The sequence below is a fragment of the Pagrus pagrus genome, assembly GCF_965226575.1.
Source record: "Pagrus pagrus genome assembly, chromosome: 9".
In the NCBI taxonomy this organism is placed as follows: domain Eukaryota; kingdom Metazoa; phylum Chordata; class Actinopteri; order Spariformes; family Sparidae; genus Pagrus; species Pagrus pagrus.
Window position 1 is genome coordinate 27,712,256 of NC_140193.1, and position 72,089 is coordinate 27,784,344.

Consider the following 72,089-nt stretch of genomic DNA (forward strand, 5'->3'; position numbering starts at 1 on the left):
CGATGGAGCTGTGCAGCCAAGACCCAGTGCTTCAACAGGCAGAGACAAGAAAAGGAAACTGGCAGACCTCCTTAGCAAAAAAAGAGACCAGACCCAGTCAACACCCATCCCCAATAGGCTCCGTGGAGGAAGCCCTGGACTTGCATTCAGATCCTCTTGCTTGGTGGCTCAACAACCAGTCCAAGATTCAAGATTCAAGATTAACTTTATTGTCCCACAATGTGGGAAATTTGTTCTGGGCCATTCACCCATGCTGCAGCTACAAGTAACACAGAACTTGCAATTACACACAATCACATACAATAGATATGCACATCTGTATCGTACAAAGTGCCAGAGAGGCAGGCATATATGAGGGGGCAGTCAGAAATGTGAAGGGGGCATCATGTGTACACATCATGCTCCAGCACTTTTTTTTCTGTGCGTATAGTAACAGTGTTACTTCATTGAATTGGGTTGTTAGCTATGTGTCCAACCCCAACTTGGAGAAGTGGATTGTACTTTGTCAGGCCTCTACCTTCAGACCTGTCCAACTTGGGTGTCCCACCTGAAGACTAAGTTCCTGCTGGTATAGCTCTTAAGGTCACTGAGGCACGCAAAACCCCTGACCTCAATAAGGTGGCAATCCCTCAGGGGGGAACTGAAAAATAAAAATAAAAATAAATAAAATAAAATAAAATATCCTTCATCCAGATTTTATTAACTAACAACATAACATTTATCTTAACTGGATGGCCTAATTCTCAAATAAATTAAAGTAAAGTAGGACTTCACACACTATAGTCAATATTTACAAAACTGAAAGGTAGTCTTATGAATAATAAAAAAAATCTTCTCAAACTAGTTCTACTTCTACTACTACTTCTCAAATTGAGATCTCAATTTTGTACCAAATGCACGCCTTGGGTAGTTTCCCAGTATTGGCTGAGATGGTGCAATGCTATTTAAGTCACTGGGTAGCTGAGCAGGCTGCTTTGGGGCAGCACTTGTTGGGGGGATGGAGGGAGGTGCAGGAGAAGCAGTGCTTACTGATGCTAAAGGTGCAGTTATGCTAGCTGCTGTCTTTGATGTACTAGCAGCAGCATCATTGCTACTACTCTTAGTACATGCAGGAGCAGCACTAAACTTTTCAAAAGCTCTGAAAAACCGATGCATTACACAGCATTAACTTTCTAATTAATTTATTTGAGAGGGCGCTGCCGGTGAAGTAAAACTCAAGCAAAGAGCTTAAAGCTTAAAGTGAAGTGAAGAGTAGATGTTCCTCTGGATTGTTTACTCTGATAACGGGCGTGCCTGGTGGCAGGGCTACCAGCTTTTGCCTCAGATTAGATAACATTCAAGTCTAAAAACTCACAGAAATTAACTAAAACTAAACTAACATTTTAATGTTTTAAATCGTGTTTCACCTTTCCCAGAATGTCACCATGGCTTAATGTGGACTGTCTTAAAAACACAAATGAATCATTAAATCATTAACATTAAAAAATACTGCTGGGTTAAACACTTCAACACACTTGATTATACAGTAGAAATAATTAATACACATTTTCCTTTTAGTTCTAGCGTAATACTTATTATAACAGGGAATATACTTTAAACATTGACTGGTAATATGCATAAATGAGTTAGATAAAGACTTTTCAAACTTGTCCAAATCCTACCAGGGCTCACCACTGGGGAGCGCTGTGGATCCATAGAATACAGGGTATTTTCACATTTTTAAATTATCTCAGTTAATTTTTGTCACAGAGAAATTAAATTAAGTTGTGAATCCAATAATACAACTTACAAGGGCCCCTCCAGATGGGTGCAATAGAGGAAATAGCAAGTCTGTTGAGTGTCCGAAGTGAAGTCTTTATTGTTAAGAAAATAAAGTTCCTCTGTCCAGAAAGAGATAATTGGAGACATAATCAACATAATCATTTCACTTTCATTGTCAAAGTATTTATGAATGCTTTGTTTCACAGATCCACTTCAGAGACTTATCACACCGCAGATCATTCCAGTTTTCTTTGGCATTCCCATCAGATTCGATGTGTACACAGTCCTCTTCACCCCACTGTGGGTCTCCACCACCATTATCAGGCTGTGTTTCCCGCCAGTACCTAGGAGGTTATTAAGGAAGTGAGTCAGTCTGATTCTGATAACAATTATTCAAACAATCAGACAGAAATGACTCTAGTAATGTACAATAGTTGTCTATGTGTCTATATTCAAATAAGGTGTTGAACATCTACTGTTTGCCTTACGTCACAGTCGGTGGAGTTCCATCAGTCCATTTCCAGGTCCCCTCCTCTTCTCTGTCATTCAAACCAATCCAAGTATCTTCCTTGATGGTTCCAGAAATGGATTCCTGTTCAAGGTAAAGGAAATAAAGACATTATTTCTACCTAAGCCTGAACCATATTATTTTAATAGGGATTCATCTGAATAAAACAATAACATTCGCTTTAATCTTTTATGAGCACAGTAGGATATAATGAATATTATTACTGTAACCTGATCATCATAGCTAATACACAGTAAATACAAGTATAGATATAAATTCATTACAAAAGATGGGAGGGCATGAATCATTTGGTGTTCTCTGTATGAGGAAAAAAACGTGTGAGGCAAACATCATTCTGAAGGAGGCAAAGGGGGAAACTCTGATTAGCCATTGTGCCACAATTAATATCACTAACGGTGATGTCAGACAGATTATCATTTCACTGAATAACCCACATTTGAATTATAAAGTCCACTCTGCCACATGCCCATCTCCATCTCTACTCATTCAGAGGAAGACTGTTTCTCCTGTGGACAACCTGGACATGCCATCTCCCTCTGCGCACAGCTGCCGAAAGGGCTCATCATGCAACAGGGGGGCGCTGATGAGCCGATCGACTGCTACCTCCTCTTCCCCCTCTTGTCTCCAGCTCCGAGGAACTCTCTAGTGGGCTCAACAGACTCTCCCACTTCAGGTACTGATTGACTCAGGTGCTGATGGTAACTTCATCGAGTCTGACATTGTCTCCCAAGCTAACATTCCCACTGAGACTCTCCCTTCTCCCAAGGACGTTTTTGCACTTCATGGTAGATTACTTGCTCAAATCACTCATCGTGCTGCTCCCCTCACTCTCCTTCTTTCCAGTAATCATAGAGAGGCTATTCATTTTTTTGTTATCCCTTCATCTCACCCCCCAGTCGTATTAGGTCTCCTGTGGCTTAAGATTCACAACCCCCATATTGATTGATCAGCCTCCAGAATAATGAACTGGAGTATATTTTGTCATTCCCACTGCCTTCACTCTGCTGCCCTCTCTTGCTACCGCTGCACTCCTGCCACCGCTGAACACATTGACTTTTCCTCTGTTCCCTCTGACTATTGTGACCGTAGCGACGTATTTGGCAAGGACCGTGCACTCTCACTACCTCCCCACAGACCATATGACTGTTTGATCGACCTACTTCCTGGTGCCTCTCTTCCTACAAACTGTCTCCACAACCTTACCTGCCCTGAACGAGACGCCATGGAGACCTTTATCAATGACTCACTTACAACCGGATCATTCACCCCTCTTCCTCGCCAGTAGGGGCAGGATTTTTCGTTGTGGCTTAAAAAAGACGGATCTTTAAGGGCATGCATTGACTACAGATGTCTGAATGACATAACAATTAAAAACCAACAAAAACCGCTCATCGGCTCAGCGTGTGGACATCTCCACCAGGCCGCTCAACCTACGCAATGCTTATCACCTGGTGCGCATACGAGAAGGAGATGAGTGGAAGACAGGGTTTAACACTCCTCTCTATGGGGTTCCATTTGTGCCAAAAATATGTCGCCATGCGCACTGTCTGTCTACTGAACATGTGAGAAGACATTTGTCTATGTCTATTAAATGTTGAACTGTCCTTGTGTCATTTGACCTTGTCATTACATCGTGTCGTCATGATGTGTCATTTGACAGTGTCATTATGATGTGTTGTGACGTGTTGTCTGACAGTGTCACTATGATGTGTGTTATGGTGTGTTGTCTTGATGTGTAGTTTGGCAATGTTGTTTTAACGTGTTGTTTGACAGTGTCTTTACGTCGTTGCTATGTGTCATTACTACATGTCGTCTTGATGCGTCGTCTGACAATGTTGTTATGCCTGGCTACTCAGTAAACTTTGAAGTTCAGTGGACACTCCTACTTTTGACTTTTATTCAGATTGTTCTTGTTAGTAGGCTATGATGCATGAAAAATAAATTAGTGTTAGGGGACAATACTGAAGTGGTACAGCTCTGCTGGGAGGTTCCCTCCGTCGAAGGGTAAGCCGGGAAAGGGGCGCCCGGTGCCACCACGGTAGCCAGGCATAACGACGTTGTCAGACGACGTTGTCAGACGACGTTGTCAGACGACGCATCAAGACGACACGTAGTAACGACACGTGGTAACGACACGTAGTAACGACACTTAGTAACGACACGTAGTAATGACACGTAGTAACTACATGTAGTAACGACGCATAGCAACAACATTGTCAAACGACACATCAAGACGACACGTAGTAACGACACACCATAACACACATAATAATGACACTGTCAAACAACACATCACAACACACATCATAACAAAACTTTGTCAAATGACACATCATGACGACACGATGTAATGACAGTTCAACGTTTAATAGACATAGACAAATGTCTTCTCACATGTTCAGTAGACATAGACAGTGCGCATGGTGACAACTTTTTAGCACAAATGGAACCCCATAATTTAGTTCACCTCCACCAAGCTCCCCTTTCTCTGGTCTTCTGAAGCTGAAGAATCCTTTGTCCATCTAAAGAAGCTGTTCTCCTCTGCTCCGGTTGTCTCTCACCCTGACACCATTCTACAGTTCGTGGTGGAGGTTGACTCCTCTAACACCCTTCCAAGATTGGGGACATTGGCCGTAACGCAGCCGTACCGTATCCAGTGGAATCTGCGGGTAAGAATCTCGACTAACTGTGTTTGGACAAGCGGCTGAACTCCCAGCAGGGTCGCTGGGATTTGTTTCTGGGCCGCTTCAATTAGACCCTCACCTATTGCCCCAGCTCCAGGAACACTAAGCCCTCTCGTCAGTTCACCCTCTCCGAAGAAGAAGCCTTTGATGAACATATCGTCTCCCCCAAGTGTGTGGTTGCAGCAGCCAGGTGGGAGATTGAGCGCTCTACACTCGAGGGAACACAATAAACCTTTTGTCTCTACTATTCTCTTGAACAACAATATAATTGAACATACTTGATTATCAGAGTTTTATTACATAAAAAAGGTACAGCTTTTACTTTTATGGTTGAAAAACCTAAAAGTTGGTCCAACCTCAGATTACAGTATACTGCATGTCAAGAGCAAAATGACCTCAGAAAATATATTTGGCACATCCAACGGTTAGAATTTTTAAAATACGCCCTCTGATGTTGGAAAACAGGAATGCCACATTTAGTGGCTGAATGTTAACAATAACACCTCTTAACTATAGTACTCAAGTAAATATACTTAGTCTGCCAATTGAGCAGCGACTGAAAGACGTTTCTCACAATCATGATTATTGTTTATTCACACAATTACTCTGCAAATTACAAAACATGATCTGTATTGCAGACGCAGGATATAATGCATCAATGCACCATTGTGTCTTTATTAACTATATGCTAAATGATATAATAAATAATGTATAGTATTTAAAATACTGTTGCGAACTTCATTCTCTCTTAAAGGTCATGCTGATAACTAGGGATGAGCGAGTACAGCATTATCTGTATCTGTATCTGTATCTGTTAACCATATGAATTATCTGTATCTGTATCTGTACTCGGAGTGGGCGGGGGCTAACCCGGAAGTGGGCAGGATTTAACCAGGAAGTGGGTCGGGTTGTCTTGAAATGAGCGAGGCTTTAACCGGTATGTTATTTTAAGCATGCAATTGATATGGAAATTGATCAGAAATTGTTATTTATTGCTGATTAGAAAACTATTTACAGGACAGCATCAGCATTGAGCTTCAGATCAATGGTTTTGATCACAATAGCAAACGAACTATTTACAGAACAAGTTCTCCGTACCGGATACTCGTTTCAGCCGAGTATCCGGCTCTACTCTACTGATAACCAGAGGTGGACAGAGTACACAACTTCACTACTTGAGTAAAAGTACAGATACTCCTTGTCAAATATTACTCCAATACAAGTAAAAGTGCTTAGTCAAAATATTACTTAAGTAAAAGTACTAAAGTATTTGCTTAAAAAATTACTTAAGTAAAAGTATTTTAAAAATATCTCAGGAAATACAGGAAAGGAAAGTAGCTTAATGTCATTATACAATACACTGATGTGATTCTGCTATTTGACACATTCTGCTATCTGCAACAAACATTTAAACTGAAACGAATCAAACATGGGTTTGAGATAAGGCCACGGGTGCTCGGTGGGAGTTTCCCCCGTGTTTCTCCAGTTTCTTCCTCCATTTCTTCGTATGGGATGACGTAGTACAGGTACGGCAATACGACTAAGACAAACCATACGCAAATCAGCAGAAACAGTTTATTTTCTCTGAATTTTGCACACAGAAAAAAAAAAAAAAATCATCAGCTGACGTAAGCTCAAAAGTAGCGAGTAACGAGAGCATCAATAGAAATGTAGTGGAGTAAAAAGTACAATATTTGTCCTTCAAATGTAGTGGAGTGAAAGTAAAAGTATCCCCAAAAAATAATACTTAAGTAAAGTACAGATACTCAAAAACTGTACTTAAGTACAGTACTCAAGTAAATTTACTTCGTTACTGTCCACCACTGCTGATAACATTTTCATGTAGACAAATGATTAAAAAACTTGTAGCTCTGCTGTAGCTCATGAGGTAGAGCAGGTCGTCCACTAATCGAAAGGTCGCTGGTTTGATTCCCTGGATCCCCTGGCTACATGATGAAGTACCCTTGAAGGAACTGAACCCCAAATTGCTCGTGAAGAGCAGTTTGGCAGCTTGCATGGTATCCTCTGCCATCAGTGTGTGAATGGATGAATGTGACAAGTGTTGTAAAGCGCTTTCAGTGAGACAGGGGAAAAAGGCCTATAGAAATGCAAGTCCATTTACCACTGAATAATGTCCTTGTGATCTGTCTGTCTTTCAATAATTTCTTCATTTACTTTTTTCAGGGTCTTGGCAAAAACTAAAGTGCACATAAAGTATTTAGGAAGGTAAGAGGGCATGTAGGAGTCAATTTTATTTACATACTTGAAAGTCACAAATTTGTCTCAGAGGACTTTACGATCTATATAGCTCTATGAGGAAAAACTCCACACTACCTGTTCTTCATAACTGTCAATGATCACCAGCTCTGCTCCTCTGTCTCTGCAGTCTTGTCTGCCTTTTTCCCAAGAATCAGTCTTAGTGGAGAAGAAATAGCAGGTACAACTGATCATCTTCCATCCTGCAGGACAAGTTCTCTCTGGAAAAAGCATCAAACAAAGTGACATTAAAGATCAGACAAGGTTCATGTTGTTCAGTTTGAGAGGTTGTGGATTAAATGCATGTTCTTTGGATGAAGATGTTGTTAACTGATATCAACCGATATTTTTTATACAGTGAGGACTTAAACCAGAATGGAACAAAATAATTAATCAAAAACAGAATATTTTTAAATGACAATAATGTTTTGAATGGAGGCTATTGATCTCTACTTAAGATTTGCACATTGTTAAATCATTAAGATGTGTTGAAGAGCTGATCCAACCTCCTTGAACCCTGTTTGAACTGTAAAAACATGTTCATTTAAAGTTTAAATGAACAAAGCTGTTTTTTTTTTCCTTTCTCAAAAACAAACCTTAACTACCACCTTTGAGGGGCTTTAAGCAGGGTGCACAAACGTTCTTCTCTTGGAGGGCCAAGCCACTGTTGTGTTTTATCATTAATAGGGCTGTAAAAATAACACGTTCATTTCAGTTAATTAATTACAGAAAAAAATAACCTTAATTGTGCTCTATGATGCCCCTTGACTTTACATCACTGAGGTTAACAGCAGCTTTGTAAACATGATGGAGGCGATAACCAAACGCTGCTGAGCAGACTGAATAGAGAAGTCCCACTCCAGCCAGTGTTTCTAACTTTCAAACTGTTAACATCATTAGCATGGATAGCAATAGCATGGATTTCAGCATGGATATTAATACCAAAACACACTGAAGTGGGGCTACAGATGAAACCGTTTACAGGAGCAATGTTTTGTGCAGTTATGAATTTTCGTACCATCAGAGGACTGAAGGTTAAAATATCAGCTCCTTTTAAAGTTGAGAATGTCCATTTATTCATTGATTCACTCATCTACCGAAATACATTTGCATTGAAATATTTTTAAATGCTTACGGAAAATATTGGCACATTTGATTAATTAATCACAAAGCCTGTAATTGATTAGATTATTGTTTAATTGCTTGACAGCACTAACTATTAAGATACTGTATGACACTGTACTATACAGAAGCCCTGAAGGCAAGTGAGAACAAAAAAATCTGGCGATCCATTTTCAAAGTCTGACCTGAATTGTTTTCTCTCTTGTTAATCTTTTGAAATTCCTTAACTGTTTTGTTCACGTGCCCCTCAGATCTCCCGTAGAAGTAATACTTTTGTGTTCCCTCGCGATACTTTCCTGAGCATTATTTCCCACTCGATAAACTCAAAAAGTAAGGCAATAAGGAAATAAAATATTGTAAACTGGATCCCACCCTAAAAAAGGCTGCACTTTCATTAGGTGGATCACAATCTTATAAGGAAGTGAAAGTCTTTCAAGTGTGGAACAGAAGAACGATCCTGTCGCAGAGTCAGTGGCCACACTGAAGACATACAGTAGCATTAAAAAAAACAAGTTATTGGTAGAAGGCAAACTGGCCAAAAATATAATTTACAGAACTGAGAGTAGGCTATAAGTGTCTCATCAGCATGTTCTCTGGATACTGGTTTTCTATAAATGAGGCTGTGGCAGATCATGTCCTTCATGTTAAGAGACAGTTGTACAGAACTGACACAGGCAGGCGAGCACTCACTCTGTTTGGACAAACGCTGAAGTCTGTCCAGCTCTTTGGACACTGAAGTGAGGTTGGCATTCAGCAGGTCTCTCTCTTCAGACACAGAGGACAGCTTGTCATTACTGGCCTGGAGACGCTCCGTCAGGTTGGCTTTGATAGTGGAGTGTTCTGCGGCTGAATCCCGGTCTGAAATAAAATCAAGATTCACTCATGCATTGATACTAATGCTGACTAAAGTTTCTATATTTGAGTCAAAATCATCTAAGATTGAGGAAGATGTTCATTCTGCTGATGCAGTCTATGAAACCTAAAAGCTGAAATGAACCTGAAATCCAAACAGTGTTGTACAGTCTTCATAATAATATCCTCTGATCTTTCCCCAGCAAATATCAACAAACTGAACAACCTGCACCTGAATTCAATCATGGATCAGCTCTTGATCATCCACAGTTGATCTATGTCATTTTGCTGCACTAGCTGCTTGAATACATCCCTTTTTACCAAAATCATATTCATAAAGGGAAAAAGAAGAGATCACATGAAAGGATGGCACATGGACATTTTGGTAAAACGCCTGCATCATTAGAGCAGAATAATGCTCCTGAAATCACAAGTTCACCCTGACATTGACTTATGAAAAACAGACTCACAGGTGACACCGAGGCTGATGAGTCCAACCAGCAGGACAACACTGAGCAGCCCCAGACAGAGAACCACGGCTCCATGAAACCTCCTCTCTGAGCTCCTGGGACCTGAACACAAGAAGACATACAATAATCATAACCGATGATGATATACAACAACAATATGCACAACCCATCTGTGTGAGTGAGCATTCTTACCTCTCTGATTTGTTGAAGGTGTTGGGTCGACAGGCTTGTTATTGTCAATATTTGCATAGATGTCCTCCATCGCTCAAAAGGTGACCAACTCTCTCCTAAACGGTCGGCTCGTGTGAATGATGATGGTGGTTTCAACTTCTCTCAGGGTTTCAGGAAGTCACATGTTTTTAGAAGCGATGAAAATGGTTTGCAGGGTAAACATCCACCACCCACTCAATATCTTTAAGTTTCATATCTGTGTAATGTCACATGAACATGCGCAAATAAGTCTGAGGTCCTTTTCAAGTGACACTTTTCTAAAACTTTGAAATAGTTGCATTATATAGATTTTATTTCAGGAAGAATGAATGGGTTATTTCATGTTGGATTGCTGACCTTAAACTACCTCAAAACAGGAGTGAATGAATGTGTGGGGAACCACCAGAACCCATCAGAGATCCCTTTACTGCAATGATGCAATTTCATATTTATTGATTACATCATATTATAATGTTTATTGTATTCTCAGATTTATTCTACCACAAGTATTTGTAGCAGGCCTGTCAAACTTCTCCTGTTTGGCTTTGAGATCAATGAAGAGGGAAAGACTTTAGATGAGCAGGACGATGGAGCTGTGCAGCCAAGACCAGTGCTTCAACAGACAGAGACAAGAAAATGAAACTGGCAGACCTCCTTAGCAAAAAAAGAGACCAGACCCAGTCAACACCCATCCCAAAGAGACTCCGTGCTCAAACAGAGTTGACCAGGTACTTACAAGAGGAAGCCCTGTCGAGGTCATACGTACCGTCTATAAACGTTAAGGTCTGGATAAAGGCATAATGATGTCTGCTCTATGAGTTTATATCTCACGGTCTTTGCAATACAGCATTTCAAAGCTACTGTAGATATGTCAACAGAACAGATGCCAGACCAACCAAAACAAACTAAAACTGATTGGTTGTGTAAAACTCGTAAGATGGCCTTCGATCTATCTATCTGTCTACTACCCATTGTCCTTGTTCCTCACTTGGCCAGAGGTGAGAAGCTCATGCAGTAACTTCTCCCTTCCTTGTTGTTAAACAGATAACCATGTATGGGAGGGATGCTTGGGATCCTCCATGATCATGTTCGTAGAAACTACTTCAGCTTTAGTCATCAGTGTCTCTGAGTCTTCTTCATCTCCCCTGAATGGTCAAGCGAGCTGAAATTCCACAACAGATCGTCTTGCTTGGTGGCGCAACAACCAGTCCAGATAAACGCTACTTGCGAAGGTCGCCAGAAAATACATCGCAATATGCGCCACCAGCACTGCATCTGAGTGGGTGTTCAGTGCAGCGGGGAATATCATCTCTCGTTTGAGGGCATCTCTCAAACCCAACAGGGTTAACATGTTGTTTTTTCTTGTGAAGAGCACTAACTCCCAACAGGAGGAAACTGCAGGAGTCACTTCATTAGCCTATTGTTTTTTTTTATCCAAGGAATTGTCACAACGCATGGGAGCTTTATATTTTTATATTAATTTCTTTGAAATGCAAAGTGGCCTCATTTAAAAGCTGTGTTCAACTCATTCGGATGTTATTCCATGTATATAGCGGCTAAAGTCAGAAAACAAAAGTGTGAATTGCTTTTTATTTAATTTATTAGACTTTGTATTATTTCATTATCATTTTTTTTTTTTTAAATGAGTGGCCTTTATTCAAGAAATTGTCGAAGTGAATGTGCACTTGAATTAATTTCTGAACTTTGTGTGTATTGGCCTGTCAACTGTTTCTGTCGTTATTTGCACATTAAATTTCAAGAACAATTTGTTCTTTGTTCTGTTAAGGGTGTTACTGTCAATAAACAGTGTTCAGCAGCCTGTCTGTGTTTCAATAACGAATGACATGCCTGCCGAATGATGTCGTCATCGACCCTGTGGGGAAATGTGTCTTGGACTCTAATACACACAAACATAAATGCTTAGAACCGACAAATATTTCTGTTGCAAAGTCGGCCCCTTCATGACACTGGAATAAAAATAGACATTTACACTGTATATGCTACAAAGAATAGATGAATGCATTTGAAAAGTTTATTTAGGAGCTATTTTATAACATCTGAGATTTAAACTATGTCTTTATGGCGGTTAGCGGAACGGTTTGAATGGCTTCACTTATTTGTGCGGTAAGGAAAAAAATAAATGCAGCAGCGCTAATTTCTAGACAAATATAACCTTTAAAACACCACTGCAACCGTAAAAATCCAGCAAAGAAAACAGAAGGGGAAAAAATGAGTCACACACCTTCTTTTGATCAAAGGCCAAGGAGCTGTTGGGTTGATGGTAACTTCATAGTTTGGATGACCTGCTGACTAGACAACCAGCATGGCCATTTTGAGAAAAAAATAAATGAGAATAAGCAAAACAGAAAAATTACATTAAACTGTTTAAAATTGCAACAATATTACCAATAGGGGATTCTCTATTAGAACGTACCTGATGTGCAGATTGTGGTAACCTATCATTTACACACCTGTGCAGATTGATTGGGAACTTGCCAGAACACACGCTGTCTTGCCCAAAACATCTGCATGGCAATATTAAATAGTTTAATGGGAGTGCTGTCCATGATTTTTCTTTTTTTTACCTTTTCATTACCCGCATTCAAGTTATTGCATGAATCGAGCGTGTTTAGCTTCAGTAGTGAGAGTTAAATAGTATTAAAGACTTGAAGCAGGGGAAAACAGCCTCAGTGCTCCATTTGTCACTCAGTCAAACAGTGTTCCAGAGGGAAACTATTAGCGAGGAAAAAAACTTGATCATCATTCAGTATGCTGCATCTTCTGAAGAGGTCATATTATGCTTTTTGGGGATTTTGCCTTTCCTTTATTGTGTTATGTAGCATTTCTGTGCATGTAAATGGTCTGCAAAGTAAAAAAAAATCCACACCAAAGGGAATTACTGCTTCACTGTGTAACAGGTGTTTTATAAATATATATTTGTATATATATTTATTATAAAATATTTACACTCCAGTCAGTCAGCAGACCTACAGTTGTCCGAATGTTTGGACAGATGCTTTGGCAACATTGTTGTTAAACTTTCATGCCAATAAAGCCCCTTTGAATTGAATTGAATTGAAAAAATTGCTACTGCTGTAGCGGAGGTATTTTAGATCACACTACTTTGCGTGGCGTGACCCGCCATACTCTGCTTCTGATTGGCTACATCCTGCCTGTTAAGTAATGCGCATGTGCAACTCTCACCAAAGATTGAACAGAGGCAAGATGTCTCACTTTGTAGCTAAAACAGAGCGTTCAAGACACAGTGTGTAAAGGGTGCTGCAGCAATGCACCATATGAGAAAAATAATGTTGAAAAAATGTTGTAAACCTATTCTACTAGGACCCTCAAATAAAAGTATGAACCTGAAAATGTCCATAATATGACCTCTTTAAGATTTCATATGATCCCACAGACGTCTTCTGTCTGGCAGGGAAGATAAAACCAAAGTTTCATTCATTAAACAACATGCAAACAACATGGCCACCATGAGGTTAAGAGATTCCCTACAGACATGTTTTATAAAGTAGGCTGTATAAAACACTGTACTTTGACTTGTAATGAGTTTCTGATATGGTTATTTTGCTGCTGCTGACTCCCTGTAGAGTCAAGAGTCAAAGACTTCTGAAAAGACTCATTATCACATATCTTCTGCTGTAATACTCTTTCTTTACTTCGTTCACTAGTCTCTCCTGAGTGAAATAAACTTTTTGTCATTTCTTTGTAAACATGTATCTCTTAAGGAAACATCTGATCACAGTCAACTAAAGACACAGAGCAAACAAACTGTCAGCAGCTCATTATAAACATGTGAAGTTGATATCGATCTAGTGAAAAAAAAGGGAAGTGCAGCAGCCTCATCTTTCAACAATTTGTTTCAGTTCATTGAGCTAAAAATTGTCTAAGTACACTTGATGCACTCAACATTTTCCAGGTGTTCATCCTGCTTTTCTCTTTTCTCTACACAAATCATAAAACTCTGTGATAACAGACCGACCATTGCAGGTGCTCTATATATCTCGGGGCAGCTGTGGCTCAGGAGGCAGAGTAGTCGTCCATTAATTGGAGGGTTGGTGGTACAATTCCTGGCCCCTGTGGTCTACATGTCGAAGCATCCTTGGAGAAGATGCTCAACCCCTATTTCTCTTTGTGGCTCATCCATAGTGTTAAAGTGTGCATATAAATGGTTATCGCTCCTGATGAAATGGAGGCACCTTGTAAAGTGCTTCAAGTTGTAGATAAAACCAGAGAAAGGCTTTATAAATACCATCCATTTCCCAGTACATATCTTACTCAATAAGCATCAATAGACAAGTATTTAATGTAACTGTTGTCATTGCTCTCATTGTTGCTTCAGGTGAACACAACAGAGAGAGATCATGTGGATTCAACATGATGCATGTCCTCTATAAACCGTTTCCAGGCTGTATCTATTCAATATGTTTGTAGTTTCTTCTGTTTGAACTTATAGCCTACAAAGAAGCAACAGAACTGTTGAAAGGCAGTTGTTTTTGTCATTGGTACAGCAACTTTTAAAACACATAATATTTATGTGCACTCAATAAACCACATTAGAGATGGTTAGTCAGTAATCTGATGATTCCTCCTCTACTTCCTACTCTGACCATTTCGTTAATACTGCTGAATGACTTGAACAGTAGTAATGATGCATGACACAGAGACTTTTAGCCTTCTGGTCTTCTAATGTATCAGTTTCAGTTGTGGTCTAATTTGTGAAGATGCACTGCGACCTGTTATGATCACAGTTACAGCGTCCCTGTCTGAAGGCTTTGTCACAGACATGCTTATATTCATTCATTTATTCATTCAAACTTTATTTATACTGGAGAGATTATTGAGAGGTGATCTTCATTTACAATGATACACTGTGTGTACAATGTGGATCAAAACAAAGAAAAGGAAAAGCAACAACAAAGAGATCCTTACAAAGAAAAGGCAATGCCTCGATTAGCTGATAAAGCTATTAAAAACTTACAGAGTATGAAAGATAACTTTGAAGATGAATCAAGATAATTCAAATGTGAGATAACATACAGTTATAAGCCATAAACATTTAAGATTATCAGTAAATCTTTTCTCCCTTAACCCGATTAAGGAAACTGTGTTTCTAACATTTACGAAGTTTAAAGTTCCCATGAAGTGTTTTTATCACATGTCCTGCTCTATATCTCACCTATACACCAGCATCAGGCCCAACAATAGCAGAAAAGTTGTTTTGTAGGAATGGTTCATGGGATTTTAGAGTTCGTAACCACCTGGAAAACAATAAAAAATTTTGATGATTGCACTCTGAGGTGTATACCAGACACGTTGACTCAAGTCATTGTGACTTGGACTTGAGTTGACTCAAGTCACTGTTTTGATGACTTGACAGAAAATAAATAACTTGAGACTGGACTATGACTTGGAAGTTGAAGACTTGACTTGAGACATGATGACTTGAATGAGTTAATTTATGTTTTAAGTAGGGTTGCTGCAGTGTTTTCCCACCAAGCTTTTAACTAGGAAATACACTGAGTATCCATACAGCGCTGTCCTCATGTACTGCTGAGGCAAACTGAACAACTTCATGTTGAAGCATTAAACTGGGGAAATGAAGTTAAAAATACTTTTATTTAGAAGTAGGCTAGTCACATGAAACATATTGTTCAGTGAGTTTTGGTTACAGTTCAGTAAGTTGTTCACTTATCGCTTTCTTTGTGTCAACAGAACAAAACAGTCATTTTTGGCATTTATTGACAGCGGTTCAGTCCGATATACTTCAGTGAGTCATTTTATTTCATCTGTTGGATTAATGGAACAAGGAGGAGCTGTTAGATGAAGAGCTGCAGGTCACAAGCTGCACACCTCCACCTTTTCCATCATTATCGTTATATAATACAAATTCAATTAATTGTCATGGGACTTACTTGAGACTTGTATTCCAATAAATGCTCTATTAATTTTTACAAGAGTGCCGTGGATGTATACAAAGAGTGACGCAGATTGTTTCCGGGGACCGGGCCTCGTATCGTAAAACACAACTTAATAAATTGAACTAAAATACAACTTCCACAACAATCGCCATCCTACAAACACTCCTGGCTAAACCTGAACGGACATTAATTGTTAACATTAATTGTGGTCTGTCTCCTCCAGGATTTCAAAAAACAGACCAGTTTGGTGGCTCATTTGGAAACCTTTCCTTATATTAAGAATATATCTCACTGAAATGTGTTTCTGAAGACATGTTAGGTGAGAAATGAGGAGCAGGAATTGAAACAGCCCGTCTCTCGAAATGGCTGCTTACACAGACAATGAATGGTAAGCGTGGAAACGACAGATCCTGTGGACACGTACTGTCCCGGTTCAGCTGTGTTCCCTTGGAGCTGCTAGTGTGGCCAGAGTCAGTAACGCACATTAGGCACTATTGACTATTGTAAACGTCAATCAATATTCAGGACACGCCCCTCCGTTGCTGCCGTTTTTACAGGAAACACAACCATGCCAGAGCCAATAGCAGTCCACTAGCCATTTCATGGGAACTTTAAGAAATCATCTTACTGCAGAAAGCCAACTTTAGTTATTTAGGAGCAGGTAAACACGCTGACAGTTCAAAGTCTCTTTACATAAGGCAAAGAAACGAGTGCAAATGTGTGTGAAAATATTTCTAGTTTAAAGATTTCATCTCGTCTCCTCAAAAAGGCAAACGGGTATGCATTTTGTTTGTCTGCTCAGTGGACCAGTAACGGGGCAGCGGTCCTCCGCAGGTTCAGACCACACAGAGGTGAGAAAGGAGGGAGTCCTTCGTAGCCCAGCAGCTGACGGGTGGAGGACTCCCAGCTCAGACCGAACTCCAGCCGGCTGTAGACACATGGGTACTGCCGGTCAGCCCAGCAGACCCAGTCCACCGCTCTCTTCACCTCCTCCCACCGCTCAGGCCTGGAACAAAGAGTCAGTTATTAGCAAAAGAGGTAGCCACTGTGGGAACCGTGACAACAAGGTTTACAAAAACATCCAGAGCAGAGAGAATTACAAGAAATGAAACTTTGTGTCTGATTTTAAGAAGTTCTATAAAAGACACAAGGCATTTTAAGGATGTATACATAAAGTGCTAATACTTACAGTGCAGGTTAGTTCCTGTTTGGACAATACAAGCCTTTGTGTTTTTTTGTGGATTCATCTTATTTTGCGTTTTTGAAATGACTTTATGCATCTACTGTGAGTTGTTGAGATCTAATTTAACCTCAGGTGAGTATTACTGAGCATTTGTCCTCAAGTTAAAACTCAATGATGTGTTTCCATAAACACCCCCCAAAAAGTAAGTACACCATGTTCGTGTTGTTTTACACAGTTTTAGACAGACCTGGGCTGAGAGGAGTCGTCCAGGCAGAAGAGGGTGCGGAGCAGTTTGCCTTCCTCCAGCTTCTCCACCCGCATCAGCTGCAGAACCAGAAGAGTCGCCAACAGCCTCAGGATGTCTGCATGGGCCCTCACACCTACACCACACACGTGCACACATGCACAACATGAAGGAAAAGTTTGCACCCTTGATCCTGAGGGCAACATGAATGTCTGTGTACGTCCATCCAAGTGTTGGACAACCGACACGACCATCATTGCCACCCCTGGTGCCATGCTGCTGCTGTGGCTAGAATATGTTTTGATCCCACTGAGGTCTCCAAACTTGGACAAATCAAATAAAACTATTTGCATGACTAGATACTTCTGGGGAAGCTGGCAAATGTTGTTTGTGATTTGGGAAAAAAATAATAATGTAGAGCCGTCGCATGAGAGTTCAAGTTTTTTGACATGTTTGTGTAGCAGTTTTGAGGTGCCGGGACTCATCTGTGCTGTCTGTAACAACTTCTTTCTTTGAATAATGATTTTAAATTCAATATGAAATTTCTCAGTAGATTTTTTTTTTTTTTTTTTAAGAAAAAACAGAAAACAAAACACAGCCTTGTGGTTTGAATGACCATATCTTTACAGTTTCGACAGGGAAAGAGGTTTGATATGATGCACTTGAAACTCCCAAACAGTAACTGTTTTCAGACCAACCTGAGCTCTGGCAATTTGTATGGTTTAAATACTGTTTATCATGTAATGTGATTAATAAAAGTAAATACTTGTATGAGTCTACTTCTAAATAAAATGTTACATTTAACCTGTAATGAAGAAATTTTACATGATGACACATTTTATTGACGGGATGATGTGTACGTTTCTGCCCATCTTAAAGTACCAGAGAGATGTTAGAAATAGCTCAAAATGATCTGAAATGAAAAAGCTGTCTCCACAATGAAGGCCTGAAACAGGTCTTGAGAGTTCTCACCTAGAGATTGGATGCCCTTGCTTTTCAGGAACACATTGGCAAAGTGATCTACATCGACATTGATGCATTCTCCCAGCTCTGTGGTTAACTCCCAGTAGCCCTCCTGCAAATCACAGACACTTGATCATCTCCCATACAAAGTGGTAAGAACTTGTCTCACTACCTTTTAACAAAGTACGGTGCAGCCTCTCTGACAGCTGGTGATCTTTGAGAAAAATAAATACGATTAAAATTACAAAAAAAAAAGGATCAAAGGATCAGAATTGATACACTTTTCTCATAGCAAGCACTGTAACTTGTCAGCAGGAAGAGCAAAAGTTTGATTCTGGCACACCAGTAAACCAGCATACACAATGTCAGAGCACTGGCATTGTTCCACCAGAATAAATCATAAAAACATGGTTTACGTTTTTAGTTTCAGCTAAATTTAGTCTGTTCAGTGGCAACATACGTGAAGACCCAATGAAATCATATCTTACTGAATGCTGCATCTGGAAGATCCTGGTCCATCTGAGCTTCGGCACTTCAGGATCCGCTGACCTGAAACAAGATCACAGCAGAAACGTGGTGAATACTGACAAAATTGTTCATAAAAAAACCCACACATAGTGTAAAACCAAAAACAAACTTATGCTGATTTCTCTTTCTTCCACATGTAAAGATGCACATACACAAACAACTTACAGTCCTATAGTCAGTTAACATACATATGATTTAGTAATAAAGCAATAATCTGCGTTTTGTAATTGAATATATATAAAATGTGTAACTGTTTTGGGACTCACTCAAAGGGTTGTTGAAACAGTGAAGTCAGAAGCTTAGGACGCTTTCTGAATGAACATTTATATGCTCGTGGTCGATTTCGTCTCTTCTCCAAGAAGATATGTTCGCCTCCATCAGCTGCAGGTTCACTTTCGCCCAGTGTCTCAAATGCAACATCAATAACACCTGGAAAGCCATGTATTTTTGGAGAATGGGCTTCTGATCTCTCAGGGAATGCCTCTATAACGTCAGAGCCACCGACACCACAGATAGCCATCAGTTGCTCTCGATACTGACCTGCAAGACCTAGCTCTTTATTTTGGGGGAGCACATTAGAGACGGCTGTGGACCCAACTGTGGGTGAGGTCTCAAAGACTGAGGATGAGAAAGACCATCCTGATCCTAAGCAAGTTTGAGATTTTATTTCTGTGTCATGAGACTCATCATCTAACTCTGGATCACCCCAGGTATCTCTATGCCTAGTTTGTTTTTTCCTTCTTCTGTATGCCAAGTTAGTCTGGCATAACTTCTCTGGAGTCTCTTTCTCCTCTGAGTGACTGACTAGAGCACTGCCACGGAAAAGCCGACCTGAAGTTGCAGAAGCTCCACTCGGAAGAGGAAGAGTAGCACCAAATACAACTCCCCGAGAAGGAATGAAAGCAGGAGGAGGAGGAGGAGGAGGAGGACCAATTGAGTTTGCAGGGGAGAAAGTGTAAGGACGAGAAGGAGGAGGAGGAGGAGGAGGAAGACCAATTGAGATTGCAGAGAAAGAAGTGTGAGGAGGAGGAGGAGGAGGAGGAGGAGGAGGAGGAGGAGGAGGAGGAGGAGGACCAAGTGAGATTGCAGAGAAAGAAGTGTGAGGAGGAGGAGGAGGAGGAGGACCAAGTGAGAGTGCAGAGTAATAAATGTCAGGAGGAGGAGGAGCATTAACATCTGAGAGTCCCAGACATATGGAGGGAAGGGGAGGACGAGGGACTGGAGAGGCTTGGGCTCGTGCACGTAAAGAGTTGCTCGGTGGAGGAGGAGGAGGAGGAAGAGGATAGGAGTCTTTCTTGAGGCTAGAAATCCTTCTAGATAAAGACATCACCACAGGTTCGGGGGAAGGAGGTGAGGCACTCTACAAAGGAGAGGAAAAAAAAAAAGGAGTCAAAATGTCTTTAGTGGTCACACATTAAAACTGAACTACTAAACTACAAACCTTGTGTGTGTTTTTACTATTACTAGATCATTGTAGTTCACACCTGAAAAACTGTTTTTAGATGAATTCTATCAAGCAAACTTCTGACACTGTTTCACAAGTTCTCAGGAGGTTTCACAATGACGGCCTGCATCTGCTCTCACAGTGAAATATATATTTTTTGTGAAGTACACGCAGAAATAACTGAGTGAGAGAATGTTCACACTTGGTATCAACATGAGGCCGGAGCGATCTGATCACAAGTGGGCAGCTCCAAGTACAGCTGTGAGCGCTCCCAAGTCGCATTAGCCCTTTTTACGCAGAATCCGCCATAAGAAGAGACTTGACGGTACATAACGTTGAGATCAGTGTTTTTTTTAAAACTTGTTTCCACCTATAAATCTAAAAATTTATACTGCTGACTGTCTATAATCATATGGATGCTGTTATGAAGTGTTATGATTCTGATCCTGACCCACCATCCATCGTGGAAAGCGACAGTTACTTTTTTTGCTCTAAATTACATACTTACATAATCACCATCAGTAAATAGCGGACCCTGTCTGGCCCTCACTCGAAGGAGGGATACTGTTACCTCGGGGGGAAGTTCACTGAAGACTTGGTCGGGAGGGCTGACAGTCGTGGTGACTTTTACTCATTAAATTTGGTGATATAGTTGCAGGTAACAGTAACACTGTAAGACGACAAAGACTTTGTCGCCTGGCTGTTTCTCGGGTAGAAGTGTGACTAAGTGTGGTAAGACAGACAGGGTGACCTGTCCTCGTATAATGTTACTTTGTGGGTTTAAGTGTGGGACATTTCTCTTTTATTTGATGAGTGAAGGATCTGTTTATCATGCACACGTATCACCAGACTCCAAGATGTTGAGTGAGGAGAAACAAACTATAACTTTAACAAACTTTGCAAAACAGCTACGGCAAATTCTCTATCATAGATGTCTTTTTGTAAAGTAAGCATTAAATCAAAACATGAAGTCGTTTGTTTCCTTATAAAAAGTGTCAGTTTGTGGCAGCATCACTGCACCAGCCTGTCTGCTTCTGTGTCTAAAGTGCATCTTAACTGATTTCACCAGTTACACTAAATCTATGGAAGAAGGCATCATGATATTGGAGTTAAACATATCAGTTTTCAAAACTGTGAAAACAGTAACTAATATAGGCTACTTCTTTGACTTTGAAGAAAGTCCCAAAATTCCCTTAAAGGTGCTATTTGTAAGAAAAGTTGATTTTTGAGTCTCATTCCCAACTCGTCACATAATGACGCTCTGGGTTTCCCAACTCGTCGCTTTGGGATGGTGGTTGATCCGTCCTACAATCCCAAAGCATCAGTTTTTGACGAGTTGGGAATGAGACTCAAAAGACTTAACAACTCTTCGTGAGTTGTTGAGTTAGGAGAAACTTCATAATTTTGGTGAGACGCTGACTACAACAAATTCTTAACTATTCGGACCTCCTCATAAGTTCAGCAAACGTTGCACATGAAAGATATTTCTTTTTTTGTGTGAAAAACGTATCCGTTTGTTCCAGTGACATGTGTGTGACTTGCATACTGTAGAAGTGACATCTGATCACAAGTGGCAGGTGCAGATGCATGTCGATATGTATTCTAATGCCAGGTGTGAGCTGACAGGCTTAAAGCTGTCCACTTATGACTGAATTACTCAGGACGGATGGTAATACCAAGTCTGAATTCCCTCTTAGTCTCAACTTACACATCAACATTAACGTACAAAAGGAAATGAAAGTGTGCATTGTCCTGTTTTAACAATACGTGTGTGATATTGCAAGGATGTGCTGCTAATTTAGGATATGTTGAGAGTTTTTGCACTGTCGTTGCATTAAAAATAGTAGCTTTATCTAAAAATGCACTCCAAAATATCACATGTGCAGCTGCAGTTTGTGCGCGAGGGCCTTACCGTGGGTGAATACTGCAGAGATGTGTAGCGTTCCTTTAAAAAAGGAACCAAACCTTCATCATTTTCATCTTGGCATTCCCCAATTTCAAGACCAAGATCCGTATCATCCTCGTCATCGTCACAATCATCAGATACAGTGTAAACTAGATGTCGGCTACCTTTTTGAGGAAGACCCAAAACCACATCATCCTCGTCATAGTCCCATTCCTCAGTGTCAATACCATCGAGAGATATCAAATTTCTACGCAAACCAAAAACCACATCAACCAGTTCATCGTCACATTCCACAGCTTGACTTTCTCCATCATGCTTAGGAGAAATCCAGCTGATGTAGGGGAGGAAGTCCACATCTTCCTCTGCGATCAGCTTGGGGATGTCTGTGAAGCCCTCTGCTTGCTCTGAATCCTAAAACAAATTAGATGGGTTTAGTTGGGAGACAAAATATGATTCTACAAAACCTTTAAATCCAGGCTGTAAAGAGTTTAAATGGGTTGGACCTTGATTAGATAGTATAAATGTGAAAAAGACTGAAAATTGCACAAACCCTTTCCTCAATGGCCACAAAGCTGGTGAACTGTGACAGGATGGAGAACTCTTTGCTTAACTTGATGATGAAGCTCCTCAGCTCTGCTTTCTTCCCCTGGAAAAGCAGAAAGCCACGTTAAACATATGGAGCTCAGACCAGACGTGTAAATCGAGGTGGCTTTCCTCTGGACTCACTCAGTGACACACACAAACACACCTCATGTTCAGCTTCATTGGGGTCCAGGCTTCCGTCTTCGTAATCCCTGATGAGGGCCCTTGCTGTGAGCTTGTGGAGAAACTGAACACACATCAAAACATGTTATAATCATCCGTATGTGCAGAGTAAAGGAGTTATGACATATGTGTGGTGTGAGTCAGTATTACAGTATTACAGTTCTGTTCAGACTGTTAGGTATGAATGTGTGTGCTCTTACTGTGCCCTTGGTCTTCTGCAGCTCGCTGGTCGACACCATGGTTTTGAGCTCCTGACCACTCAGATTTCCGAGGAGTGTGGCCTGAGGGGTGATTTGAGTCATTTACCGTTAAAAAAATGAAAAATATATGCTGCTTTAAAGCTTTTTAAATATCAGGATTTGATGCTTTACTGTTTGTTTTATATCACTGTAATATTGGTATGTGTTGGATTTTTGTTCAAAGAAAACAAGCAATTTGAAGATGTTGCCTAGAGCTGTGAGTAACTGTGATCGCCATTTTGCACAAATTTCTCATATTTTACAGACTAAAGAATCAAAAGACAGATAAATCGATCAATGATTTAAAAAAAAAAAAAAAAAAAAGGCTTGTTGCAGCCCTAACTAAGAATCAGAATAATACACACACTCACAAAAACATAAAATCATCTCCAAGCAACACTTCAGCTGTAATTCAGTTTGCAGTCATCTATATGAACTATGTACCTGAGTGCAGTGCGGCACAAAACCATAAACCAGAGTGTGAGAGTCATTGAACAGAGCGTGGAGCTGCTTGGGGGCTTGTACAGGAGGGGGGGCTGTCGGGTTGAACTGCTGCCACTTTACTGACACTGAACTGCAGCCGGGAGACGCCATACGCTTCACCTGACGTGCTACCTGCGGCCAACACAGACAAAAGGTAAACAGATGAATCGGGGTTATTTCATTCTATGTGAAAGTTTATTTGTGTCACATTTCATGATGATCTCATACTGTAAAATGGTTTTAAGGTGTGCAACGTGGCTACATATCAGTCCTTGTATATTCAGAGGCAGAAATCACAAGAAAAATAGAGACAAGCAGATAGAAACATAAATCAGGGTCATGTATTGAGTCCTTTATAAGGATCTCACTGAACTGCCACTAAATGAAATTTGAAGGTAGTGCAACAATGCAGGAAATGTGGTCACATCTTATATTTGGATTTTGTTTCTTTTTTTCTGCATAATTCACCGACAAATGAGTGCATGACAAATGATGAAAAAACTGAAAACCAAAAATGGTGACCCATCAAACGTCTCATTTCTGCCACTTCACACAACACTTAATAAAAGACACATTTAAGCTGAACACACCGTTGCTGTTATCTGTGGTTAATTAGCACTGGTCAGTCTCACCTTCTCTGCCCAGTTGTGTTTGGTTTTTGTGTCGAAAAATTCAAAGGCTCCGCCCCCTGACTGGGCAAGGGCTCTCAACATGTGCCGATTGGCTGTTGGGCTGAAATGACAAAGAAACACAAACACACCATTTTATATTTCTGAAATCAAAAAGAAGCTAACTGTGCAGAGCATGGTAGCTACTCCTGTACTGCAGACGAATGCTGCATATGCTTTCTGTTATTAGATTTCAGAGAGTTTTAACCCGTGAATCATTTAAATCAACTTAATCAATTTTCAATCAAAATATTCCAGGAAACATTTCTTCATTTAAATGTCTCTGTAAATGTTTAAACCCAGAGAGACGCATAATTCTACTTAAGGTAAGATCCATTTCATTTGGTGACTTGTTGCTACAAGTTTTAAGGGCAAACATCAGATGAGTCTGTAAGGAGGTCGGTGAACGTGACTAAACGTAAATTAATTAAGACTTAAACACATTACCTCACCCATGAATATTCTGCCTGAATCACATTGATAGATTTTCATCAGCAAAGGTACAGTAGTTGTTTAACAATGAAGGCAACAACACTGATGATTGATGACCCACGGTGTGCAACTACAACTTTTGTTTTTATTGTCTTGATTGAGAGCTGAGCTAAAGAGCAAAGCTAAAAGGACCATTTTGTGATCTCGGGCTATGCAGGGCATTTAAACAAAATCCTGAGCGTACCTGTCATTGACTCAATAAGTCAATATCCTCACACACCCCTTGAGCTATGACCCTTCAACCCATTCAGACCTGAGGCCGCAGGTGAAGAGGCGGCTGTGCTGAGCGTTGTCTCTGAGCAGCTGCAAGGTGAGCTCTGCGTTCTGGATGTGGCCGTCCGACAGCAGCAGCAGGTTCCTGACACCGCGGGACGGAGGCAGCAGGCTGAGAGCTCGCAGGGGCCTCCACAGCTCAGTGCTGCCCCCTACTGGACTTAAGCGCTGATAGGAGGGAAAGGAGCAGAGCTTTGAGAACACACAGGCATATGTTACATTCAATAAATATAGTTTAAACATCTTTCGAGCAGCTAAGTTGGAAAAATGGTCATACATAGACAATATCTTCCTCTGCAATGCTGCAAATGTTACACCAGTGGCAATACTGACACCGATTCAGTTGACTCAGCTACTTCCATAGGAGCTCCACACTGTTAATTTATATCTGGCTTAACTTGGTAATGAACTACTACAAATGCATTACATGACAAAAATAGCTAATTCAGGTTTTTTATCTGCACTGGGAATACAGCGTGAACACTTCCAAATCAGAATCAGACCCGCAGGCTTTTCCTGTTCTTCCCATTCTGCTGACACTGCATGAATGCAGCAATAGAAAACTCTGAGAATATTTTTCCTATTCACCTTTAATGCAATTAGGCTCAGAGTGAATGTGCACATATGGGCAGGAAACAGGCACTTTTTTTATGTTTGCCTTTTATTTCTTTTGCTATTACTGTATCATAAATGTCGTTCAATACATAAATTAAATAAAACACTTCTAGTATGTACTGTAAATTTAGAGCTATTTCAAAGTCCTTTCAACAGAACTAATGAAGTTAATTCAGTGTTTCCCACAGCATTTCATGAGACTATGGGGGGTGGACCTCGGACCCTCAGCGAGGTCCAGGGCCAGTTTAGAGTTAAAGCTGGAGTGTGTAAGTTATTTCTGCCGTCATTTGGTCAAAAATCAATAATAACTTTTCAGCATATTGTAATTCATAGTGTTGTGACAGAACACTGGACTTCTGTGTCTCCTCTTGGCTCTGTATTCAGGCTTTAAAAAATCTGTGCCATGATGGCAGTGTTCAGCCAATCACAGTTCATTTTACAGAGCAAGCTGTTTTGGGCGTTCCTATTGGTTGCTCAACCAAAGTCGATGAGCATTCACGTTCTGTGAAGGTGCAATGGCGGACGTCCCGGCAGGAAAAGCCGCTATCCCGGCATTACCAACAAAAGTGTACACGGCTAAGCAAGCCAAAAAAAGGAAGGCCGATGTAGAGAAACAAGAGTCCAAGAGGGAGAGTGACAATAGACGGAATAAATCGTATGTAAACACAGACAAGCATATCCGAGGTGGAGAGAGCTGAGCGATAGCATCGGGCTGAAGTTGGATACTGAGCTTGCTGTTCTTCTCCTGGACAGGTGAGCCTCCAATACAAGTTTTACGTAGCGGATAATCTAAATGTGTGGTAGTAATTGGCTGTGTAGTTGAAATGACCGTGAATCTAATAAAGCAGGTGGTTTGTGGTCACAATTGACGAGTAATGTTGTGAGTTGATTAGCTTTATGCTAACCGTAGCCAAAGGCTCACGACAGCTACAAGCAAGTCAGAGCCAAAGTCAACGTCAAATGTATTGTCAGTACCGTTGTATATACATGACATACAGAGGACGTGAAAGCGTAAAAAAGTTAGCAGCTGTGACAGAAAAGTTCTGACGTGAATATTCCAAGCACTGCCCGTCGGCATTTATCAAACGTAATAAATAATGTGAGTTGCATTTCAGTCTCACGTTTTTCAGGCACAGAGTCACAGAACAGTGCTGGAAGTGGCCGGTAAATAAAACACAGACAGAGAGATAGAGGCTATTGCCCAGGTAGGCTAACAAGACTAACACAGCTAACACATTGACTTAACGTTACTGTTAGAGACCACAAGTTTATCTGACAGCTGTTCCTGTAAGTCTTTATTATGTTTTTTTCTTTCCATGACCAGAAGATATAGCTAGTTGCACCTCAGTGAAGTTCTTGACACAGCTTTGAGGGGGAGGCGGTGTACTGTAATGTGTGTGTGTGTGTGTGCACATTTTATAGTTTAAGATGTCGTATAGCTTGTTATGCAGTTGAACAATATATGCGTGCTTCACATCAAAGCTCTGCAGCAAGAATATAACAATGGCTTCAAGGTTAAACTACAATATGAAGAATGTGTTCGTCACAACTCACCCTGATGAAGCTTTCTGCTGCCTGCCGACCTTCAACAAGCGGTTGAGCTGTCAGGAAGGCGTCTGTGTGATCTGACAAACAAAAACACAGTTAAAGTCAGGTTAGTGACAGCTAACTTGTGTATTCATTGGTTGCTTTTGCAAAATATTCAGCAAGATGATGATGATTAAACAGGTTTAAAAGTGTAACCTGTAAAATATGGCCACCTATTTAATAAATCATAACCACTAGCTGCTGTTCACTATACTCTTTTTTTGTAGCTCTCTTTGGCTGTAGTGACTGACGGCCATTAGGAAGTTGGCTTGGTTAGTCGTGGAGCCAAGTGGACCTATTAGCTAACAGAAGTCTGGTTCGCCATCTGGACACCAGACGGGGACTGAAAACACAGCCTCTTAGACCAACAGATGCCAAACTGTCACTGAAGAAGGTGACACAGTACAGAGGAGATTTACAGCAGCTCTGACCAGAACTTTGAATCCAGAGATGAGAAGACACAGCAGGCAGAGACAGGAGAGGCATGAAGCAGCAGAGGCGAGCGAGAGAGAGTCGGGCATCAGAAGCAGCAAAATATTTTTTTGGAGTTGGAATATTTTCACATCTTTCTCTGTAAATTTAGGAATCATTTTGACCAAATCAGAGGTGATTGTGCAAAGACAAACCAGGACTGTTTTGGTGAGTTTTATTTTGTTTCCGTTGAGTTGAATAAAGTGTTAGTGAGGGAATCAAGCTCCATTTAGTTCGGTAACTAACTACTTGAATTCATAAGAGGGAAAGTTTTGTTTTGTTCTATTTAATAAAGGAAATGGGGATAGGGAAGAATATTTTCTTTCTTAACATTTTGTGAGTTTATTTTGTTTATTTATCAGACTAAAAAAGAGACTATGAGAGCTTATATTACTTAGCAAACTCGCCGCTCGCATACATTTCCCAGCTGAAACTACACTGAGCTTATCGACTCTTGAGGTACAAAGTGGTATTAAGAGACAGGACGGGCTGTCATGCTCACTTCAGTAGACATCTCTGTTACACTGAACATAAATGTCTTTGACATAACATCAACACAGTTGTTTCTTCACATTCTGCTGATACTTTTACTTCATTGTTCATTCTGAATGTTTTAAACTTATATCCATATCTTACAAATTGACCGAAAACAGATTTTGTTGTCTAATTCAGAAACTTTCATTTAAAAGTTGAGTTGACTTCACATGGCGAACAATTTCAGATACTGAAACTGGTGAGAATAATCTTCATATCGCAGGTTTTATTAGATACTCTGCTAATTGGAGATGAAGTTCTTGTATAGGAGATTACCAAAGACGGGCTGGTTTAATTCCTTTACTCATAGACTGTGTCATGCAGTTCACTCCATAATGCATGACGGATTTTCTTCAGTTTTCTGATTATTTTTTCTTCATAATTTATGCAGTCAAATTAAATCCTTTCACCATCTGTCATCTTTAATTTTATCTTCCTCGTTAATGGTGAGACAGTTTTGTCAAGCCTATGCCTTCTTTAGTCATAGCTCTAAAAACTGACCTGAGCCAAACAAAATGACATTGAGTCTGAGCTTCTGGTCCAGGGTTTTGAGGAGCTGCAGGGCGATTCTCTGCGCCATGCGGAGAGACTCTCCCTTCATAGACTCAGATGTGTCTAGCAACAGGACGACTTCATCAGTTGCTGAACTGGAGTTGGCGTCAAAGTCTGGATAGAAAACCAACATGCAGGCCTACAGGAGAGAGTGAGAGACGGTTTAATTCAAATACATTTTATTTATATACAGTAGCCCAAAATCATAAACAAACAAAAATAATAACAAAAGAGAGAGAAAGAGAAGAGGGCAAAGCAACAGACAGACCTGGCTGTCGTTGCTCGGGTGTTTCTCCACCCACATCCTGGGCAGGTGGACCTCAGATAGAGTGACTGACAGCTGGAAACCATCTGAACCCATAACCTCTCCCGGCAGCACACTCACCACTGCCTTACAGTCAGTTCTCTGCGGGATCACACACAGATGAGGGTGAAAAAGAGGAAATGTTCACTCGTAATTATGTTTTTGTTAACGGATTAAACTAACTCAATTTTTTGTAAATATCATCGGACATAATGACAGCTCTAAATCCCAGATGCTATGACCGAAACTTAAGACTTATAATTAATTATGCAGTCTAAGGAGCAGGCAAAAATCATCCGGTTATATTAATCACAAAGTCTCTGCTGATGGACTTCTCAATTGACACTGTTTAAACACCCAAATTACCTTAATCTTGACTTGGTGAGTGATGCACTCCAGGCTGGTGATCTCATACGGCATCTCAACTGACATGTCCAGGGTGAACTCTCTGAGGAAAACAAAAAACACATTGAACACAGCCTCTAACTGCACGCATCTAAGTGTGCATTATAAACAATATAAGGAAGACTACAAAGGCAGACACTAGAGGGACAACATGCTCTTCTACACAAATGTTTTACTTGATAAGTAACAAATAAGTAACTGATTAACAAATTGTGGTTAATTATTTGTGGATCAACAAGTCTATAGATCCACTGCTTCCCCACAATACACTACTGAACATTCAGCACTGAAGTCAGACTTATAGCTCACCTCTTGCTGGCTGCCTCATCAGTCACACACACCTTCTCCACAGTGACCTGTTGAGTGATGGAAAACACAAAAGACAGACAAAAAAATCGTTAGTCAGTTCACTTTCAATGCAGAGCCCCTCACATACTATCAGATCCAATATCCTTGTATTTCCTCTGCACGCTGCAGGTGGGGGCAATTCCAAAGCCTGATGTGTGGAATAATAAATAAAGAAACGAATAAAGAAACAGAAAACAGTGACACTTTGACTCAGTTTATAGTTTCTCCTGTGATGAACTGTTCATGCAAAAATATGACTTAAAGAAGAAAAATTCAAACTAAAGACCAAACACTGCAGGAAAGTCCCACCATGATTGTTGATGTGTTGCTATCTCATAATGCTTTAAAACTAAAACTTACATGTGAAATATCGACCATAAGAAAATTCAGGAAGAGAAATTAAATAAACACGATGATGAGCCTAAACTGTAGAACAGGAAACTTGCCCTTTGATTTACTTTCTTCCTCTTTCCCTACTGTAGGGACATTTTGACAGTTATCACACTGTTGACAGCCTGCAGAATAAGAAGTAATACTCTGAGGTAGGATTGTTTTTACATTGTGTCAGACCTTCTGTCCAGGCTCTCCTTACCTGTGTGGTCTGGTTGAGTGCTGCACTCTCCTGCCACGGAGCCACACTTCCGGGCAGGGAGAAGAGAATACTCCCGTCCTTGACGATCAGCTCAGACACAAAGGTAACTTTAATGAGGACAGTCGCACCGGAAGGCAGATTGCCCACGCTGATGGTGAACACATCCTGCAGTGAGCACGAAAATAACATCAAAACAAGTGTACAAATAGAGTTGCGTAGTGGGGGGGCTACTTTTGGTGCCCCTGGTTCCGAAGTAAAATTCCCATTCATCTTCCCACGGACCATGTCATGTTCTCACTCTTCTACAGTTTGGATGGGAGGCTAAAGATCATGTCAGTGAGAAAACTGATCAATGTTGTATAATCTGCATCTGAAATCAGTTCATGTTTGATTGTGTGGTCAACTTTGGTTGAAGTCAGCAAGTATTGTGCTGCGTTACTGGATTTTTTTCTACAGCCAAACCTATACAATTATTACATTATCCAGGAGAGTCCCATTTCAGTATTAGTTAACATTGAGGGTATTGCTGAAAGAAAAAAACTAAAGAGAAATACAGAATAAGCGCTGCAATGATAAGTCGATTAATAGATTAATTAATCAAAATAATTAATTAATTAATTAATTGTTGCATTCTATTTTGATAAATGTACATATGTGAAGTCATTACTTCAGGCTCTACAAAACTGATGAGCACATTTTTTTTTACATTTCATGGAGTATAGAATCATGAAGATAATGAGCAGATTAATTTGCAGCTGTTCCCACTTGGCAACTCTATACTTTTATATATCGATGATTTAATAACATTAATGAAATGCTGTGGAAATGTTTTATAATACAGATTTAGAGCTTGAATCAGCATGATGATGTGTGTTTGGTTGAGTGCAGACGGTGGACGTACAGGAGCGTCCTGGTCCATGAGATAGGCTCCATGGCCTTTCTCTATAGCCTGCTTGTACTCTTTGCGAGCAGTCTCTTTCTCCTTCACCTGAGATTCACAACAGAAACACAAAAAAACAGGTTAGATTGGTTTTGCAAATAAGCAGTAATGTTAGTTTTATCCTGTGAAGTTTGCTGCCCGGCATTATACAATGACTATCTAAATGACTATCTAAATGAATTTGAATCTGTCTTCCATGAGAATATCAAACTGAACTTTTCTGTTTTCTTCTGTGTCATTTAAAGTAAAGGACATTTTATATAGTATATTATAATCCCAGCAAACTGCTGAGAATAAAGATGAACGAAACAACATCATAAAAAATATAACATAACATAGTAAAGAAATACAGTCACTGGAGGGGGGAAAAAAGAAATCTGGGATGAGTTGTGTTGTGTTAGGTTACCTGTCCCACCACATGTTTCCCATTGATGAAAGCTTCAAATCCACACACTGCTGCGGAATCATCCAACGGGAAGACATACTTGGCCTCGATGGGCACAGAGCTCAGGTTGGTGTATTTTTGGAAAATGACGACCTGAAAGAGGACAACAGAGAGGAGAGACGTTATGGACAGAAGACAGACATGTACTGCCAGTGCTCTATGTGAGATATGAGCCAGTAAAATCAGCAGCCTGCAAAATATTTACAGCCAGTTGTCTGATTAACTTTAGGAGGCTGAAATCAAATCAAATCAACCATTACATCACCGGACTGTAATCACAGCAACAACATAAGGACTTGGATGAGCTGTTTCATTTTGTTCACCTGAGAAAGCAGGTCCATCAGTTTGCACTTCACATGGACGGCCTGCAGAGGGATCTGCTGACCAGAGCTGTCCAACAGTCCAGCCGTCACATCCTCCAGAGGGTTTTTAATGCTTTCAACCCCTTTCTCCTCCGAACTGAGCTCTACACACACACACACACACACACACACACACACACACAGCATTGAGAGAAAGTCAAAGCCAAAAGAGTGTGTGTTACTGAAGTAATTCTCACTAATAAAACATAACACACACTTACACTTACAAATAATGTAGAAAGACTCAAAACACTGCCTTAGCTGACAGTACATTTTATAACATTGCTACTTTGTGTCTCAACACACTTTCATAGTTATAATTTATGCATTGTGTATTTAGTACAGTTTGTATTTATTCTTTATCTTTCAGGCTCCATACAGTATATAGTAGATTCAATGTGGAATAAATAAAGCTACTCTTGTTTACATAATTTACAACATGTGTAAAATGTACAGCTACTGTCAGCTCGACGGAGGGGCGTCTCACTACATTCTGATCCAACTGTCTGAACTAGGCAGTGCTGATAAGCTATAAACCAAAATTATGTTACTGCTCTGTCTGTTCTCATATTTTAACATACTATTGAGCTGCAATATAGAAAGACCGAGAACCAGAAGTCACGGTCATATAGTTCCTCAATTGTGAGAACACAGACTGAAAAGTCTCAGATCAAACAAGGCAGCACCGATCAAATATGAACCACGATCCTGTTTCAGAAACATATTCAAGTTACTGTTTAGCTGTAATATGATATTGTTTGGTACTAGCTGAGCCACTTTACTGTTTCCTGTTTCACTCCAAGCCAAAACCAAGCACCACCCAACTTGCAGTACGTCATCTATCAGCGGGAGTGTTTATTAGACTGCAGTGCATTCTGGTATGATGTTTTCTACCTTTTGAGCAGAGGCAATACCACAGCTCACACCACTATAAGTTGAAGTATTTTTTTAAGTACTCACCTTGGTCAGAAGAGGGCAGACACGGCTCCGCTGAGGTGATGATGTCAGGACTAAACTCCTTCGGCTGGTCTCCCTCAGTGCTGAACTGAACCACATACTTGAGTTTCACCTGATCAGGACTGTACACCACGTACTCATCATCCTGGCATGATAGACGTATAATATACAACATACATATTAGTGTGGACATGGACACAGATATGTAGAAATATTAGGGCTGAGTGATGTTAAATCAAATATAATCATAACACGTTGGACAGAATACCTCCATATTAAAAGTGTGACTATGTGTGTTTTGTTTTCAGTCTTTTGTAAATATAGATATGGCAACTAATAAGTAAACTCATCCCTTGTTCATTGTGATCATGTTAACCAATCAAATGGATTTTCATCTGTGTCCCATGTTAGGAAATCAGAGAAGAGACTTAATTTTGAGGTATGTGCATTTGTTCTATATCTGTCTGTCTGTGTATTCACACACAAACACACCTACCTCAAACTCAGAGTGAGTGTTTGGGGTGCGGCGGACCCCGTGCACGCTGTGGTGTCCCTCAGGAGCCTGGGTCAGTGTTGGATCTCTCTTGCGGACGTCCCGGCAATGTCCCAACGCCACATCACACACCAACAGCAGCCGAGAGCCGTCTGTCACACTGGGCTTAGAGTATTTCAAACTGGTGCTGTTGATGGAGAACATGGAGAACAAAAGTCACGCTATGACATCTGGATGAAAGAAATGTCTACTGGCTCACTGGTGTAGCGTCATCTGTTAAATGTTAGACAACACATTTTCGTATGAAAGAAAAATTGACAACTTTTATAGAATAAAGTTAGTGAAAATCAGATTTTCTACATACCCAACAGTATCACCAAAGTAGATTCCACTGCCCAGATTACCAACGTCTGTTCTGTCTATCCCATGATGCTCCACTCCAACACGAGGCAGCAGCAGACCACTGAAGAGAGTGAAAATACTGAGTTACAAAACAAAAGTCTGAAACAGATTTTTGAATTGTTTGGTTGAAGATATAGACCTGCACTATCACATCACTATAATAGAATATAATAGAAAGAAGACAAGGATGACTGCAGATTATTGATTAACTTGTTTAAATTGTGTGTATGTTAAGGAGTGAGCTGCTGTTTACAACTGTCACTACAAACAGTACATTTATACAACCTCTGATCCAAATAGCAGAGGACGTATTAATAGAGGGATACTGCTTGAAATTTGAATTTACTGCTACAAACCAATATATAATGTTCCTCTGGTGGTGCATTCCCTACTGCAGACAGACTTTTGAGTGTGATCTCACCGAGACAGGAGTCCTACAAAGTTGCTGGGGCTGGAGGAATGGAGGAGCTGCTTAGTGTTCCCGAGATCACTCTTAAATGTCTGGAGCTCCACGCCTCTGCTGACACGCAGAACCTGTTGGATCTGCACCTTGCTGCAAAGCATGTAAACATGGGAGGTGAGGTTTAAAACACACACAAAGTACTCTGTCAGAGTTCTTCAAGCTGAATAAACTTCAATGTTAATTTATTCTTTTCAGGGATTTACTGATTATTCGACAGGCCAAATATTGGAATTATTGGAATATGTGTTGTTTTTTTAAAAATGTTTTTATCTGACTGGCAATAAAATAAATCAATTTAAAAATGCACTACTGTCTTTACTCACCACTCCTTAATTACAATTATATAACAATTTTTAGTTGAATGTGTATATTAACAATCTGAATCTGCAAATAAACTAGTTAAATAAGATAGAAAATAAATGCAGTGGAGTAAAATGAATGTAAATAATAAATTAAATGAAGCAAAGTAAAGGCACTCAAAATTGTAATTTACTACAATACAGTAGAGTACTTGAGTAGATTGTACTTTCACATTCCTTCACTGGTTATTCTAGATTTTGACACTCAGTTCCACATATCAGTTATTGGTCACCTTGATTACTGACAATTGTTGTTGGTTAAACAAACATATCCACCCCTATTATATACCAGTAGTCATTTCTGTCTGTAGCATTTTTGATGATAGTAGTAATGATGAAGTGATGAAATATTACTTAAAATGTTTGAATATATCAGATCATCAGACATACAAGCATTGCAGAGGTTGTACTCTACCTGTCCTGAAGCAGAGCGGTCACAGCCTGAAACTCGGAGCTGCTGCGGGGAACAGTCTCAATGCTGCACCTCAGAGCGCGGTACTTCCCCAGACAGGAAGGCACGGGGCTTCTCAGAGTCATCTCACTCACGTTCAGAACATCTCTGATTAACTTGACAACGAGAAAAAATTGTGTTCATGTTAGCCTCGATATGCAAAGGGGACAGTGCTGACTTGAGATTATAGATGTCAGTTAGTGAAATGTATTTCAGAGTGTATGTGGGGGCTGAAACAATCAAGACTTTGTGATCAAGAGCTGTGTCATACTGTGTTAAACACTAGAATTGTTTAAAACACAATAAGATTCATATTATTTGCAATAACAGTAGTTTAAACTAACATATAACAAATGCAGTGAAGACAGACACATATATATCTATAGATTCTCTGTTGAAAAAAACTTGAAATGCTGAAGAACTAAATGCTTATTTCACCAAAAAGAAAACAGTCAGCACTAACAGTGTGGTCGCGTGACAATATCAGATTTCAATCTTATCCAACTGCCAACCTTTAGTGTGTGCTCAAGTGTATTTATCTTTGTTTATCTGACAGACAAATATACTTAAATGAGTTATACTAAAAGGAAATTATATACAGTTCATCACATGTGTGCCTGTACTTGTCAATCAAACTGCAACTTTTCAGTGACACAGCCAATTTAATGTCACCAATAGACATCAGAATGTTTGTTCAAGGATGTTATTTCGTTATTAGCTATTCTGCAGTGTTCCCATGGATTTTTCACAGCCATCCACAGATTGGTTAAATCTAGCTGTGATTGATTCTTTATTTCCTTCGTGGGTTGCATCGTGCGACATGCTACCCAAAAAATGCATATATTCAGTGTGTAGCATACATTTAAGACACAACATGCTTATGAGCACATAAAGAACCTGTCAAAACATGCTTGGTTCTTTATGTCTGTGCGGGTGTGTCGTTGAGCATGTGCTCATATCCATGTGGTTGTGCATGTGTGTGTTCTATGTCACCTGACAGAGGTCCAGTAACTGGGAAATGAACTTGGCATTTGGAGGTGAGCGTGTTTTGAGTGGCAGCAGGGTGTGAACCTCATCCAGGAGAGACACCACCTCAGTATGATTCGCCTCCTTCAGCTTCCTCTGAGCCTGAAGCAACAAGCCCTCCACCCTGCTCACCTACACACACACACACACACACACACACACACACACACACACACACACACACAGCATGAGAGAAAGTGTAATTCATGATTAAAATGTCTTTCCAGGATGGTGAAACAAACAACAGGTTGATTAATCTCATCACAAAGAAATCCTCACATCATTTAGGCTGAGCTTGTCGACTGAAACCCTGAGGATGTTGCTCAGGCAGCCGAGGGCCTCAGTCCACAGCAGCTCCACAAATGTGCCGACTTCCTGTGATACGCTTCCTGTGTTCAGCCTCTCCTCCAGCAGCAGCTGTCAGTCAAACAAGTTACATGTTAACAAAATGATCAGCTCATCAGGTTAAGCTACACAAATGTCCAGCAGCAAGTTTACCTTTGGAGGGACAAACTGAAACTTAACGGTGGGTCACGGGCCAAAGGCAAACACCTATTTTATTGTATTGTTATGATGCTAATGTAGGGAAACATGCCTAATGCTCTCATGTGGACCTTTGACCTGCTGAGGCCCTGTTTTTTTCATTATTAACACTTTCCATCTGTGTGAGGACGTTATCAAGATGGAGACGCCGGGATGTCTCCCCGTGTTATCTCTTAGGAGGGAGAACAACACTCTCTCGTCATAAAACCACCAGAGGGAATCAGTTTGAATTAATTTACGATGGTAACCCCTGTACGAACTGTTTTTTTTTTGACCTAACAAACAGGGACATTCCTTTCACACAGGTCAAACGAAGGAAACATATGAAGCTACTTCTCCTTTAAAACCTCAACCAAAGGAACCGGGATTGTTTGTGATAAAATTGTTTGTGATATAATGTCTTTCTAATTGTAATTAGGTAACACGTCTGATGGACCGATCGTGCTATCTGTCCCTCAAACGTGTTCTTCTTCTCCCTACTTTCCAATACACACACTAGAGAAAAGGACGGTGGAAAACCCCCCTTTCTCTACCTCCTCTCTTTGAAGAGATTAACGACACATCTGTTTCAATGTTATCTTTGGTACATTCCAAACAAATGGTCAGAGTTCCCTCTAGACTTCAGAAGCATTTCTAATTAACCATTAAATCAGAGTCTCACCTGTTTAATTCTTACAATTTGAAATCCAGTAAAATAAGCTCATCAAACTGAACCAATTCCTAAGTTTCTGTGATGAACATGGACTGAGATCCTGCTTAATGCTCACTGGTGTCTGGTGTTTGGTGGAGTCACAGTGCCATCTAGTGGTAAGTTATGGTTAACTGGATTAGACTGTCGGAGATCTTTTTAGTTTTCTAACGTGTTTATAAACTACAATTTAAAAGTCTGTAAAATGTTTTTCTTCACAAGCCTTAAGCTAACACTAGAAGGAACATGTATAAGCGACCAGTTTCATCAGTCCTACGTTGTTTTCAAGTGTATTCTTATGTTCTGATCCAGTGTTGATTTCATTTAAGTGTTCAATGATTTTAATCAGATCATATTGTCTTATTGTTTCACAAAAGTCCATCTACTTTTGCCATGGTAAAGTTCTGAGAAAGGCTAAGCGCGATTTCGAAGCGTTAACTTGATAGTTGGAATTAATCAAGTTTAAAGGTGTGGAATTAAAACATCCACACTAGGAGTGTGGTCGGTACGCCCCTTTTGGTCCGCCTGCAAGCCGGGACTACTAAAGCCAAGGGACAGAACTCCCTCGCTCTCTCCTCTCCTTCTCTCTTTCTCTTCTTTGCTAAATTTTTCAACACTTTACTTTGCTTCTCTTTGTAACAAGCTCCTAGGTATAAAAATCTCCGTACAATCGACCACGTGCGATAATCTTTAAGAGCTTTTATTTTTGTTAGACGTTAATAGAAGTAAGTTCCGTCCTTATTATTTTTGTTAAGTATCACTATTTTATTCAGTGGAACAGAATTCAGTTTAATTATTCTTGTATTGAGAAACAACTGAGGAAACGCCAGGCCAGCGTCATCCTTTCGTTATCCTCGTCAGGAAAGTTAAATATCAGTTGAATTAGAGTTAAAAGTCGCCACTCAGAGTGTGAAGATAAACAACAGTCTTTTTTAAGACTAAAACGCCAAGCAAAACGCGCAGTGTCACTGCCTGTTTCAAGGACTTTGTGCCAAGCTGAAGTTAAGCTGCCCTCTACGCTCACGAGCGGTACCATCCCGCTGGGCAGCGAACCGGACCATCCTCTGCTGAGCGCTGGACCAGCTGATCTCTCTCCGACACCTGGACGAGAGAGAGCCGCCTGCTGTGAGGTCGAACCGGACCATCCTCTGCTGAGCGCCGGATCAGCTGATCTCTCTCCGACACCTGGACGAGAGAGAGCCGCCTGCTGTGAGGTCGGATCGACCGCATCGTCCCTCATTCTTCGGGACCCGCAGCTACCGCGAGCCAGCAATCCCTCAGACGAAATCCGGCAGAAAGATCGAAGCGAAAGGCTTCTCCACTCTTCAGACAAAGTAGGCTAAGCATCTTGCACACGTTTCACTAAACGTTCATGAGTTGGTGTTCTTTTAATTCCTAATTCATAATAATCTTTTCACAAGACAAGTCCGGTTAGGGTCTCGTTAGTATCAAAATTACTCTCGTAACATTTGAATGCTGCCCAGACTCACGACTTTACCATCGCTCATCCACCTTAAATAATCCTGTCACTTTAACCATATAGTCTTCACATTTCTGTTTGTTTTATTGTTGTCTGAATCATCATTTCATTTATTCACCTTGATTTATTTAGTAAATAAACATATTTAACCGTACGTCGTTGTCTGTGCTTACTTGCTTTGATGTGGAGAATCGAGGAAACTGTATAAAGAAGTCACTAATTCAGCTATGAGACTAACTAAATTGATTTAAATTGATACAAGTTAACCTTGTTTAGTCGGATTTGATTAATTACCTCCGGATTATTCAAATAGACAAAACATCGGAGGTGGTGCCCCATTAACGAGTGTTTTATTAATCTTCAGTGATTAATACCTTGCCTTTAATACAGTGTATCTCCTACACTAAAATGATACCAGGATCTGAGGTTCCCTTAACTGACGGACTCCGTGCACTCCTGACACTCTGTCCACTTGTTGTTTGTTGTTTGTTGTTGTTGTTTTCTTTCACAATAACCAAACTGAATCTGATGGCGGCCCTAATTTGGCCTGTGTGGCTCACTTTGGGCAGCCCTGTATAATGTATCATTATTAACCTTAAATATACTCTGTTATCGTGTCTTATTGAGGGAAAAGTTAGTAAATTCATTGACTGGGCAGTTATTGTGACTAAAATTAAAAAACTACAGGGTTGCTAGAAATTAAGTTTACCACATGCTGGTTCTGCATGTTCAGATGTAACAAAAATGCAGTTACTTCAACATTTAATGGGACAATAAAACTTTGCAAGTCCACAATGCCTTGCAACAAATCAAGCATCTGTGTTCTGAAAGTATAACGCCCTTCTCAAAATTGCCTGCAGCTGGATTTTTCTTGATTTGGATAAGATTGTTGGTAAAATGTGTCGAGTGTAATGTGCAGTGAGTGTGTCGGACCTGCTGGAGGGGGGCAGAGCCCAGGTGCCTGGCCTGAGGAGGGATGTTGCTCCTCAGCTGCAGACCAGAAGCCTGCAGGGTGTCTCTGAGTTCCCTGTAGACCTCCACAGCTTCCTCTGATGTGGACAGAAACACCAGCATATCCCTCACCACCGCCTTCTGTTAGCACAATCACAGCGATATGTTTTTATGACAGTTCTTCCTCTCACGTCTGACTTGAGTCCCAAATTGTATTAGCTGTTACTCTGATGGAGCTAAAACTGCTGACTCTCGCAGAACGTGGGGGGTTCTGGTTTCACTGAACAGTTTACTGTCCTATTATTGTTTAAGTGTTGTCTCAGAGGCTTTTTTATAACTAATGAGGAGGACATTCTAGCTCACAAATTGAAAATAACACTTTGCACACTGGTTTAACACGACTGCAAATACCTTTTAACTTCAGTTTTTTTCTACAGCATAGCGTAACAGACAGCATGTTTAAAGACAAGCAAGTAAATATTAGAAACTGATCAGAAGAGCAGATCAATTAACGGTCGGCCAATGAGCCTTTTAATCTGTGAGTTTTTAAAGCAACAAGAATAATAACAGAAAGGCAGAATCATCAGTGAAATCAAAAACTTAGACATAAAGAGAAACAGTCAATTATTACAACAAAAGCAAGTAAAGAGCTCAAACACAGAGGAGGAGCAGGCAGGAAGTTAGAACAGTGCTATGACAGATATACGTATACAGTGTATAGCATTATTAACAGTGGTGACTGGAATGACTTTTTGTTTGTTATCAATATCAAGCTCACAAAAATGATCAAATTGCCAAATTGCAAAGAAGCAGATAAAGTCAGCTGTGAGCTGACATGCAAGGCTACAAGCAGCAATACACAAGAAACTGCATACCTTGGATAATATGTCATCCTTCCAGTACCGGACCACACGGTACTGCAATCCCATCTCCCCTTTGACACTCTGCAGCTCCAGCACACACCAAGTCTTGCTCTTTATCTTGAGAGAAATGTGTATTATTAGTATTAATAGCAACTTCTGTACTACTGTGATAGCAGTCGTAGTAAGCTAAGAATAAATTGCAGCTTTACCTTTTCAAAGATTGAATACTTGGCCACTTGAAAATTATCCGGATACGTTGGAAGGTCCGAATCAGTTTCAGTATAAATCCTGTGAAATTTACCAATTAACAAAATACAAATATTAGTGACATTTTATTATATTTTTCTACAGAAATGTTGATGAGCTAAATACTGCCTTAGTTTCCTGTTGAGTCTACCATGTGACAGAGGTGTGTGAGCAGCGGTTATTCTACTGAGGTGTGTGGGGAGAGCATCTTTGGATGAAGTGGGGGAAGAAAATTAGGCAATTTTGTAATAAAAAATGTTGCTATGGAGGGTTGGACCCTAAGGATGCACCGCATGCTCTGCCTATTAAAGTGTGACAGCGGCTAATCTTTAACTGAAGGACTGAAGGACTAAAGGAGTTGGTTTTGTATTACTGAGGCGCTGTGAGTGCAGGACACACACAGTAACTGTGTGACTACAGCTTTCTCACTTTTTTGATGGATGGATGGGGAGACATTTTACGCCAGCAGTTTAAATGAGACATTTTACTAGTTATGTAGGCTATAACATGTTATCTGTTACGCAGTCAAAGGCTTCATAAAATCATATTACTCAGGATCTTGGCATGAGTGTATCTATAAAAAGGTTACAGTGCCATCTGCTGGTGGTTTAATGCAGGTGTCGGGAAAGAAACAGCTGAACTAAAACAAGACACTGTATATTTCATATAATTCAAAACACAGAATGTCAGAGTCAGACATACAGTCAGACACAAAGGTAGGCTAATGTTGTGTGTTTCATTTAGTTAGATAGTAAAAATAGAAAAAAAGTAATAAAATACCCACTATCACCAACACTCTTGTTAGTGTGACAAACATGAAAAGGCTGCCAATCAGTTTGATGAAGGCCTCACCTGTTTATTGTAGCTAGGAAAACAGTCACACCCTATTTACGATGCCATATAAATGTTTTCAAAAAGACTGAACTTTAAACCATCTGTACAGTAAGATTTTATTTTAAGTCATTATCTCTCATCGTTAACCCCTCAGTGTTAATATAACACTACTGCGAGTGTCCAGGCTAACATGAGGAAGGTCAATATTCACACCTGAACTTCCCCAGGACATTTTTGCTGCTCTGCGGAGTCTCTGTCCTCTGAGTCTCAGGATTGACGGGGCTTCTGGGCGGCTCAGCGGCTGCTTTGCTTGTTGGTACTTTGGACACTGCAGTGCACAAGACACAACACAATCACATGAATGACACACCTTCATGTCAAATGTTCTGCAATACATGCATAAGAACTGGTATGCATTTAAACCTGGGTACACATAGGCAAGGTGACAGATAGAATCCAATATATACACATGTGAATGTAACACAAAGTCTAGTAATGCACACACCTGATGAGCAAACAGCCTTTATCAGACCTAAAGACTACATAGTTAAACCAGCTGAGTGAGTCTAAACTGTGATTTAACCATAGTGTCCATTCGTCAATGCAGAAACAGAAGAGGGAGGACAGAACCATTGAACTGACTGAGTGACTGAGTGATTACAAGACAAGAATACATGATCTGTGTCTGTGCAAATAAAGGCAACGACTGACAGGAATCATGAGTCACTGTGCTGGAACTGGGAGGAGTCCAAAGTGAATGTTTCCCTAACAATGTCCAAACCCACAATCCATGATTTAATGTCACAGTTTGATACATAAACACAAACAAAGTGCCTTTACAATGATCAGGGTTAGGTGTGCAGTGGCCTTCACCATCATGATCCTTCAGTTTGCTGCTGCAGTTACAATTCAGAATCGTCAAACACGGATCTCTAAGGCTACAACTTACTTTAAAGTAAGAATCTCCAACTCTTCTGCTGATTTATTGTTTGTGTTGTTTGTGCACAGCATTTTGTAGATATCCCTCATCAATTACGTGATGTGGAAGTAATCAGACATGGCTCCAGGAGGTCATGTGCAGGCGCCAATCTAATTCAGATTTTTATAGCCCTGGTCCGCGCCTGTTTTAACTATAGCAACCTTTGCTACCAATTGCTAACGAGCCAACTCTTCTCCCATGTACACGAAACAAACAAGAAATGTGAAACACTTTATTACCAAAAATCTGTAAGCATTTTCTGCCAATAAAAGGTGCAATATGTAAAAATTCTCCACCATTAGAATTCATAATAGAAACACGGGGCAGCAGATCACCAGAGCAACCTCTTACTGCTGCTAACTAGATCTGCCATTCCTTGTTAGCTTGGTAACCTGTGCATCTAGTGGTCCAGAGTTGGAGCTTGATGCACCAGGGGAGTGTTGGTGTTTTACACCGCGAGCCAGGAGCTTTGGACTGGGACCATGTACCTGACAAAGAAAATCTGGATACAGCGTCGGAGGTGGAGCCCTGTTTATTTCTATGAGAGTCTTCCATGTTGTGGGGTCCATTTAGCATGATCACTAGAGCCTTCCACCTGCTAACTTCAGGTTCAGTGGAAATGATAAAATGATTTAATCGTACGGCTCTTCTTGACTTTCCAAATGTTATCTGACTGAATGGATTAAATTATGACAGTGAAACGAGGTCGTGGCACTCTCAAAAAATATCCACCATTTTACAGCCACTTCTTTCACAATGTAGGAAAAAGTACTTTTTATGCTCCAGTGCATCACGTGACATTGTATTTACACAGTTTTGCCACTATGTCAAATTGGCTTCAAAGCCTGGTGCTCTTCCTGGGGGCTTGACTGGGACAGGGTAGGGCTAACTGGTTAGGAGTGTAACTACAGCAGATATCTCTGCAACACAATACATACACATCATAACATCAAAGCTGTGATTTCTCCACGTTCTTTTAATAATTTGTTTTTATTATGCTTTCAACTAAAATTTTTACTCATTGCACCTTTTAATTAGAAGTGGGTCACATCACATTCAATCCCACACATTCTGCCACAAGCAGAGGCAAAAATAAAAAATATACAATTTTATTAAAATGACTTAAGACATTTTTGCCACCAGTAATTGTCATTTTCAACTGAGGCTTATGCTGTGTGTTTTTAATGGACATTATAAAAAAATCATGTACCAATATAAACTATGATGAAGTGTGAAAATGTTTGCTCGCCTATGTTTAAAAGAGTTATTACTAGTCATAGAATTTGCATCTCCATCTTAACCTTATTCCCAACTTAATATAATAAAATCATTTCCCCATTCTGCAGCGTTCTACATGCAGCAGATTACACATGCATGTTCCGTTTTTACTTCATGTGGACCTGACGAAGGTGAGTTGATGAAGGTACTTATGAAGTTAGAACTTCATGAGTCATATCCACATTGAATAAAAAAGTGAGAACAGCATTTTTTTTGTCTAATTAAAGGGTAATACCTTGATGTGAGGGTGGACTTGTATCCTGGTGCTTCCATGAGAAGACAGGAAGAGGATGTGAAGAAGCAGAGGGAGAGGGCACATCCAGCTTGTATCCATCCACAGGCAGAAGATCTCCTCTCTCCAGACAGCTGTACACATAATCCACTCCGACCACGGGCGTTTGGTATTTTTGGATGCTACGCAGCCTGTTGGCGCTCAGGTCGGAGACATCACTGGTCACTATCAGAGAGCACTGTGGGAAATGTAGGCATGATCAGACAGGTAGAAGTGCCATGGAAGCAGGCAAGAGGTTAGGAGCATGCACTGCTGCCATAGTGTCTTTGCCAGTTGTACCACCAGGACATACAGTAATGCAGTAATACATACAGTAGTACATAATCAGCCCAGCTGCATCTGCATTACTCATACTGCATAAAGATAAAACATTTCTAATAAAAGACAGGGTGACACCAGCCCAACCTGCCTCTGAGACGCCACCTACAGTGGAGAATTATGACATCATCTGACCTGTTGATGGACCACAAAGCAAATGCTGCCTCCATTGTCTGTGATTGCCGACTTCAGCTTCTTCTTCTGCTTGAAAGGCAAATTTTTCAGCTCCAGAAGCACGGAGCATCTCTCAAACACCGCCATGCCTGCAGGGAGAGGACACAGGCAGGACATTCATGTAGTTTCATTGTCATCACTGATATTTCTGTAACACTGCTGCAGTACGCGGACCGACACACCCACATACACACAACTAGGATGGATTGTTGGGAAGCAAATGCGGAAGTAAATCCTCAAACCTAGGCTGAAAAAAGCTGCACAACAGGAGTGACAGCACCAGAAGTTCAACTTCTGCGCTGGTTCCTACACTAGAAAGTGCTTTATCTTACATAACAGTGAACCTGTGTAATGTTTTCCATTTAAGTCAACGAATACGAATTATAAGAAATAAGGAAACAAAACTGTCAGAATTAAATAACAAGATAAGCACAGTTAAAGTGTCGCAAAATGTCCAATACAGTCAACTTTAACGTCATGACGTTGTATTTCCTCAGTAAAGACAGGCTTAGCTATCTGTAACGTAGCATTTTACAAATAAAAGTCAAATTATTACATGAGACAATCTGTTTTAAATGAGTAAACTGAGGTTTACCTTGCTGTAAACATCCAGGCGATGCTTCTGCGGCTGTTGTCGGAAATGAGTTCGAGGTTGACGTGAGTTTGTCAGGTGAAGTAACGAAACAGGTCGGAGCTTCTTCAGGTTAGCATCAAGCTAGCAGCAGAACCGCTTTTTCTTCCGGTGTGTGCGTTTTCAAAATAAAGCTTGTTTTAGCGTTTAATAGAAGTGAAACATTAAAATCCTTCTCTTTGCACATCAAAATAGAGTTATACTGTCTAAAGTGATGTTACACGTGAATTTAATCGTATAAAGTGTGAAGTGTTTCGTTTGTTTCCGCAAGAAAATAAATGTCAATATACATAAACCACGCCCCTTCCGGTTTCCCTCATGGGAACTTGTTTCAGAAAAACGTTTTAAAAAGACAAACATCACGTGTGATTCATGTCACAATTCAAGCGGGATCAACAAATTATTTGTCTCTTTCTCACTACCATTCAAAGTTTTTCTGAACTAAGGTCCATGGCTTAGTTTGAGATTGTGACTCTGGCTCTCTCCAGCCTTGCAAAATGCAATTTCATTGCAATTTAAAGGAATAGTTAGACATTTTAGGGAATAGACTTTATTGCTTTCCTGCAGGGAGATTGTTACCGCTCTCATCTGTATTGTAGGCTGAGTATGAAGCAACCTACACAAGGAGGAAGCAAACAGCATGGCTTCGTCCAAAGGTGATCAGGACAGTTACATAACTCTGCAGCTCTTGTGCAACAATGTGCTGCACTGATTTGGTTTTATGGCACATTTACTGTATTGCTCTAAGCTTCTTTAGGCCTATTCATCTGGGTGAAATTGTTGATTAAACCCCCTTTATATTTCAAACATGAATGTAGTTATCAAAAACATGTAGAGAGTGATGTGGCTTTCACTTACAACACAATGTAATATATTGTGTTGTGTGTATTGTCTCTTCTACTTGTTTTTTTTTCATCTATTTATCTGTCGTCTCTTCTATTTGTATCTTTTCTATTTATTTCTTAGGGACTACGGATGCAAATTAGGAGCTTTGCTATAATCTGGCATGTTTACATAGATATTTAATATCGATGTTCATCAATATGCACTGTCCCTATCCAAAAAAAAAAAAAAAAGCATTATAAAAGCTAAACAAATCCGACTTTTAATGTGTTCCAACTGAGGACCCTTTTCTATCTGGCTTTTAAATTGAAATGAGATTCTAAACCATGGAAATGGTCTCACTGTCAGTGACTGTAGCTTGACAGAGTTACTCTGAGGCTGTCTTCCTGGTTCAAAGCAAATTTCCAGTTATCCACATGGGATGCTCTGTTTACAGCACAGGCAGAGGGCCATGCTGCCCTCCTCTGGATGAAAAGTAGCACTACAAACACAAACAATAAGAACGCCTTAAAGAGTTATTTGGGTCGAATTCATTTCATTTGCAGCCCAGCCTTGTTCACCACAACCTTGACACTTAAATGATGATATTTGAAGTGGATAAGTATTTAAACATATTGTGAGTAAATTGAAAAACAGTAAATACTGCTTATACAAGTTGCTTTAACACTTTTAAAAATTTAATAATCAGATGTTTCGTGAAACTTTTCAATAATAACACTGTATTTTTTCACACACTCAACTTTTAGCCCAAAGATCTGTCCTAGAATACAAAAAGGGAAATAATTAAAATAATCTGAGAGAGGTACGCAATTAGTTGAAGCACACGTTTTCAAATTGAAGGTCATCTCAAATCTAAAATCTAATCATATCTTTCTTTCTTAAGGAGCAGCAAAAGACAGGAAGCACAGAACATTACCAACGCCATTTATCAACATAAAACTAGAGAGATCTATGACAGCCTGAATGTTTTTGCATTGGCCTAAAATGAAATAATCTGTACTCAAACAATTGATTCAGATACAGTGCAGTCTTGTGACTGCAGAGCCAATGCACTGAGATTACCAAGCAGACAGCAGTTACTGTTGTATTTGGTTTGACTATTTGATTAAAAGTACCAGAAGATGCAAAATAGCAAAGCAAGATAGAAGTTTTTAGACTTAAGTAGGTTACCAGCACCTCAGAATGATGTCCTGAACTAGCATACTTAAGCTTGTGTTATTACTATACTCTACCTACAGATCTGAAAAGGCTCTGCACTGAAACATAAAATATGTTTGTCAGACATATTATGTCTGACATACCAACATCAGATTTTTCTTTTCTGAAAATGTGAAATCTAACAATTTCTCCAACACAGCAGCCTGTCTACATATAACGGTCCCAGGATGTGACACCAAATGGTATACAACTGGCTGCTGAGTGCAGCTGATTGGCCTGTTTGATTGCTTTATGGAATCCTCAGCTTCAACCAAACAGCATGTTTCTGACCAGGATATACATTTTTATTGTGATTTTTTGAGCCTCATCATATTGTGCTCTAAGAACATGCAGTGAATTATACATTCCATAGAGTTGTACACTACTTTTCCATTCTCATTTTAAGCATAAGAAAAACTTAACTGATAATAATCAGTCTTTGGGATACACAGATAAGCCTCTAACAGATCCATGATAGAAATCATGACCATAAGCAGCAAACGAAAATATCATTATCATCAGGATTCCAACAATGCTATGGAGTTTAATATGTATTAAAACTATTCAGGTACAACAGATTTTAGTCTTGCCCATGAAAAAAGTATTTTTTAAATCTTGAGATTATGAACACAGTCACACTATTCTCTGACACATTTCAGCTGTTGTGGGGGTCATCTGTGTTATATCAAGCAACAGAAAGGATGTGGTAAACAGATGATTTTAACAGCGCTGCACTGTCTTGTAGAGGATAGTGTGATGATTACTCATGTCCACAGGACCTCAGCATTCCTGTATGGATACTAAAACTCACACTAATACCCAGAACAAGCCCAGTTGCTGTCTTCTAACGTAATTATTGTTCTTTCCCAAGCGAATTTGTCTGGTTGAGTCAGCTAATTGCATTGACGGAGCTGCGAAGTACAACATGGCAGCACTGAAAACAGAAACTGTAACTGGTGTTAATATATACTGATGTTTCACATCCTAATACAGTATGGCTGTAGGATATGATTTGGCAGAGAAATTGAACACCACCAGCTTGGCAAGTACTGACAGTGTGAGCTACTGAAGATCTGGGAGTAGCTGCGTCCAGGAACATTTCTGGATGACAAACTGGATGATAACCATATGCATCATGCTGGGAAGGAAACACACTGATGGACTAACAGAGAGAACAGCAGGATTCAAGTTTGTCACAATAAGTTATCACACACACACACAGAGACACACACACACACACACACATTGTTGTTTGCATCAGTTGTGAGGGCATGTAACGAGGTACGCTACGGGGTCCAGCGTTATGGTCCTCACAAAGCTGTCGGACCCCATATCATGATAGGGCTCCCAGTTTTGGACCCCACAAAGACAGAAAACAAGACCAGATACACACAGACACACACTCGCACAAAACCAACTCCTCACCCTAAAACCTAACAATTAACATTATGAGGACTTGTGATTTGTCCCTGTAAGAAAGGCATGTCACCACAACGTGACTGTGTAAACAGATTTATGATCCCACAATGTCAGCAATATACCACACACACACACACACACACACACACACACACACACACACACACACAAAACCAAGTCTGCATCCTAAAGTTTAACAATCAACATTATGGGGACTTGCATTTTGTCCCTGCAAGGAAGGTGGGTGCGCACAATGTGAGTGATACACAGACACACACACGCAGCAATCCAGTGGGGATTTTCACAGCTGCCATTTCTGCCTGCCAGAAGTTGCATCATCAGGTACCAGAAACACCCAAAGCCTCTGAAAAGCTGCAGAGAGATGAGTGGATCACTGATAAAACTGAGAATATTTTGAATCACTCACAAACCCAGAGATAAAAAGGGAACAATAGAGCATGGGCTGTACAATTACTGTAATCCCAGCATTATTTAGACAAATCTTCCCAAATCAAAAAGGAAATATATTTTCTTTAGACAGCCTGTGGGTTTTTTCCTTAATATAATAAATAATATATCTGTTCACGCCCAGTCATGCCTTATCACTCACTAATGGCAGCAACCTTTCATGTCTCTCTGAGCCTCTTGTGGCAAACTCTTTTCTCACTGCAGCAGTTGCAGACAGCGTCTTATCTGAGTCATAGTGTTTATGCTTTTAATTGGAGTATCACTTCAGAGAAAGTTGATTGCAGATCGGCTTTGATACCCCTCCTCCTCCAACTCGCCATCCAGACTGTCTTTGAGTAGCCTTGCAGAAGTGCCACAGTGAGTGAGTCAGCTTTATTCAGAGCGAGGGCTAAACAGAGAGATGAGTCTGCTTTCTCATTATGTTTCCCTTTGAGTCAGTACAGCAGTTACCTGCATGTCTTTACTGAAGGAACATCGTCACAACATTCATTGTCCAGTTGCAATATATTATTTAATATCTTCGCTGTGTGGTGTGCACCACCTCCACAGTCATAAATCAGTTACAATTGATTCAGAAGTCTGCTGCCTGTGTATTGACTGGAGACCAGATGGAGAGCACACATGACATCCATTTTAAAGTATTTACAGTGGCTGCCTACCAGTTTTTATATTGCTGTTTGAATTATTTGTCCAGTTTATTAAGCACTACATGTCCTTGAAATAGCCTATTTGTCTGATATGCCTGCAAAGTACTAACCAGGGGCTTGTATAATAAAAGCCATTTACAAGTCTTTTACACAAGTGATTGCCTGTCGCAATGTGGAAAAATGTCATTCAGGTCTCACATGCATGGGTTGCAAATCGTTAATATACAATACATATATATAAATTCTAAGCTTTACAACACTTGTCACATTCACCTATTTACACACACATTCTTACACTGATGTCACAATCTGCCATGCGAGATGTTGATCTGCTCATCAGGAGCATTTTGGGGCTCAGTGTCTTGCCCACGGATACGACATGCAGCAAACACTGACCTTCCGCTTATTGGACGACCTGCACTACCTCCTGAGCCACAGCTGCCCCCTAATTCAAATATGGAACAGTTTAATGTGTCATAATTAATGCAAAGGGAAATGATCTCAAGTTGCAAATCATACGCTGCATTTTGCTGCATGTTTCCACATGTTGCATTATCGGCCTGGTCAAATTATCAGGGCCGATATTCAGCATTATATTGATTACTGGTATCAGTACTTTATGTGTACTTTATGTTTTAAAATGCACTAATTTATCTCTAATGCAGCATTCTGTCTTGGTCTGTAGTCACCACTTCCTCAGGAATAAACACTGAATAATCGGAATATCAAAGAAACTACTAACTAAAGGTATTGAATAAATGTAGTGGAGGAAAATGGAAGTACCTCAAAATTGTACTTAAGTACAGTACTTGGGTGAATCGTGTTACATTCCTTTACTGGTTACGTCATATAGATCTCAATTCCAAATATAGGTTATCAGTCTCCTTGATTACTAATAATTATTGGTGCTGAATTAACCACATCAGTCGATCCCAATCTCCTACACTAGTCTTTTAGTTGTCTCAAAATGCAGGGCAAAAGCATTAAATGGGCTTCCAGTCTTTGTGCTGCAGGATAGCAGAAAACACCTTTATATCTTTAAAGATAATCATAAAATCTTCCTCTTTAGCTTAGCTTTAGCTTGGAATGTTTTATGGCCATTACTGGACTTAGTTTTTATTGTGTCTTTGAAGCCCCTGAAAACTAATCATAAGTATGTGTCAATAACACTGAATAAGTATGAGGACCATTACCACCACCACCACCACCACCATCATCATCATCAACAAAAAACAGATGGTCCAAAGCTCAACCAAATCATCCGAATCTGTTGTAACTGGCAGAAAATAGTGTGTTGATCATCATCACTTATATAAGAAAAAAGCTTTCAAGCTTTTTGTTTTATTATTTGATTTCTATTGATTACATTTATACCTTAATCTTATATCTTGGATTACGTCATCATATTTCGATGTGGTAGTCTCCAATAGTTGCTCTGTTATTGTTAGATTTTCAGTCACCTGTGAAGCACATGTATGACAAATAAGATAAGATACAATGAGATGAGATGAGATGAGATGAGATGAGATTTTATTGATCCCGCAGTGGTGAAATTCAATTATTACAGCAGTTCAAGAGTCAGAGGCAGAGGGGGAAAAATGATTGAGTGGTGGACAAAGACCAAATAAGATAAAGCAAGACAATAAACTATAAAAATAGTACATAAAGACAATATACACTTTATACACCTTCATATATCAAGGAGATGTATTTGTCATAAAGCAGCAAAGGGTTGCATAACAAAATTCAACTTTGTAAACTCCTTTATGTTACATACACATACAACACATGTACAGTTATTTACCATGGTCTGGGTGAATACCTGATTCTGATTGGCTGGAGGGTGTCAATTTACTTTTGATATAAGGAAACCTCTGGAACTACTCAAGTAGTGAACCTGTTTACTGTTCTGAATTAATGCACTATGTGCTATACGTCTAAAATGAGTGGCACTGGCATCAGCTGGCTGCAGACACCTGGACATTTGAAATAAATTAAATAACCAAAAAATATAAATATCATATTTACAATACAAAATGTAATCCTTCAGTGCATCAACCTCTGAACACCACGGGATGGCTCTTGTAACACAGTTTGATTTTAAAAAGCTGGGTAAACTGACTCAGTGTGTGTTTACTCCCCACTACAGCTGCTACACTGTCCCTCTGAGTGCACTGTATCAAGAGATCCTCCCACACCCTGTTCATTATTTAACTCTCTACTTCAGGCTGAGGCTGGCCACTCATTTGTTCATGAACATTTTTAATGATTTGGGGACAGTGACATGGCTGGTTACATAGCTTGTCTTGTACAACATGCTGTGAAATTATATTTACTGTTTGTCAACCATACGCAACATTTCCATTATTTTAGAACCTTACGGGATTGTAATGACTGTTACAGCTATTAGTCACACTCTCGGGTGTTGCCAGGGAAACAGAGTTATTGCTTGGGAAAAACGTTATATTTTGATCGCAAAACACAAAATATACCTAAATGGTCTTAATGTTTTTTTTCTTTGGCAAGTGACCATTGTATAAGTGGGATAATGCCCTTAAAAGGTGTCCATACACAGGAATTACTGATAATCAACACCTCGTCGGGCATTATAATAATTCTGTAGTGCATTTATTGAGTTTGTATTGGAATGTGGATCAGCAGCAACAAGGTAGCGGAGATAATATTGTTTGGTATCTTCAAATTAAAAGTTCAACATCAGCTAAACGCTGTCCATCAACTTTGACTGCATTTGAACACCAAGCATCAAAAATATAAGCACATTATCCACCTCTCCTCGTCCTGCTGGAGCCCTGTGCTCTGTTGGCTCAGAACACGGCCCGCTAGATGAGTGCAGCAGATGAGTACATCATCCACATCTTTACAGAGACAGGTCTGTTAAGATGTGGGCAGACCATATGATGGATAATTGTACCTTTAATTGTAGTGAACACATGGTGTGTAGTATATTATATTATATTATCGTATGAACAGTTTAAAACTATATGAATGTAACTGCACAGAGACTTAATTGCACACTTTATGTGTGTGCGTGTGTGTGTGTATAAGGTTACTACACAAAGACAGTTTGATTGATTGATTACTGAGCTAATTCTTCTGTTTACCTGAACATTACTGCTGTGCTCACTACATCCTAGAAGTCTTTGTGTCTGCAAAACCTCTCAACTGGACTTCATGGATTCAGTACCATCTTCCCATACATATGGCAACATGCCCACACTGACACATGTGTGTTCTCTGGTCTGAATTTGACATAGTGCCTGCACGTCACCGAATCCTGCAGTGCCCCAAACCACCAGGAGGAGGAGCTCTGGTTCCTACGGTTGACAACAAAGCACTCTGACCACAGACACAGTAGACACGGTTAGTGTGAGGATCTTATCCCGCTCACATTCCTTCTTTTGGGATCCACACATGGTCAGAATTTCCCTGAATACAAGTCATCACCTCACACACCACACAGTTGTCCTCCTGATTGGTTCCATTCATGCAGAAAAGGTAACGCATCTTAAGCTCCTCCTCCCTCATCAATCCTTTCTTCGCCCCTCTACAGTCTTCCCTGCCTCCTCTTTTTCACATCCTGTGTTCACTGCTACCTGTGTGCAATCTTTCTCTCTTCCACTGATGTTATTTACTCCTCTAACTCTTATTGAACAGTATGTCACATCAGCTGGATTGGATGGATGGATTCCCTCCATCTTTCTCCTCTCTCTCTTTCTCAGTTTCTCCTCCTTCTGTAGTGCATTTATCCTCCTCGTCCTCCTCTTTCTCCTCTTCCTCCTCCTGTGGCTCAGTTAAGCTTGGATGAGAGAGCGGAGGTGGGGGTGGGGGGATCCTTTAACAGCGGTGTGAGGTTAATGTCACACGACTGAAAATCTATGACGCCTGCGGTGGCCTGCAGGGTGGTGGATGACGGTGGCTGCCCAAATATCAATGTAAGACACATACATATACTAGTGGGAGAGCAATATGAGGAAGCAAGGCATGTGGTGTGTGCGCATCAAGATACCTGCCCTCTTTGTGAGCACACTGTCAGGACTTTGCACCTATTTAATGTGCCCCAAAGGAAACAAACTATTGCAAAATGTAAAAAAAAATATACTGGGCTACATTAAGTCATAATTTAATTAAATATATGCTATGTGTAATTTTATTTTGTACGGCTTGAATTAATGCATCGATTGCTTATCTAGGTAAAGGAAAAAAAAGGGAAAAAAGTGTTAATTGCAAATAGTGTTTTGGTATGACCAGGTTTCATATTAGCATACTAACAAGCATTTGCAGCCATGGTAGCGCAGCTATGTGAGACGTGCTCAGGCACTGCAGTGCTTTGAGCTTAGTGCCGACATCAGCATGCCAACTTGCTCACAATGACAAGGCTAACATGCTGATTAGATGTTTAGCAGGTAATGTTACATATTCACCATCTTTCTCCATTTAAACTGCAATGTCCTGGTAGCTTCTGTACCCTAAGGTTTCTGTTGTCGGGTCCTGACCTGACATTATATGGTCCGATCTGATGTCTTATGCAACTTACGTGGGAGCTGATCAACAAGTATTAGTAGGCTACCTACAACCTCCACTGGAGAAGATCCAGGCTACAAGAGACTTTGATGTTCTTTGACTTCATTTTACAGTACAGTTTTATTGTAATTAGCAATAAATGACCCTGTAATAAAGTGAAACTATGTTAAATAAAGCCCAAATGAATGAGTCATCCTCATCTGAACCCTGTGTTTGGTCTATCCATTATTAATACAGCATTACATTTGTCTAATTACAGCCTGTGTTTGCTAATTAAGCCATTGTAGATTCATTTTGGTGCCTTAAAATGTGGTGTCTCATTACAGCATTAATTGGAAGTAAGGTTAAAATAGCATCTTGTTAAAGCAACATTATGTAATTTTGCTAACCTTAAAATACCTTAAAAATCATTCTGATGGTACAGTGTGTTGTAACAGGGTGAATAGGGTCTCTGTCTCTGTCACTCCACCCTCCTGTCACTATGTAACTTCAGTTAGAGGGGAGGATCACAGTGTTACATACAAAATGGGTTTTGCTTGTAGTCAGCACCTACATTATGTCTGACAAATTGTGTTTATGACAGTGTAGTTGCACTCAGAAAGTGTGGGGGGCGCCAAATCACACAAAATACCAACTTCTACATAGTGCTGCTTTAATATATTTTGGATCTTATATGACATTTGATTTCTAGTTGCATGATCTTGTTTAATAGTGTGTAAAAGTGTATTAGGATTTGAGTATAATCAGGTCTAATTGTGACCAAGTATTGTATATTTTAGGTTGAATAAGGCAATATGCAGTTTCTAATTACAGCATGATTCAGGTGTATGGTTTATAATGAGGGGTTTATCTGTGTTCGTTAACTGTCAATAAAGAACATGTTATTTTTAGTTTCTGTCTGATTTGATACAAAGTACTGATCGTTACATCTTATGAGTGTGCAGCCACCTTGTGATACAGGCTATGCAGGGACAGCAGCTCAGCAGCAGCAGCCTCAGTCTTCTGTCAGTGTCTAAACAGGATGGATTCAAGCACTGTTGTGCTTTGTACATCACCTGCAAAGCAAATGCATTAACCTGTGTTCTGGCAGCTCTTCAAGCCCAATGCACAATGTAGTTTTTAAAAGCCCAAATATGCTTGCGAGTGAAACACGAGTCGTTACACGTGGCAAATCCACATAGACAGGCGGGATTATTAAATGAGAAAAGTGGGCAACTATCCTGGCACTGTAGCATTATGGGTATCTCAAATGCCCAAGCATGCAGTCACATTTTAGTGATTTGATTAATTGAGAAATTAATAGGGAATGTGCACCACTCATGTCCGCTAAGGTAGGTTTGTCATTATTAGGGCTGGTTACACCATTGTTGTCACAGCAAAGATGTTCTGTGCGAATTTTTTGAGATCGATGTTGGTGAACTCTGACACCGAACTTGCACTGTTGACAAAGTGGTGATGGTGCTGACCCTCGTGCACTAACTCTGAGTAAGCATGCTTGATAGCTGAGAGCTTTTATCTCCCTTCGAGTCCAGTACAGCTAAAAGAGAAAGAAGCTCTGCAAGCTTTATTCATTTATATTGTGCTCAGATGATGCAGACATAACGCAATAAGTTGTGTTTAATCACTGTTATTCCAGCATAGGAGGACTGTTTGATCTCTGGGACTCTGGGCTACAATGGAGCTGCCGACTGTAGTCTGCAGTATGACTCTGTTTTAAGGAGGAGATGGGGTATCCACACGTTGCCCTCACCTCCCCCTGCAGCAAATGTTTGCCCTAGGGCCCGCCTAACAGATTTCTCCTGACTCCATACAGACGTATATAGAAAGACAAACAGGCTCCGTGTTTATTTCTGCTTTCTCTAGGCCTGCAGCAGATTGCTTTGCACAGTACAATGATCATAACAGTCAGCATTAATATTTTTGTTCTTGCTCTGCTCACAGAGAGAAAGAGACAGAAGAGGTAGTGCGACTAAAAGGGAAACCTTTTATGTTTTGAAGTGGGGGGTCGCTGTGAAGGCTGGAAACAAGTGCTGCAGGTTCAGTTTTAAATCCCTGTTGACAGCCATTTCCATTTTCAAACACAAGTGCCGAATGAAAACAGACGCAGTGTCCAGTCGATGTAAACCAATACCTACAGATTCTCCGATGCTTAAACTTTGGCTCATGCAGAAGAGCACAGTATCTGAAAAAAGGCGCACATAATTGTAAGTCTGATTTTGAGTATATTTTATGTATGAGCAGTATGATCTACATTTGCCACAGTGGAGTGTGCAAACGGATTTACATGTATATTATCTGTGGTGTGAGTCCAGTTTGAGGTCTGCTTTTTGTGATATCAATTTCTCCTTGTTCTCGACTTCAAGCAAGCCCGATCCCACGGAGAACTTGGAATATTTCACAAGTCCAAACTTTGCAGAAGCTTTGACCTCTTTAAATGAATTTTCATGATTTAGAGATCACTGGGAATTATAAATGGAAACAGCTTCACTGTCAATGGTTCATTCATGGATTGAATCAAGAATAAGCCACTGAATTACTTGAAAAATGACTTCTTTTCACAATTTCTACATAATCTGTAGAGTAGATGGATCTTTTCAGTGAAACACACAGCTGCCACAAGCTGTTTGAATGACTTACAGTGTAATTTGTTTGACACCCCTGACTGCGGTCAAACAGTTTTACATCATGTCCCCATTGGTATTTTGCCTAAATTCCTGATTTCTTTTCCCATTAAAGGTATGGCTTTGTTGAGGGGCTTTCTCTCCCTAAGGCACACAGTATGATCTCAATTTTCTATGACCTTCTATCCTCCTCACGTGTGGCCTTTCTCGCGGTGTAATTGGGAAGCTGGGAGCCTTTGCCTCACTCATAGCCTGTAGATGTATTCTGTTACAGTGGAACAAAATCCGCCTTCTACCACACGCTGATTTAATATCTTTCTGTTGTCAGAAAAGGTTAAATATTTCTTAAGAGGTTCATTTGCCTCCTTCTACAAAAGATGGCAGCCTATAATCTCATATGTAAATATACTTACCTCTCTGGACCCCATTGGATTCTCAGTGCATCCATTCTTTGACGTCGGCACCTTAGATGTCCACCTTATTTCCCTTCCCTATTTCATTTCATTTTACTTTTTGTGTAGCCTTTATCTTCTATTTATTTCATTTAGTTTTGTTGTATGTGTTCTTTTTCTCCTCTCTTTCTAACAGAACGGGATGGGTTGGTGGTTGGTGGAAGGTTATTTTTAATTCCTCTGTTTTAACACACCAAAAAAGGGAACAACAATATAGAAAAACACATACTAATTTCTAATTTCTAACAAAAAAATATAGAAAATAAAGAACGGCAAGGAACATTTGAGCACCAACTGTGATATTAAAGTCCTGGGTGTAAAAACTTCATAATAACCATCATTAATACATGGTAAATTTATACTATTATAGTATACTACTATACTAGTATAGTACTATTATACTACTAGTTATTAGTTTTTTGACTGTTAACATGTTTTATAAACCATTTATTAAGCAACTGTTTATTGTAAAGTTATGATTAAGGTTTATGATACTTATTAATACTAATAAATAAATAAATACAGTACTGTGTAGTTCAACTTTAAACATTATTTAGATGGCCATTATAAAGTTGCAACTGTGTTTTTTTACTCCATTTTAATACAGCAAAGAGGAAAAAAACAATTTTGGAACACAGATTTGTATCTGACATGTATACAACACCTGTTTCCAGCTTAATACATATGAAAAAAAGAACTACAAGGAACATTTGAGCACCAGCTGTGATCTTAAGGTCCTTTTTAACACTTTATAATAACCATCATTAATAAATAGTAGATTTCTAGTTAATTAAACTTTAGTTAAGTTATATACTGTTACAAATAATTGAATGCTTTTTAAACTTTGTACTTAACAACTGTTTATTGTAAAATTGAAACTGATGTTTAGAATATTGTAAATTATTAATAAATACTGTGTAGTTCAACTCTAAACATTATTAGGATGGACATTACTGCAACTGTTTTTTTCCTTCTTTCTGTTAACACAGCAGAAAGGGAAAAACAATTTTGGAAAAGAGATTTGTACTTGGTTTTGGGTGTTTGAGCGATATGAGACATGGTTCTGCACCTCACACAAAGCATGGACATGTTTATGACAGCACTCCCAGGTAAATGTAAAGCAGATGCCGTATTTACTTGACAACAAAACAAGGACAAGAAAATATGATGAGGCATGTCTCGCCCTTGGCTTCACCGTTACAACGATGGGTAATGAGCAGAGACCACAGTGTTCCTTACTTAGTTTTCTCTGAAAGATGTCACTCTGAAGTTGCAGTTCTGTATAAATAACAATGTTTAAAAAAATATATATTTTGCCACATCCGACCTATGTGAGATAGGTCTTTCTGCAGTTGCCTCCATCGAGACGAAATATGGATCAGAGATCAAACAAAGCGAGCCCACAGCCGTCACTGAAAGATGAGGGAAGCAGAGGTGCAGTTCTCACAGAAAATGGTCAGGTTTTGCTTGTTCCTGCAACATTTTGTGTAGAGAATCTTTTGAAAGCAATGAAGGCTGTTACACAGTTAAACTTTTGTTTATAATACTTTAAATACGTTTTAATATTATTTCTATTAATAATGTTTTGATGATTTCTGTGCATTGTTGCAGATATCTATTGAAGATAGCCCATCACAGTCCAAAACGCTTGTGCTAGCCAGGTAAACACTAACACCCCTGTGACCCCTGAGCTACCAGTCCTAACAGCTAGCTGCATGGCTAACTGAGCTTACTACCTAATGACAGCTACAGTTAGCAGCAGTTAGCAGATGGCGATGTGCCGCCCTTAATTGGTTTGGAGTAGGAATTCGACAGGTGGCCAGTTCTTATACAATGCACCAACATGAGGCGTGGTAGAAAGCTGGTATTTTCTCCACTGAGAACAGTATGACGGTGTTAAAGCTTCAGTTAAGCAGCTTATTTCTACATTAATAACCTGATAGAAAATATGAAATATGAGTTGAAGTTAAATCCATTTATTCTCATGGCACATCCATTAACTGTTGTACTTTTGCTAGTTTCATACTGTTTAAACCTTCAGCGTGTCTGCCCTGTTATGCACTGTTAATAATAGTGTGCTGAAGAGGACTGCTGGATGTGTGCACTAAAACAATAACCTTATATATACAATCGTGAGGTATGAGGTATGATGTAACGTTATTCAGTTCATGATTAAAATATTTAAAAACGATCATAATTCATGGTTAATAAAGCTAGAATTGACTCATGTTGGTGTAAAAGACGGATCAAAAATACTCCATATGAGAGAAGCTGCACAGTGAAAGACATAATAATAACAATAATAATAATTCATTCATTTCATTACTATTCTGTTGCAGTATTTTGAGGATTTTGATATGGCTCCATGTAGTAATAGCCTTGTTTCCATACAGGAGAGGTTTTTGGATTAGCATTCTCTTTGACGAAGGAGATGGCGAGTCCCCAGTGAACAAGATGCCTCCTTACCCCAAGGAGTTTGACCGAGATCACCTGTTGCCCTCAGAAATCTAACTTGACATTACCCTGTCTGACTGAAGCTAGCTGAACTGATTACCACAAGGAACAAAGTTGAGCTTGAAAGGAACACACAAAGGAATTCTTAAACTCTTGCTACACATGAACATTTTCTTTGTGAGTAGAGCGAGACCAGTTATAGAATGTTATTAAAACTGTGAAGCACTGTTACAAAAATAATTATTTGCACTGATCTTTGAGTTTGTTCTTATAAGCTTCAGTAAATTCTAAGTTTAAAGTGGCTCCAGTCATTATCTCTTTAACCTCTCCTACAAACCTAGGTGGCTTACACTTTCAAGTTCTCATATTAAATAGATATTAAATAAATAGATTAACTATTCAAGACAAAGTCATATGAAGTCTTCAGCTTCTCCCTGTTTCTTTGAGAACAAATCGTTGAGTGGCAGCAATCTTTTGTGCAAGAAATCATTCAGATAAGTAGGAAGCTGAAGTGAGTCGTTAGCATTCAACTGAGAAAAGAAATGTTCAAGTCACTTCCCTCACTACTTGACTGACAGTTAATCTTTGGAACACGTTGAAACACAAAAAAAGCTTGGCACAAATGACCAAAAAAGCAGCATGTTGCAGATTACTCAAGAAAGTGTTTATTGAAATGCTGGCATTTAACTAACCTTCCTCCACCCTTCAGCTCAGGATGAAATGGAGGGAAGGAATGTGTACGTGACTGCGGAGCTGAAATCAAGGCTGTTGTTTATAAATGAAAAGTGTTTGACTTGGAAACAGAGCATGTTAACAGACAATGAGCGTCCTTGTCAGAAAACACAAAATTATCGCCCATTACAGTTCTGCATCACGGAGCACTAATGGAAGCAATGTAGATAAAATTCAGGTACAGGTGCAAACACCTCAGGAGAATGAGGTCGAGCAAATGTATTTGAGAGATTCCCAGTCAGACAAAAATCCAGCGGGCAGTGAAATCTCCCTCCTTCTGCCAAACAGTATTAAATTGGCTCATTTTGTCTTTGCTCTCACTCGCTTGCCAGGTTTCTGATAACATATTCAATATAAAGCTGGCAGCAAATTAATGGCTCCTGACATAATAAACAGAACTCGATACCGCTTGCTTAGCCTGTGGGTGTGAATGCAATTCACTTCATAAATGTTGGCAATGGGCATCCAATTAATTTACAGACTGTCAATATCTGTAGTTAACAGGAAGCATGGAGATTATATCAACAACAGGAAGTATTTACACTTTTCTAATGACCAAAAATTAGAAAGAGGGAATTCAGACCTGATGTTAACGTATGTCCTGAGTGATCTGATCAGAAGCAGACAGCTTAAGTCTTTCAGTTCACACCTGACATTAACATGCGTCTCAACATGCATCTCTAGTGACCACTTGTAATCCGATCTCACTTCCTAGCTCTGGATGCAAATGAACACATACGTCACTTGAACAAACAGATACAATGTTTTCTACACAAATAAAGAAATATCTTCATGTATAATGTTTGCCGGATTAACAACAAGGCCAAAGCAGTTAAGAATTTGTTGTAGACAGCGTTTCACAAAGTTTATAACGTTCCTCCTGATGCAACAACTCTTAAAATTTAATGATTTCTAAAGGGAGTCTGGCTACTTTCTCGATGTGCAACACAGAATTAGCCTGTATTAGTAACTATTTACAGCATTTGTAAAATTTGACATTTACAATACAATTTTTTCTTCCATAAATGTGGTGTAAATGGTGAAATCAGTTGAATCAGTGTGGTCAAACAGCTGTGTCAGATGCACTTTAAAGACCAAAAACCGACAGGCTGGTACAGCGGTGCCACAACAAATCAACACTTTTTACAAGAAAAGAAATGATTTATGTATTGCATTTAATTCCGAATTTCAAGAAGGCATGGACGATTTAAAATGTGCTGTAGCCATTTGCAAAGATTTATAAGTTTCTCCTGACCTACAACTCCTAAAATCACGTGATTTGTTAAAGGAGTCTGGGGATATTGAAGTTAATAGTTCAATAGTAAGTTGAAGACAAAACATCTGCTGCTAACTACTGCAGGTTAAGATACCACAAGCACATATTTTACATTACAGTGAACCACAAGGAAATCCATTAGCTACTTCTTCTTCTTCTAGTGACAGTTAAAAGTATTCAAGGTCAAACGTCCACAACATATCCACATTACTAAAATAGAATACAAAGCTGTAGAAATACTATAAATATTTTCCAAACATTAAAGGTCCAGTTGATCATTGAGTCTCATTCCTATCTTGTCAAATAGTCACACTTTGGGTTGGTGGCTCTCCCGACCAACCAACCAAAAGCATCTACAAATTGGGCATTTAAAGTAAGGCTCGGGTTTTAATTAAGTGCGAGTTAATATACATGTATATAGGGTGAGGTTTTTTTTTTTTTGATTGATGATGAACAAATTATGAATAAGTGATGCACACATAAAAGTTAAAAGAGCGTTTCTGCTGCCAAAGCAGAAATGAGGAGAGAGGAGATGAAAAGTAGTTCATGTCTGATGAGGTCTATCTGATCTGAATGTGTGATTCGGAATCACAGGAGCTAATTAACAGTGTGTGTTTTTTTCTAATAAAAGACTACAGACAGCATACTTTGTATTTCCAATTATCATCACAAAGTTGCCTAATGTTATTTAGAGCTGCAGTGATGGAGAAAGATTATGAAAGCATTGACACTGTCAGGCATCCTGTCTAGAAGGAAAATGACTTAGTGCTGTTAAAATGCAGCAATTATCAGCAATATGTACTGAGTGGGATAGAATATCATTCTGGTAGATAGTTTTAAAACCAGAGTGACTTATGTCTGAAAGAACAAATCGATTCAAGGGATATATAAAAGTATGCATTTCTCTTTATTCTTCTCATTCTTCGTCACTTTATTTCAAACTCTTCTGTCCCCTGTAGGAATGTTATTCCACTGATCTGATCAGAGCTATTGGCAAGTTATGCTTTGACCATGTGAAGTTAACCTGGCCTGGAGCAGGTTAGCTGGGCAGAATGGGTTATCATGGTGATCTACCTCCATTAAAAGTGAGCAAAAGATCCAGAAGTTACTCTGCCGTATCACCAGACGATGGAGCAGCTTCTTTCCTCGGGCTGTGGGACTCCTGAACTCATCCTCAACACCTCTCCATAAAGAACGTTTATTTTTTCTTGAGCAGCATGAAGAGACTACAACTTACATGTTGTTGTACAGCTCTGTGCTGTAAAATGAAACCTAAATGAACCTTGAATAGCTGCATGACCAGATAATCTTGCCTCGAGGTACAGATCTTGTGTTGTGGTGGAGACACAGCAAGTTGTGTATTTTGTGGAGCTGACAGTACGAGGGGATGCGGTAGAAATGGCCAGTGAGAAGCCCACCACAAACCTGAAACCTCCACGTTCATTAATTTGTTTTTAATTGAAAAAAATAGAACTTATAGTAATAATTAACTTTATTTATTGAGCACTAATCACAACAAAGTGCAAAGTGCTTCACAGAGAGACAAATGAAATGAAAATAGAACGATACAATCAATGTTAAAATAAATTAAGGGAAAAAATTACAATATTTAAATAATAAACGAAAAACCAATAACATAAAAAGGGAGCTCAAATAAAATCAACATATGCTTTCCATTAATGTATGTTTACATAACAGACATAAGAGAAGACGCTGGCTCAGGCAGCCTTATGTCCTCGGGCATGTCGTTCCATAGCCTCAGGCCGCTTATAGCAAAAGCTCTGTCGCCATTAGTTTTCAGTCTGACTGTGGAGGAGAAAGAACAGCACGGCTGAGGAACTGCAGCAAGGTTCATCAGGATAGAGTCAGGTCATGAAGAGTCTGAAGATATATTATGTAAGATTTCTAGTTAAAATGTCTAAAAACCACCAGTTGTGTTTTGTGTTTTGTTGAGTTGTGTACTTACATTAACCCAAATGTTGACTCACAGTAACAGTGATGGTGTTTTATTAGGTCGTTATAACTTAGAGTCAGAGAGTGAGGAAGGAAGTCTGCGGAGGAGACTCAATGTAACTTGAATAAAACTTGAATACATTGTGCCTGAGTCCCGTCAGACAGATTTCCATCAGCAATGGTGGCAGTTTAATTGTGTATTCACCACGGGTGAAGCTAATGTTTGCTTCCTGTAGCACGAGTTTGACCATGGGAACATTTGTGTTGTTTCATCGTGCTCATGTTATGAGTGTTTACGGCTTATGTGTGTACTCGCCCCAAACAGCCGATTGTTTCACTGCACATTAGCCATAAGCTAGAGAGAAGTTGCACGCTCCAAGAGGGTCTGTATCTGTGTGTTTGATTTCAGGCGAGCCTCTCACTAAACTCAGCACTCACCACACTCTGGTTCTCTCTCTTCCTGTCCCCTCTCCTCTCTGTGACGTTACATTAATGAAGTGAAATACATTTCCCCTCCAGTTCCAGTCAGCATGACAGAACATAAACACCCGACACTGGAGGTCACATCGCTGAGCTCTCTGCCTGTTGCTCCAGATCAGAACAGAATCTGATCACACACACACACACACACACACACACACACACACACACACACACACACACACACACACACACATACACACCTAGCAGCAGAAATTACATACTATGCATTTAAAAGTAATGCAAGTAATATATATTATACATTCAAGAAAAAAAAAGCATTGCATTTTGAATGTGTCATGGGCGTTATGTCTGCATTTTAAAAAAAAATAAAAGTAAGATTATTTATTTTTTCATAGTTGTTTCTCTTTCATGACTGGACATTATTTGCTTCAGTTGTAGAATTCAAAGTTGTGTCAAAATGTCACTTCCTGGAACAACTTACTTTCTATCTTTCTTTCTTTCTTTCTTTCTTTCTTTCTTTCTTCCCTTCCAGTGACCAGTTTTAACAGTACAATATACTGGGGATACTTTCTTTTCTCCCACAGTACTTAAGGTCAATTCTGAGTACTGAACTTTAATACACGAGCACTTTTGTAGATTCCTGTTTCCTTTCATGACTAACAGCCCGTGACGCAAAAGCCTCCAAAAGATGTCCTGTAAGGTGAATGCTTCTCGTATTTTTCTGCCAGATATTCTGACTGAAGTCGGTCACTTTCACTGGTGCTGCTTCCATGAAATCTAATTTCATGCCGCTCTCACCATGCACCATCCTCTGGTCACGCTACTGATGTAATTTCTCAGCCGTTAGATTGATTTACATTGCTACAGCTTCTATTTGGAATGCTTCTTTGTTAATGTGGCAGTCTTTTAATGTAATAAGTGAGCTTACATGCTACATATTCACGCTGTAGAAAAGTTGGGCTTGGACTGTAGAAACTAGACTGACCACACACACTGTTAGATTTTCTTAAGATGACAAATGAATCTGAAACTGGCTGGACTTTGTATCAACTGCTTCACATCAGTAACTTTATTTTCATTTCTCTTTTTTCTGTTGTTTTACTTTTTTCCAAAGATCTACTTAATAATTGACTTTTTAAGCTTGTTTGTGCAACTTTTTCTATTTGAGAGGATGAATAATTGTAAATCAAAGTTGTCTTAAAAGATGCCATCCATTTCCCATTTTTACTGGGTGTTCAGACAAAATGCGAGGCCGATTTCACCAGCGGCGTGACTGCATACAAATTCAACGGAAAGATGCGATTAGATGTGGATTTCCCCAGGCTGGGCAAACTGATATGAAAACGTGTCTGTGAAATGATTTACCTTGAGCTCTTATCCCAGGGGTTTGTGAATCTGCTTCATAAACGTACTGAGATGAGAGAAAAACTGGGGAGAAAACAAACAACCAGACACACAGTAGGTGTGAATGTTTCCAGCTAGCTTATAGCTAATTCAGTTCACTGTCTGTCTGAACTCTCCTTCAGGGTCAACCCTGTTTACTAGAAATAAGATTCCTATGCAACAGGAAATACATCTAAAATCAAAATACAGTGCCATCCCAAAACCACGAGGAAGTGTTAGTATTGAACAAATCTACCAAACTGCATAACACTGAACGTATCAGCTGGGGGGCGTTGCAAAAAAGCTGGTATTAACGATAAAAAATAAATGTTGACATTGTGTTAAAAAACACATCTGATAATATCCTACAAACAACACTGCACCTTGACGCTGGTTGCCACCTGCTATAAAACAGGGAAAAGATGTAAACGCAGTAACAGTTAGCTAGCTAGCTAATACCACAGTGTGTGGTGACTACTCATAGATTTATTACTGCATCACAAAATCATGTCAGAGCTGACAGACAAGACGAGACACTCTACCAGCACCTGGAAAAGGTTTGCTCGCCAGTGTGGAAGATGCTGAGATTCCATAAAAAACAGCGTGTTGGTCGACACTGATCAACAGGAACTGCAAAAGGGGGAAATACCACAATTTCGACACTGAATAGTTGTTAGGCTGCAGTTAGTTTGCTAGCTCTGAAACAGGAAATGTTAAAAGTTTAGTTATCATGGCGTCGGATATATTTTCTCTGTTACACAGTGTCAAAGAAGTGAGAGCGAGCCAGGGATTTGATCCACACATCGTAGAAAAGCATCACAACACACCGGGCCTGTGATTCTGTCTTCGACCGCATGTTGAGTTTTTCATCTTTTTCTGCATATTGGTACTAATACTGCATATTGGCATATGGCACATTGCACATCGTCTGTATATATTTTATATGTATGTATAATATTCTTATTGTTTTTATACTTTTTTATCCTTATAACTTGTGGTTTTCATTGTAAAATGGCATTCAGAGTGGAAGGCACAGGAACATCGTCATTGTACAGGGAAACTTGTTTCTTCAACTGTGCATATGACAAAAAATGCTTGGACTTTCACCGGACTGAACCTGCTTTTTCTGTTAATTACCATACGATCGCCCAGTTGCACACGCTGCCTCGCTCCACAGGCAAACCTCACTGTTCTTCCCAAAACACGCTTTTCCAAGGTGTCTTTGAAACGGCTGTGCCTACAGCGACATGTCTCTGTGTGATCAGGGGCTAACGCTGTTTGAGTCAGTGGTGTGCTGGTCAGACATCAGAGTGGTTAGTTGTCTCACACACAAACTCCCTGTGCCCTGCTCCCAGCAGTGGTTGTGTTTCAGCTGACATTGTATTTATGGAAGATGTTTGGGCTTTAAGCTCTTTTTGTATCAGTTCATCTGGTTACCTTTTCTCTATTCATTAAGTGTAACTGTTCTTTTTGTACACTTCTGCACAGTTACGGTCGCACAGACTCTTTCTCCACCTCCTACTCTCGCACAAGTGTTGTTCATTTGACAAAAATAGACAAAACACGATTAACACGAAGTTAAAGATGAATTCTGAATTTTTTTCAAATTCCTATAGCTTTCTATTAGATATCGTGATCAGTAAAATGTTCAGCGACAACATTTAGCATTTGTTGTAGCAACTAATGTCTATATACCAACTACCATTAATATTGGGAAAAAAAGATCAACGTAGCATAATTCGGGTACCAATTCCATTCCCCTGATGAACTTGACAAAACAAATAAGAAGTATGAGGATGATGATGATGATGATGAAAGATAATGTCTGATGAGGTGAATCAGGAATTACTGGATGATGTGGAGGCGGTTGTCTCCGTGTCACCTCATACAGCATTATCTCGCTTTCACCATGGTCACTTGCTAAAGAAATTGAAATTAAGACCATTCGGTTTTCTTTTCATACGTTTTGTGATCAAAATGTAAAGTTTTTTACAAGCTATGACTCTGTTTGCCTGGAAACACCTAAGGGTTTGACTAATAGCTGGAACAATCATTACCATCCTATTAGGTTCTTATGCAATGGAAACGTTCACCACTCCAGTAAATAGGATAAACCTTAGTCCTACAACAGGCGATAAACTAGTCCGCTCAGCTCATAGAGCCCTTTGGCATAGCTATGAGCCAAAACGCTAACGTTATGCTGGCCAAACTCAAAGTCAATAGCATTGCGTATGGTTGACAAACAGTAATTATAATCTGTTTCTCTGTTTAAGAACAATACAAGCTAGCTGGCCAGACATGCCACTGTCTCCAAATCAACATCAATTCACATGAACAAATTACATAGTAATAATGTAATACTAATAGTCCATGTGTACTGTTGGCCACAGCCTGAAGTAGCAAGTTGAATAGCGGATGTGATTTCAGATGATCGCTTGTGATACAAAGCAGTAAAGGGGTACATCAGTGAGTTCAGAGGGACAGAGGACTTCCTCAGCTTGTGGTTTACAGGAGCCCTCCTGTGGCGCTCGAAGGGTGTGATCACTGAGGGACTACACTCAGTGTTGTAAATAAGAATTTGATAAGTTGATGCCAATGCCACAGGTTTTATTTCTTTTAGAATCAGCTTCGATTTGGCAAAATACAACCACAGCAAACCTGGCTGGTGGCCTCTCTGCCAAAAAAATGAATTACAGCGGGATTCATTCTTGATATGCGAATTCAATACCGAGTTCAGTTTTGAAAGATGTTATTGAACCACAACCAGTAAGCCTTAAAAGCATGCCCTCTTGCATTCCCTGTTTCATTAAGCAAAACAGCACTGTGAGTTCAGAGAGGTCAGGCAGAATCACAAAGCAGCCTCATACGGCTCAGTATCCTATTCTCCCCCCTTTCTCTCCATTAACGACACACCGCTGTTCAATTTAGCCCACACTACGCCTGAAATAAAAGCATTTCAGGGGATTGATCGATGCACATTGATTACCACAAGATATTTAGTTCATCTGAACTCGGGCTGAAATAAAAGCAACACTCTTGACCAAGTTGTTTTTGTTCTTCCACTGCTCCGACTGTATAAACAGACCCTAAAAAAAGCCCAGTGGTTTGGTGTGAAAGCTGCCCAGTGTTTCAGTTCAGTGTAATCGATTTTGCCTGGATTTCTCTGTAGAACACATTAGAGCGCTTTGATTTTTTTCTCTCTTTCAAACCAAGGCACTCACTGGTCTGTCCCTCCTGTTTCATAAAGAACATTCTCACTTAGAGTAAATATAAATGACAGGTTTAGTTTAACCTCATGGTGCCCCAAAATATCATCAATTTCAGGTCTACTTTGGATGGGTGGATTTTTTAAGGGGAGCATTTACTTTACAGTTTTTCTTCCGCTGTGATCAGGGAGCAACCTCCATTCTGTAAGCCCAGTCGTACATGTCACTACAAATGATCAGTGAGCAAATAATAAGAAATTTACAATGATGAGCCAGAACATTATAACCACTGACTGGTGAAGTAAATAATATGGATCATGGTGTTACAATGCAATGTTCTGCTGGGAAAGCTTGGGGGTACTGGCATTCATGTAGAACCACCCATCCAAACAGACCTGGTACATCCCTTCATGGCAACAGCACTCCCACATGGCAGTGGATCGGACTGGTTCGGGCACGTCCTACAGACGCTCAATCAGATTGGGATCTGGGGAATTCGGAAGACATGTCGACAACTTGAGCTCTTTGTCACGTTTCACGGGCCATTCCTGAGAGTTTTTTGGGGAGCCACTGCCATCAGAGAGCGTTGTTGCCATTTCCTGATGTGCTTGCAACGGTGATTGTGTGGGTGATGCATGTCAAGTGGTATTCAAGTGAATGCCAGGACCCAAGATTTCCCAGTAGAACAGCTGATCAATGTTATTCACTTTACCTGTCAGTGGTTCTAATGTTCTGAACATAGTCAATCCAATTATTCCTGAGCAGTGGTTGCTAAATGGGCCTTTCACACCTGTAGTTTGGGTCACTTGTGCTCAGCCAAGGAAAGAAAATGATGCAGTGTTGCCTTTAAGTTTGAGTGACTGATCACAAATGAACCACAAGGAGTAAACATGCACAGTAATTATCATATTATCATACACACTGTGTTGTGGTTGTACTTCTCTGTTTTCACACCACAGAAGAACTACAGCAGAGTTCTCACACACATCAGAATGAATAAAACTCCATGGAAAAATGTAAGAGTTCAGTTGAAGCTTACCGAACAGGTTAGGTATGAAAGCAACCTAAGGCTACAGTAAATGAGCTGGGAGGTTAGCTTTCTCTGCTCTGGACTCCCCAGTGTGTCCAACACGTTATAGGTCAGCCCAGCGAACAGTGAGTGCTATTCATCATCAGACAGGCCCTATTAGGCCCTTATATACAGCACTGATGTGGTGTTAATATCAAATACCAAGGTCAGTATTTTCCAAACCAGACCAGCAGTGCCTTGCTGACTTAGAACTACAGTATATTATTTATAAATCACAATGACAGCTGAGGTGATAAGAAATATATCATACCAAAGTGTATTATATGGTCAGCAAATGGGGAATTAAACTAAACCATATTAGAAATATTTATTTTCAGTACCCTAACCTCGGAGAAAAGTTCTGTCCTTTTAATATATATCAGCCTTCACCAAGCAGACGCTCTCAGGCTGATGAGATGAAGCAGAGATAAATCCAGCATGTTGGAGAGTGGTGTTCAGCATTTCCTGATCTGTCCCTTTTCATAAGCTTTAAAAAGAACGTGCTAAAAGAAGAAATACTGCACCCTTTCACGACCCCCTCACCTCGAGAGCATACCTCCTTTAAACAGCCCTCCTACACACTTCCACAAAAATCCCTTTTTACCCTGCAGCTATGGATGTGTATCTACTATGCAACTGCTTATAGCAGCAAGGCTAACTTGGACAGCTGCAGGCATGCTTGGGTTTCTGTAGACCCTGTCTTTTTGTGTTTGTTGCCTGCTGTCTGTCTTTACTTTAGTGTACTATATTTGACAGTGAAAAATCATTGATTCAATTTAATGTCATTAAGGGATCACAGTGACACAACAGATTAGCTCAAAGTATGAACTATGATGTTCACCATAGCAACATGGAGCCTCTGATTATGGACTGAATGAACATGTACAAATATTATTTCATTTGTCTAATAAAATAGATTAAAATATCGACAGAGATAACTTCTTCAGCATGCTCGATGGTCATCTTGCTTGAACTATTGCCTACACTGCCCCCCATGATGACATGTGGCACTGCACCGTCTCATTAGCCTCTGTAAGCTTTCATAAAATGTGCAGGAATACAGAGGAATGACTGTGGAGTACAGACAGAGGGCTCTGTCTGTATCCATATCTAACGCTGAGTCTTAAGGGGCTACAGTACATCGATAGCAGCCACTCTGACAACATGTGACTGAGAACAGAGGTGCTGTAAGCTAAGTGCTAACATCAGTACACTGATGCTAACATGCTGATGTTAAGCAGGTATAATTGCTCAGTATGTTCATCACCTGTGGTGTAACATTTGCTAATTTGCACTAAACACAAATGCAGCTGAGGATGTTGGGAATGTTATTAGTTTAAGAAGGTGTTTGGTAGGATACTTAGCCAAGGATTTCTGGACTACAGTTTGTGCAAAATCAGATGTTTAGGTACAGTATTTCACTGGATAAAAAAAAAAAGGTTTGGCCTTCTGGTGGTGCTAAAAGAAAAGTCAGGAGATCACCAGAGTCATTAGAATTCCTCTCCTGGCCGGGCACCATGGAGAGCGAGAGCAGTGCCAAATTTCAAAGCAATCCATCCATTATAGTAGAGACGTTTCACATTGCCGTTAGCGTGGCTCAAACTATAAATCCTCTGATAATTTGACAAACCATTCAGATAATAAAAGAATAAACTGTATTACACTTTGGATTCATCAGTGTCAAGACAAAGGTTTTTCATTTTTTCTGTATGTTTAACAAGGAGGAATAGATTGTCGCTGTTTAACAAATACACAATAGATAAAAGAAACCTCTCCAATTTCTGTTTATTTT

At 39.8% G+C, this 72,089-nt stretch overlaps 2 protein-coding genes across 2 annotated transcripts; both read right to left on the reverse strand.

Annotated features, from left to right (window-relative positions):
• Positions 1 to 1,945: 1,945 nt before the first annotated feature.
• On the reverse strand, positions 1,946 to 9,936 carry LOC311262365 (C-type lectin domain family 4 member E-like; the record flags this gene model as incomplete). Its single annotated transcript, XM_084361704.1, has 6 exons — positions 1,946 to 2,105; positions 2,250 to 2,353; positions 7,309 to 7,451; positions 9,043 to 9,210; positions 9,675 to 9,776; positions 9,867 to 9,936. The coding sequence occupies 6 exons, from the start codon at positions 9,934 to 9,936 to the stop codon at positions 1,946 to 1,948; spliced, it is 747 nt and encodes a 248-aa protein (XP_084217830.1).
• A 5,120-nt stretch (positions 9,937 to 15,056) lies between these two features.
• Positions 15,057 to 45,745, reverse strand: parp4 (poly (ADP-ribose) polymerase family, member 4). Its single transcript, XM_084361304.1, has 35 exons — positions 45,556 to 45,745; positions 44,922 to 45,049; positions 44,412 to 44,646; positions 42,133 to 42,247; positions 41,049 to 41,127; positions 40,852 to 40,956; positions 39,959 to 40,117; positions 36,594 to 36,731; positions 36,282 to 36,446; positions 35,253 to 35,404; positions 34,437 to 34,568; positions 33,978 to 34,076; positions 33,617 to 33,800; positions 33,124 to 33,265; positions 32,125 to 32,267; positions 31,763 to 31,894; positions 31,318 to 31,404; positions 30,417 to 30,581; positions 29,786 to 29,832; positions 29,438 to 29,519; positions 29,036 to 29,173; positions 28,717 to 28,906; positions 27,178 to 27,248; positions 24,989 to 25,176; positions 24,208 to 24,307; positions 23,537 to 23,707; positions 23,054 to 23,134; positions 22,837 to 22,917; positions 22,639 to 22,734; positions 22,095 to 22,499; positions 19,005 to 20,098; positions 18,699 to 18,759; positions 18,220 to 18,322; positions 17,251 to 17,383; positions 15,057 to 16,826 (listed from the first exon to the last, which is right to left on the reverse strand). Exons 2-35 carry the CDS (start codon positions 45,045 to 45,047, stop codon positions 16,619 to 16,621), a joined length of 5,607 nt encoding a protein of 1,868 aa, XP_084217430.1. The 5' UTR covers positions 45,048 to 45,049; positions 45,556 to 45,745; the 3' UTR covers positions 15,057 to 16,618.
• Between the last annotated feature and the right edge of the window lie 26,344 nt (positions 45,746 to 72,089).

What these genes read in the sequence shown, in the direction of transcription:
- parp4 (XM_084361304.1), bottom strand. Translation starts at nt 45,047, where the DNA reads ATGGCGGTGTTTGAGAGATGCTCCGTGCTTCTGGAGCTGAAAAATTTG. An exon ending in GATGAGGCAGCCAGCAAGAG is followed by an intron (nt 29,520 to 29,785) that starts GTGAGCTATAAG and finishes TGTTTTCCTCAG; the next exon opens with AGAGTTCACCCTGGACATGT. An exon ending in CAGCAGAAAGCTTCATCAGG is followed by an intron (nt 25,177 to 27,177) that starts GTGAGTTGTGAC and finishes CCCTCCTATCAG; the next exon opens with CGCTTAAGTCCAGTAGGGGG.